Raw genomic sequence first — 72,089 nt, 5'->3', positions numbered from 1 at the left:
GAAGTTTTATGATGAGATCCCCAGGGTAAGTGAGAATGCTCTGCCAGGCGGAGAAGTCGTCTTCATTGACTGGTCATCAAGAATTGACCAAGAAGACGGGCAAAGGTATACAGGCGTGACCGTGATCAAACACATGGCAAATAGAGAGTTCCAAGTAATTGTCCGTGCACGAATACCATCCCACTATTCGGCAGAGGCTGCAGAACTAGTGGCATTGATACTCGCCATTGAGAATCACGCAGACCAGGAAGTAACAGTGTACAGTGACTCCGCCTATGTGACATCCACCGTGCACGCAGGCCTGGCACGATGGAAAAGGAGGGGCTACCTCCGAGCGGACGGCATGCCAGTGTAACATGCAGCCTTGTTGGACAGGCTGATAGAAGCACTACAGCTCCCAGTGTGCATAGCGATCATCAAGTGCGCCGCTCACACCAAGGGAACAGATTTCGTGTCACGTGGAAACCATGAAGCGGACACGGAAGCCAAGCGCATGGCATCCAAGGGTGAGACAATCATGGACGTGGAGGCGGCACGTACCCATGAACGAATAATGATAGGCCGAGCTACTCCAGAAGCCTATAGCCATATGGGGCAGACACAGTTAATGGAACTCCAGGGGGAGGCACCTCAGGATGAGAAAAATTTATGGAAGCGACGAGGGTGTTCTTTAAACCCCTCGGATGGGTTATGGAGGCAGGACAGCACTGGTAAACTAGTAATGCCTGTCACCCTTCTAAAGGTAGCGATAGAACAGCTCCACTACCCTTTCCATATGCTCTCAGAAGACTGGTTCATGCCGAATCTAGCGGAGCATGTTGCATTCTTTGTGGTCAATTGCATAATTTGCCAGCAATTCACCTCTGGGCACACATTGAAAGTGATGAGAGGAATCATTCCCAGACCTGAAGGGCCTTTCCAGCACCTTTCCTTTTCGACTGTGTCGATATGATACAGGTTTGTAATGGGTACAGGTATTTAATTGTTGTGGTGTGTCCATTCTCTAGATGGATAGAAGCAGGGCCCTGTACACATCCTGACGCTGCCTGTGCTGCAAAATTCCTAGTGAGGGAGGTTTTCCCCAGGTGGGGGGTGTGTGAGGTTATGAGGTCAGACAACGGGCTCCATTTTGTAAACTCAGTATTTGAGCAGATTAGCTTGTTGCTTTGTATAAAGTACAAGTTCTCGTCGGCGTATCATGCAGAAGGAAATGGCATATGTGAACAGCTCAAGGGCCTGTTGAAAGAAAGGATAGCTAAATTGAAGTTCACATTAAAGAAGGGATGGCTGCACTGCCTGCCATTGGCATTATATGCGCTTCGGAACCAGCCACGCTCCGACCACCACCTCACGCCGCACGAAATTATCACTGGTAGAAGAATGAGAACCCCTCTTACCCCCGAGATAGGGCTAGATGTGATGCCCAGCCTGCTAGAGAGGTTCTGGGAGAAGAAATGAAGAATTACCTTGGCTGCCTTACCTCTAGTACATCTGTCATTTCAGGCAAGCTGCAGCGACGGCGTAAAGGGAACAGCACATCACAAACCACAACAGAGAGTGCTGAGACAGGCGCAGCACACAGTCTTTGTGCGCCACTCATCTTCCCTGGTGACAGCGTTTTGGTGAGGAACTTTACGAGGAAGAAATGGGACGAACCACGATTTAATGGCCCTTTCATCATGGAGGACTGGACCCCGTCCGCTGTCAAGCTCCAAGGAAGAAGAGCCTGGATTTTCCTAAATGACGTCAAGCCCTTTATAGGAGAAGGTGCTCCTGCTGGATGCACCGTGGAATCTACAGATAACGGGGAAGGACCACAGCACGTGCAGACAAGGTCTATGGTGAGGAAGAAGGACGCACAAGCAGAAAAGACAAACCAAAGAACTCGCTGTGAAAATTGTGGCTATACATTGAACTTTCTCTCTAAGCAATGAACGAGGTGCAAGATTTTTCAAACAAACGCAATGTGCAGCTGAACTCGCTGAGCAAAGAAAAAGGTTGCATACTCTGAACCTGCAGTGACACAGGTAACGAAAACACGTAGAGCCACAGAGTAGTGAACAAAGAACTCTAAAACCCTGATAAGCAGTAAAGGAAGGACACTCTTATAAGCTGAAACTGTTATCCTGAAGGACCCCAGCATAAAGACTTTGTTCACGAATTTATGGTACACCCCAGCAGAAGCCTTAAGTGGGATGTACTCGCCTATTTCCAATTAGTCACATTGACTTATCCATCACTCATAGGGAGAGAAACAAGTGTCACAGAATTCATCCAAGATCCAGAAAATGAGAAGGTAATCAGGCAACTATTGACTGTCATCGCAGAGGTCTTCGCCGAGTTGCCCGAGCACAGTGACTCAAAGACCAAATGCTCCCGCCTCAAGCAGTCATTGACGAAGTGACCTACATGTTGTTCCTTCAAATAATCGAGAAATGCCCAGGACTCATCGGGAGAACAACTGACACACGTACTTTCATCAGAGACCCAAGAAACCTAGCTCAGTTGAACCAACTGTGGACTAAGCTAAATCACCTTGTGGTAGTCCACGCAACAGGAAGGTGCAGAGACTGCGCGGATCAAAAGAAAAGCTCATGACAAGGACCCTGCCAAACAGGACAAATGTCCCTATCCCCTGCAGACACGCAGCTTGCCCATAACATCCTAATTAGACTCGCTGCAGACTATCTAGAAATGGTGGGAAGACCTGCTGATGTTGATGTTGCAACCTTCATCAGAAATCCAGCCAATTTCTTACACATGAAGACTCTTCTCCACGGCATAATGCTCCAGGTGGAGCTATCTAACTTCCAACAAGAATACCTCAGGAGGTTCCAGTGAACCTTTCCGCCGAGGGACAGATTGGGGAGATAAGCAAAGAACCTGTTCACGACAGCAAAAAACCTTGTGATTGAGACTCTGCAAAACAAATAAATGTCACGGTCCCCTGAGGACAGCCTACTAGCCCACAATGTCCTCTTCGGCTTAGTAAATGACTTTCCGGAAATGGTAGGGAGACCTGCCGAAGTCGATGCCCTCACCTTTCTCAGAGACCCTGCCAACGCGAGAAAGATAGGAACACTCTTCTATAGCATACAGCTACAAATTGAACTGTCCAGCTTTCAGAGGGGGTTTCTGAGAGAATTCCAGGGAAATTAGTCGGTGAGGGACAAATCGAGAAGGCAAGGACTGATCACACTGCAAAAAGACTGGTGACCTAAGAAACAGAGAATCCGAGCAAATTTCATTGTCACCTGAAGACAGCAGAATTGCCTTCAGTCTTTTTTCACCTCATCGAGAACTTTCCAGAACTAGTGGGTAGACCCATCACTGTCGATGTACCCACTTTTCTTAATGATCCTTCAAAGAATGCCCAACTCAACGGACTCCTGAGAGCTATTGCATCACAGCTGAGAAGCAACCATGGACATCCGCTGCTGAGAAGGGCTTTAGAAGGGAGAGGTCCAAGATAAAACTGTTTTCATCATCACCCCCAGGGGCAGAGCACGGAAATAAAGACACAGTTCTCCATGCTTTTAACAGAGGACAGATCGAGGAAAGCAGAAACAAGGATACCAATATTGTTATTTTATTTTTCTGGTTTTTCTATTTTTCATCATCCTCCCGCAGTGGAGTAAATGGGGGGAGAGAGACTTTGCAGCAACTCGACCTCAAAGAACCAAGCAAAAGGATCAGAGCAATGAACTTCACTGCCGTGTTTACTTTTTTCAACCTTTTTCTTATTTTTTCCTACCTTCTCATATGTTCACTTTTATTTTCATTTTCATTTTTATTTTTTCAATGGTTTATCTATGCGTGATGTGCAGCAAAGCCACCCTTTTATGGAGCCACAGTGAACAGATCCATGTATGTCCTCAGGGCCTAACCGACTTTGAAGAATGCCCTGGGACAACGTTTACCATAGAAATACAAAACAAATGTGATATGCTGGAAGCGATAGTCTAACCTTTTTTCCATAGTCTAGCAAAGGATCTGTACTCCATAACTAGAGACTTCCGTCATCACTCGCAAGAGGGGGGACATTAAACTGCACATGCCACTTTAGTGTTTGCTGAACTTTTTAAGTAACGAAATCAAGATAAGAAAAGAAATAAACTGTTGACTATGGATATATTCGACATGGGGGCCCAAAACAGTAATTGAGTTTTGCCACCAGTGGATGGGCGCCCCCGCTTACCTGAAAGGAGGTGCTGCAAACTGTCCTTCAAGGCAATCATATGTATATGTATAGTGATTATTGTAGTATTTTTGTCGTTAACGATCAGAACTGCATTTTATATTGGTGCACGAAGCATCCCAATGTCTGTGCATCCACCAGGTAATGAGGGTCAGGGACCCACAAAAGCACCCAGACCCTATATAGTGATCCCTGTTCCAAGAAAACCTGATGATAAAGCAAACGATTTATAGTTGAATGTAATTAGCAGTAATACGTACACACTTGAAGTAATGAATGGTGAGAAAAGCTGGAGACAGGGACTGCACGGAATGAATGATAACATAGCACTGTCCACGGCACGCACCCATACACTGAATGCACACGAGCAAGGGCAAGTGTCAATGGCTACGCAACCACAGGCCGGAACAACCGAAAAAGAAAAGATACTTGTGAAACGAACAGCTCCAGAGAACAGAGAACCAAGCGAGCAAAAAGACAGAGATGGCATGACAAAATCCCTCAAGAGAACAGAGGAAGCTGTGAAAGAAATTACTGAGAAAACACACGCGGTAGTCGAGTATGTGTTTCCACTCATACTTGGAGCAAAGAAGCTACACGAAGAGCTGAGCAAGACAACCACCACAACTGTGATAACAAGTACGCCAGCTCCAACGCCAGAAATAACGACCGAGCTTACGACACCACCACGTGTTGGAAGGATGAGCCAATGGTGGTGGGAGGAGGTCTACAAGAGAATGCATCAGGGAAGGAAAGGAAATGCAAGACCTCCCCCTATTACTACAGGGCAGGAAATGGAACCTGCCTCACCGAGGACAATACTTGAGAAGCTACCTGAACGAAAGAGCAGCACAGATGCATTCAGAGACATAGTGATAGCTAATTACAGAAAAACATTGAGAATCAAGAGAAGCCCATATGAAGCTGACAATGAACTAAATGACTATTTGGACAGCACAGCCCATCTTGGAAACAATATCTGGTACCAGCACATGAAGGAAGTTGGACAAAGGCAATCAGAAGGAGAATGTTTCGTCTGTGCACTCCTGCCATACAGCATGGGAAAGTCCAAGATCTTTGTGGCTGTAGAAGTAGATGTCCCCACAGCACACTGTATGTCACACGTAGCTATGTGCAACATCAGAGGACAATTCATGGGAAGAGATGCCTCATTGATATGGGCCGACAAAAAGGACTACCCTGATGAAGATGGGTTTGTCCAGGACATCAAAACAAGAAATAGGGCGCACACCAAGAATCATGTGATTAGATATGAAAATCCTGACGTCAAAGGGTCAGGAATAAGGTGGGAAATAAACTCAAGACTGTACGTCCAAGGGAAAACGGCAGAAGAAGCTCAAATATGGAAGAACCGAGGACAAATGCAGATCTGGGGATCAGTAGTCTCCCCAAACGGATGGGAAGAAGGAGTAGTAATCTGCTGAGCTTGGATGGCCCTTGGAGCCTGTAAAGAGGCAATAGAGAACTCTCAGAGACTATGCAGACCATTGTGGCCAAAATTGGTAAAGCTGTTGACATGGGTCGAAGACAGAGGAGGACCCTTGCAGATAGTCCCGTTGGAAAACCAAAAACTGTGCTTTAGAAGTAATGGCACGAGGAAAATGGAGGAGAATCAAAACTGCGGACGAATATATGAAGCCCCAGGAATGACACAAGGAACCGCCGTCCTAATGGATCACTATTGGGCATGTGGGTCCAAGGCATATATAAGACTACCTAGGAACTGGGGAGGCACATGCACACTGGTGTAAAAAGTGAACAGAATTTGGACAGCTTTCCAAAAGAAGATGCTCACCTGAGGAAAAGGAGGTCTGTAGAGCTGACATCCAGAATGAATAGAGAAAACTACTTTTCTGCCAAATCGGAAAAGGGATTTCATGCGATTCCATACGAACACAGGCTGTTCAGCCTCACTTCAACAGTATTCACCACAATGCTCCTGCCACACATCCAAATTGGAGTGAATGCTAAATGGTTGCAGATAACCAGATGGGAGTTACTGCAGACAATCAACACCACAATAAAAGGATTCAATGCGATCAAAGAAGAGCTGAGAGTGGTTAGACTGATGACCCTCCAGAACAGATGTGTGCTTGGCATGATCACAGCAATGGATGGAGGTGTTTGTGCAAAAATCGGAAAATCATGTTGCACATTTTTACCATCGCATGATGAGGAAAATGGAACCCTCGCAGAGGCCATAAGCATGTTGACAACAAACCAGATGACTGATGAAACGGACGAAATGGATGAGGACAGTTGGTTTGGGAACCTATTCTCATGGGTCCCGCAATGGATGGCCGATATATTCAAGTTTCTGGGAGCCTTGCTAGCAATGGTGCTGCTAGGACTCTGTGTTATCAAGATAATCATCACACAGTGCCAGAAAACTGCAAAGAAAACCATTGGGATGAAAATGATGGTCGATGTCGAACCAGGCTGGAAGCCCAGAGACCTGACAGATGACGAGATAAAGGACTTCGTAAAGGCCAGTGAATTTGCACCAGAGAGAACAAAATTCACTTATCCCAAGAAACGAAGAAGGTATAAAGGCAAATTGATTTACTGCAGTCCAAATGGACAATGCCAATTGATTACCTGGAACAAGGATGAGCATGTGAAAACAGCAGGAAGTTTGAAAGGAGTGATAAAGATATGGACACCCAAATTGCATACATTCACGCCATCTTGTGTAAATCCAGAAGACGATGAGCAAGAAGCTGAGGAATCAAAGAAACTGAATATAAAGGAGGAAGTAGGAGTGGTCGATGAACCAACCAGAGGGGGGAGTGTAGAGGAGGTCCCAGATAATACCTGCACCCCTGCCCCCCATTGCGAGTTGCCAGTAAGGTACTCGCCAAGGTATGTGACATGCGAGGAGCAGCTGAACCAACAAAGGGCTGCAATGGGCCTCTGCCCTGGGTACATTAGAAGATCAATACCTGTTGAAATGCCCATAACCAGGCAACCCTGGGCAGCACGGTACCCAATCAGACAACTGTACCTGCCATTGGTACGAAACGACGAGTATATACAGACTGTCCACAAGGAGACCTCTAAGGCCTTAATGGAAGGCCAATGGAAATAGACTAAGGGCCTAGGAAGCCCCGAGAACAGCCAGAAGTGGCTACTGAAAGCTATGCATACCAGTACCGACAACTGCGAGGAGAATTGAAATGGACGAAGGGGAGAGACACTGTGAAAACATATGAGAATGGTGCCATGAGACAAGATGGAAGCAACCGCCTTATTGAACGTGTGCAAATAAGCTTGAAACGCAAGATGCTAAGTAATCGATACCGCCTGCAACGCTTAAGTAGAAGAATAGAGCGGCATGCGCCAACTATATATGTCTACCTCAATACAGCACAATGTACACGTGCAACTCCATTTTGTTTGAGCAGAAGGATGGATGCCCAGGTGGCCCAGGCCCAACTGGCTGAGTTTCACATCTAGGTCAAAGCTGAGGAAAAGAGCGGGATTGAAACTTAACAAAGGATGGCTCATGCCGGGGAAATCGAGGTCAACAAGAGAAGGGGAGGTGAGCATGAGCTCACGAGGCTCCAACTTCAGAGCATGCCAGCCTGCCAGTGAAGTTCAAGAGAGGCCCATGCAGGTGGCCAAGCGAACACAGAATCAAATGCACGAAAAGACTGAGAACTGAAGCAGATTCACGGTGGACCAACACGGCGCGAAGATGTACCACCGCTTGATGTCATCCAGAACCAGAGGGTGCCATACCTTTTCCTGATAAGAGACTGCAGATCCGAGGCCATACCCAGCCAACTATTTGGCACATAGCCCTAAACCACTGATTGATGGAAGGGAGGCAGGGTGAATCTTGGGACACCAGGCACCAGGGTGTCTATTCTGCATGCTGCTAATTAAAGTGGAGATTTATGTTTAGGGGTGTAACTTGCCCAATCACAATGGACCATGTAATCTAGGGTCCTATAGAGACTGTAACCAATAGGACGTCGTACTTTTAGTGACGTCAATCACGTGTGTTGTAGAGGGATGGGCGTAGACGCCCACCCGCTAAGAGTTATCCAATCCGTATGCCTTATTTTCATATACAGATATAACACCTATACTTAAGTTACCTTTCCCAACCAATTATATATTGCATGATGATTTTTTATAGAAGTGTACGTCAATAATGACGAAGTTTGCCCATAAAAGAGGCTGTTGTACTGAAGTTCAGGGAAGTCGGGGCGAGACAGGTGTTCGTGATGCTGCTGATTTCCACAAGCTGATGTATGTATCATTAAACGGATTTCCCTTTGCCAATTTACTGAGGCCCTAGTATTGATTTGTGCTGGAGTATGTCAGTCCTGCACCCTGTCCTCACACGGTGCAGCTATCTTGTATTACAAGTTTTCGAGGGTGAGTGCTGACCAATGGGCCCATCAGTAATTACCTCTCCTCGTCAACAAGGGTGTTCGTTTCCAGTGTGCATTGCCACTTAAAACTTGGAGGAAGGTTGATTTTCAAGAATGGAGAATGGTTCCCATCACTGGTTTGTTCTTCTACAGAGATGACAGTGATGTCTGGGACTTGGATATTTTTTAAATGGAACTCTACATTCTCAGAGCGTTGATCAGTTACGTGACAGGTACCATTCAGGCTTACATAATTGGCACTCATTTGTAATTTGATGGGGCGGTTTGTCTGAGTCTAGAGGACCTTGTTTACACAGTCGATCAGAGGTGATAACCTCCTCAGGAGATTGTTCCCCAGTAAACAAGGTGTGCCCTCTGGAGTCACAAAGATCACCGGATGTTTCAGCCGGTATTGGCCAATTTATATGTCCATATCTGCAGTCCCTTCTACGGAAATATCATTCCTGTCAAAATTTTGGAGTTGTCCAGGAAGTGGGGTGAGTGGAATTTAGTGGCCCACCCCCCGTCCTGAGTTGGTCAAAGGCCCTTTTTGACAGGAGGGTGGCTTGGGATCGATTATCCACCAGAGATGTTAATTCATACTGACCCTGCACCTTAACTGGTGACGGCTCAGTCCAACTCTCAACTGGTGCATAAAATCAGTCTTCCTTTTCTTCCAAGGTGCAAAGAAAGTGTGAGTTATTTCATAGCCCAGTGGTCATTTTCTTAATATTGAACTCCAACACTGTGTGATCTTGGGCAATTTTCTGTGTCAGAGTTCGTGAATCTGTAAAAAAAACTTTGCAGTGTGAGTTGTTGGGGAATCCTCCTTTTCCCCGGCTCCTTGTCTATTTTCCCGTTACCTGACAACAGTTCTCAGAACCTGTTTTGAGAAAGCACACCCCCTCCATTTTACTTCTATGTGGCTCACATTTTTGTGGTTGAATAGTGTCTAGTTATGGGTCGTCTCCATACTTAACCTGTCCCACTCAGGGTCTTTTGGGACCCATTTTTCTTTGGGAGGTCTCCCGCTGTTTTTGAAAGAGAAGATCTGTTTGCCTGAATCCTCCAGGGATTCTTCTCTTTCAAAGGGGATAATCCGGAGTTCATCCACAAAGTGGGTTGTTCTTTGGCCTCTCCTACCTACCCTTTTCTCTTTGGGTTCTAACATTTTGGGGGTAGAAGAGACTCTTTCAAGCTGAGAGGTTTTTAGAGATTCGGTTTGGGTGAGAAAGGAGGCTTCCTCAAGGGATTAACATCTCCCCTCTACCCGGGCCCCCTCCTCTGAACCTGTGGTTTGTCAGAGGTTTTCTCCTGTCATTATTATTATTATTATTATTATTAATTATTAATTATTACCCCCATGGGGCATCAGAACTGGGTGTTGGGGAATTCTGGAAAGCAGTGCTAGGTTGAGAGTTGGACTGAGCCGTCAGCATGCACCCCAGATCATTGGTCAGTTGCTGGACCTGTCCCTCCAGTTGCAAGACCTTGTCTGGGTGGTAGGGAGGTCTCAAGTCATACCACTGCTGCTCCTGAAAGGGGTAACTGTGCCTTCTCCCAGAGTAGCTCAGGTACTGGGAATTCCCCCCATAATTTTCCACCCTGAATCTCCCTTCTCCTAGGTTCAGGGATCTATTGTCCTGGAACCGGGGAGAGAGGAGGATTGTTTTGGAAGTTCTGGTTTGGGGGATAGCTGGGAAAAAAGTTCAGATTGGGATGTGGAGTGATACTTCTCTTCTGAGCGAAGTTTGGAGGGAAGTTTCCTAGGGCAGTACTTACCTGATTAGCCCCCCCACCTTGGCCCGGGAAAAGTGTATAGATATCCCAGTATTGGTTTAGTACCCTTGTACCTAGGATTTATATAGGTGGCAGGGTCAGAGGGATCATTGGTCTCCAACCTGACTACCATTCTATTGGGCTGGGTTGGTGGGTCCCTTCTGCTTTCCATTTTGCTTGTTGGCAGGAGGGTTACTTTTAGCCCCCCTGTCTCCAGGTCCAATGGAGGGGTCGTTTATACCTCTACCACCTTTGCAGCAGCAGGGGTGTTAGATGGTTTGGGGGTTTTGACAGTATTTTTACGTTCAGCAGACTTTTGGACCTCATAAATACTGGTGGCCTGTTCAATCACCCAAACCAGAGTCCTGTGTTTGTGAAAGTCAAGCATCAACTGAGTCATTATGTATTTGGGGATAGCATGGAAATGTGTAGTTATGAACTCCCTACTATTGGTGATCACCCACCAGGAAGTCTGAGCAAATGTGCATTTTAACTCATGCATACACTCCCAAAGTGCCTGATCTTCCCGACATTGCAAGTTATATGCAGCCTTACGGGCCTCTTGTGAGTTTGTATGGCTGGAAAAAAGTATCAATATGGCAATCTTATAAGTGGATAATTTATAATGATCCTGGTCCTCCAGTCCTGAAATGAAACTGGAGTACTCAGGTGAGAACGTCCATTTAGCAAATGCTACACAATTCACAACCTTCCTGATCTGGAATGATGCCATCATCTGCTCATAAAGTTCCAAGTGCTCCCATACCGAATACTTGCCATTCTTGTGGTATCGGGTCAGGAAGCTCTTTATGGCCTTGATTTGTCTTATTGGGTCTTTGACAAAACTATTGCTCTGCTTCGCTGTGTTTTTCTTCCTATGCATCTGAGTCCATTTATCTTCTGACTCTGAATGGCTTCCGGTACTCCCTTCCCTGCATTCTAGGTGCTCCCTATCTCTATGAGACTGAGAATACCTCCCAGAACCACAGGGACTGGACTCCTCTCGCCTGGACCAAAGTGACCTCTCTGGGTCACTCTCTCTGGAGTTCCTTCCAGGCACAGGATAGAACCCAGCTTCCTCATCCCTCCTACCATGGAGTCTGGGAAATTCCCCCCTTTCCTTGAATACAAAGAGGTTTTTAGAATGCCTTTCCTAGGCTGAGAGTCTGGCTTTTCTCCTTCAGCAAAATGGGCAAGGTAGTCTCTTTGTAGTCGCAACTTCAGCCAATCTAATTCCTTGACTCTCTCCTCATAAGACTTTTCATGGTCTGAAGTACTTACCATATTATTCCTTACTTCCCAGGACACACTGCTCCGGTCACTTTCCCTTCTGCATGGTAGAGAGCAAGACTCATAAATATCAAACAGGGACTGGCCTTCCTGATCAGTTGGACTAGGCCTGTTTTAGTAGAGCTGCCTCGTGTCACCCTGTTCTGGATAGGTGGCATGCATGAGGTCAGTTCCCATTTGTGCATGAGAGGATATAAATGACTGGCATGGACCCCCTGCTGGGAGGGGCATCACACCTTGATCAGTGGGCCTTGTCCCATCCCTGATTGGTCAGGGTGTTTCCGGTCCTGTTTATAATTTTTTCAATTTCCTTGGTGAGGCTCTCACACCTGTGTCTGTTTCTCTTTATTTATATGCTGTTGGTAGTCAGAGAGATGGCTTTTTAATTCTGACACTAAGGCCTAATTAATCTCATGCACCCAGCTCTGAGCTACCAACCAATCCTTAGTTTGCTGCACCTCCTACTAAAGTAATTCAGTCTCCCTCTGTGAGCCTTGTAAGCTGCGTGCATATTCAAGGCGCTTTTCCTTCAGGAGACTAATCTCTTTCTCTTATTCATCCCTACATTGTGCTGCCTCCGATAGTTCAGATTCTATTTGCCTCACTCGCTCTAAAATCTCATTCCTTTCTTCTCTAATTCTGGTCAGTTCCTGAGAACCTGCCTGTCCCTTTTCTACCTCCATTTCCAACTGATTTATCCTCTGTAATATGATGCTGTTATTCTGATTCAAGAGGTCTTTTTCCTGAATCAGCTGCGTCCTCTGTTGTTTCAGGGTACTCACCTGCTGATATATATGATCAAAGTTATTTTGGGAATCAACCCCTTTGATAATTAATGTACTATTTTCAGTTTTCAATTGTTTTATTTCTGATTGGAATGCTATAATATCCTCCCAAACAACTCTATTATAAGCATCCTGGTAATTGAGCTTGTGTTGCAGTGTGCTCAGATTTTCTATGCACTCTTTTTGTGCAATTTTCAGTGCAAAGAAACGGTTTCACGCACTGCACTATCTTGCTGCAGTGTTTTTAATTCAGCTTTGAGTTGTTGAACAAGATGCTGTGCCTTGACAGGTCTCCAGACTGTTTCATCCTAGTAGCATCACTATTTTGCCAACACTGTTCTACTAAGCAAATGAAAATATAACTGAGCAGTTAGCTGAGACATTTGTATCTGATCATCACAAGTATTTGTGGTCATATATAATGCCTCAAGTGCTTTGTGCAATATCCCAGCTGCAAGCCAAATATCATTGCTTACTGAGGTAACCTCCCACACAATTCCGGTTTGCCAGTTTTCTGCATCGTCCTCAACCCATTCTCCTTTGAGAAATAATTCAGCTAGGAGATGCTCCCTGGCTTCTCCAATTTGTACAGTAGTTTTTCACAAATGGCTTTTTGCTCTTTAATAAAACGTTCTTTATACAGGGGCAAACTTACCCTGTTCCTGCTTGATTTCCTCACTCAAATAAATTCTTACACTCTTCATTTTCTACCTATACACCACCCTGGAACTCGGGAGTCAAGTCCTAGCAGCACTTTAACAAAAAACGATGACTATCCCTCCACCTTAATGCAATTGCATCAAAATGAATAGAATGTCACAATGTACTTGTCATGGGTCAAGAATAGGAAGCTAGATCCAGGCCCGAGCCCCCAATTCGTAACAGTTTATTGAGAAGCCACCCTCCACACGGGGAGTTCCTTCCCTCCATACACAAGTAGCTATTCAACAAACCGTTTAACAGATTATTTTTTTAGCCCTATCTCATACACATATCATGCCCCTTGGAGCCCTCTACCCCTGAGCTAACAATGAGCCAAGAACCAGGCCAGTGTAAGGGAAATATATTGGTATTTATTTAAATTTAAAGTTACAGAATTTAGCACGAAAATGTTAAACACCACGTTATCTGAGGCACAACACAATCAATTTCTCTCAGCATAAACAAATCACAAAAGTAAGTTAAAAATAACACCACCACAATTCTTTATTTTCTGTAAATTTCACTTCACAAAATAATTACACAGATCAATAAAAAAAGGCACTTATGTAATGTTATGCGATTTAGATTTTCCTTCAGGCTTAAAAGGGTAGCAGTAGGATTTCAAGATTGGTAAAAATACATATGGCAATTATAATTTCGCCCACCCTTTTGGCTTAAAATAAACACAGGGTGATGAATGGCTTTGTTTTTCAGACCCCTTTGCTTTGGTCTAGGTTGGGAAGTCAGTCAGAAAAATTGGAATTCTTTGGGGAATTTTGGATTTCAGACCCCCTTACTGAAAGGCCTGTGTTGGGGAAGCTGGATAAAAAGGTTGGACTGATTTAAGAACAAAGACACCACTCTTCCTTAAGTTGGGGACAGCTGGACAACAAGGATTACCCAATTAAATTGTAGGCTATAGTTTTCAGCGCCCCGTGGTGTTCTGCCAAATGGGGAATTAATTACATTTATATTTTTGGTTACATAGGCTAAGGATCTACACCGTTTTGTCCCTCCCCCAACTATAAAGGGAAAGGATTCAAGGCAAGCAGACTCCCCCACCTTTTGGTTTCCCAGGGTTCAGTTCTACTTACATAGCAAGCCTATGTTTAAGGTTCAGGAAAGCCAGCTGCATCTCTGGACACTCTGAAAAGATAGGGCACGGGTCTGGTCACTCTACTCTCAAAGATGGCCTCCTGCTCTCCACCATAGGACCCAGTCAGCTTTGAGGCCTTCCTAGAAATAGACATGTCCACCCAGATGCACTCTCAGCAGTCTCCTGTGGTGTCTCCTTACAGCTGTCAGATGGTAAGTTTCAGCAGCCTTCTTGATGGTCTGTCTCTTCTTGCTGTTCTCCTGTCTTTCTCATTTTTCTGTCTCTCTGGCCCAGTGCAATCCCCCTTAAATTGCATCGATGACACCACCAATTTTACAATCTTGGGGAAGTACCATGCAATAATCCCTGCCACTAGGGTTGTACAGTTACCCTCTCGCTCCCCGCAAACCCAGACTCCAAGTTAGGATTGAGATAGGGGTCTGGAGCAACATATGGGAATTCCCAATTGTCATCATCCTTTCTTCTCCTTTGAACTTTTTGGCAAAAACTAGTTATGTATCACAACTTTATAATTTTACTAGCAACTGCCAGACTAAACATATTTTCTGTTTCCGATAATCATGGGGAATTAGATAAGCCGACCACCAAATCTGTATCATGCAGCATGGCCATGTGGCACCTTTCTGCCATTTGCATAAAGAGTACAACAGTTATGATATGTAAGTTATTAAGCATATCCCTAATTTCAATTTCCACCCACTCACCAACTCTCACATTTGGAACATGTTCAGATCAGCCACACGCCTAGCTTAACTGGCCCTTACAGTTCCCACAGTCACAGGAACATGGATTTTATATCCCCAAAATCGCCTGGCAATTACATTTAAAAAATGGTACATAGATGAAAGCCGTCCGCCTTATGGTGGCTGAGAAAAATGCCTAAATGATAATAGTCATTTAAATAAATTGTGAATGTTCATGTGGGATAAATGGTCCTGCTCCTGCTTCCGGCCATTTGTTTTCACTGGGTCAGCCTGTACCTTTATCAGTTTCCTTTGTGTTGGAAGCTTGATCTTTGAAGTGGGTGCCCCCATTTTCACACATATTGCTCGTACTCTTTCCAAGGATGACTTTTCTTGAAGTCCCTGTTGTTAAGATGGATTTCTGAACTCTGTCCTGGTGGCGCAGAAGTTCAGAAGGCCAACCTAATTACTTGGAACAGGGTAACCTCTGGACGAGCCAGACCAATCAAGGTAGCGATCGCGGCGGTCAAGACTAGGTCTCAAGAGGGGTGAGGGTGACTGAAAGCCCGCAATGAGCACACAAAGCAAGAACACTTACAAACTACTCCAAACAGTTGTTATATTAAAAATATATACACATTTATTTCAAGGCCTTTAAAACAACGACCGTAGCGAGAAAATCACAATATAACGATAGTAAACCAACACATACCATATCAACACAATATATATACAAATACAACAAGTCTCAAGCGTTATATGTACGAAATGTGTAGTCCACCTAAAAGGGAGGGAAAACAGGCAGTGCGCAATAATGCTTAGACCCAGTTCGCCTTCAGAGGCACCTAACTAGATGGAAGTCCGAGCCCTGCGAAGAGTGGAGCCTTGTGCTCAAAAGTACCTGCACGCGCTGGTGCCAACGGGCAAAAGGAGAAGCTCTTCGAGGGAAATCAGGCAGTTCAGTTTAGTGCACAAAAGAAGAAGAACAAGTTCCGCGACTCAAGCGCAGCCTCCACAGTGGGCAGAAGCAGAGCGCGAGTACGGAAAAGGGTGCTGTTTGACACAGCGGGGAAAAGCAATGGGCTCCTGCAGGAGGGCGACCAGATCCTAGCTATGCTACTCACCGGTCCCCGATGCAAGCAGACCCAGGCTTCTCCACGTCAGTTTCAGCAGCTGGCAGGTTCAGAAGAGCAGGGAACGCCTCGTCGTCGTGTTGAGTAAAAAGACGTCCCAATCGAAGAAACCCGCACAGTTTGTTACCACAGCAGGGCAACGGAGCGGCCGTGTGTATCTGAGCCAAATGTACACTACTCACTTCAGACCTGGGAACGCCAAGTGTACAAAGCGTGTGAGAGTGACAAGGACTCGAAATACTACACAACCTGGCAGCGGTTACAGAGCAAGACTCCCGTGTAAGCTGGTCAGTCAGCTGGATGTCCCAGAGATGCTTCCGAAGGCTTACTGGCAGGAGATGGTGAAGATGCCGAGAATAGCTGTTCCCGCTATTCCAAGGGTCGAAGTACCAGTACAGGCCTTCTGGTTCGATCAAAGGTGAAAAGGGTTTCACAAGACGAGAGCAGTGCAGAGGAGAAGTCCTTCAGCGGGTCACCAGCGATTCCTCGGTTCAGCCTCTTGGTTGCAGGATACTTGGCTCCTGTATTCCTTCGTTCGTGAGAACTCAGGAGATCGACCTGGTAGTGGTGTTTCCAGCCCCCTCTTATCCACGGTTCCCTTTGCGCCAAAACGGAGGGGACCCAATGGGAGATCCGCTCATCAACACTCACACCATTCGTGGACCAATCACGGACCACGGTGGTCCCAGGCATTCACACCACCCTAGACTCTCTGGCACCCAGGATGTGTATTGGGACCAGACATCCCAGCCCACATCCTGGAGGTACACACAAGACATGTAGAAGCCCGCGAAAGCATCCGTGTTTCGCGGGAAAGTACATGCCCAAATAAGGAAGGCCCCCGGGTCGGCTCGACCTGGGTAAGGTGAAGGGAGCAAGACGGTCAGCGGACAGGACAAAGGAGCCTCGTGGTCTGGCCATTTTGGGAGCCAGGCCACCATTTTGGGTTAAGCGCGAGAAACGCGCTTAAACGCCAAAAGGAGCTCAAAACACAAGAAACGATTGCTGCCACCATTCCCGTCCCTGAATCACTTGCACCGATCAGATACAATCCTAAACGAGTATCTAGGGCCTGTAGAAGGCTAGAGACCCAAGAGAGCTGTAACTTAGCTTACAGTGCCCTCTTGTGTCATGTTGCACGAAAGCCGCAACATGATAAAAGAAACTACGGGAAACAGCGTTCCCCGGTACTGACTGTCTTAAGGGCATGTCAGTTTCCCCGTAAGAAAGGAGCGAAAGCCCAGAGGAGTGCGGCAGAAGGCTGCACTTCTCTGGCAAAGTCAAGAACAAGGTGAAAAACAACAGCAAAAAGTTTAGGGGTTGCCACATGGAAGGAAAATTACCTACAATTACGAAATCTTTCCTAACACCTGTTTTCAGAGCCAGCAGGTCTGGAGAACACTGAATTTCGACACCTTTAGCAGGAAACATTTTTTGCGGTTGATCATTAGATGGGAGATATGACATCCAGGCTGGAAGTGGGAGATGTCCTTGTGAAGTTTTGCCCACAGCCAGCAAAGGGTCTGCCTTGGGCTGACATTTTTTCATGAAGACAAAGTGGCTCTTTAGATGCCACTGGAGTGTTGTGGATGAAGCATAATATACATTGCTCTTTGTCAACCCACACATCATGTTTTGTTTTCCTGACATTTTTCTGTGAGCAGTGATATTTTTTTCACTTTTACTTTTTCAAGAAACGTTTTTATTTGCACACACATGTGCAGGCCGTTTTTGTTTTCAATGTTTAGAAATCCTGTTTTCCATGTGACAGGGATCTTTGATTCCTCCTTCTTTTATAAATGAAAATTCTGCTTATCTGTTGGTAATGGCAGGTGGGCCAGGCCCCTTTCCACATGGCTCTTTAATTTTACTTGAAAAAGAAAAACAAATGCCAGGCCGTTTTTCTTTCAGTGTTTACAAACTTGCTATTCATGTGAAAGGGACTTTTGTTTGGGGCCTTTAGATGCACCCCACACTCAACAGACTGAAAAAAGTCCAAAAACACAGTTGTTTTACTGTTCTTGAGACTGAAAAGGCACAAGCACATCACCTCAGCCCTTCGTATACTCCACTGACTCCCCGAAAAATTGAGGATTCCCTTCAAACCTCTATGCATCACCCGCCATGCTTCCCGCAGCGGGGGCCCAGAATCCATCTGAAGGAAATTTGCCAACTACATTGAGATTGCTCTGATCCAGCAACAATGCCCTATGAATGAGGTCAAGCTTCAGCCGGAAATGGCTTGGAAGATCTTCCTTCTCCTTCCTTTCAACCAAACTCCGGAACTCTCTGCCGAAACCCCACTGCACAGAAGGAGACCGCCTGCCCTTCAGAAAACAGCTAAAATTATGACGATTCAACGGTTCTAAGTAAAAAGACCTCATTTTAATGGTCTCAAGAGAAAAAGACTGATTTTCAATGCTCGATTTTCTTTTAATCGTAAAAACAGCATTGTAAACGTATTTTTGTCTTGAGACCTTTCTTTAAAATGTGTTTTTTTTTATATTGTGGTGGGTTTATCCCCCCTAAACCCCTATTGTTTCTCCCTGTCCCCCACCACACCCTCTCCCGCAGGATTTCAGTCCCAACCCATTCCCCTCACGCAAGCCAAAACACATACATACACAACACACACACGCACCCACACACTTAACCGTTCTCCTCGTCCTTCGCTTCGGGTCCCAACGTGCCTGTCAGCCCCTGTGCGCACTCGTGTGCGGCAGGGGCTTGACAGTTCCATATAGAAACATCAGTCTGTGCGGGCATGGAACGGTCTTTCTAAATCAATCTTTGGGCGAAAGGATCTGGAACATCACTGAAATCTCAACCGTCCTACGCCTAATTGCTGCAACTTCAAAGAAAGGGAAACCGCCCCCCACCACAAAATATATGAGCATTCCACAGCCCCACACACAAGTTGAAAGACTCCAAAAGCTGTTAAAGCCCATCGAAGGTTGTAACAACTACCGTACCTTGAATCATGTAGTTCTAAATAAGGCCAAATCTAAAATGTGATCCTCTGACAAAAAGCTCAGAGATTGGCTCATGCTGGCGGGTTAACTGTTGGAGCAGGTAGAGTGCTGTGAGGGGTGATAGCTCAGGGCAAGACAACGCAGCAGCGGCAACACGGGTTCGAATCCCGATCCTGTGCTTTGAAACCAATCTCTGGTAAAAAGAAAAATTATAACTATCCATATTTGGGGGACTCTTTGACATCAATTTTGCCATGAATATCCAACCTCGACTTGGCACTGAAATGGGCGTATGTAGCAGCACGAGGTGCACCAATACACACTTTTGTCTGACCCTTTTTTCCAACGCAGAAGTTGTCCAAAAGTGCCCCATTCAGAAAGTACCTTGTGGCCACACACGAGCCCTTATGTAGTCCAGCAGTGAGAGGAGGCCTGAATAAGGGATCCCCAACTCCCTCTTGGCCACACACAGAGGGGGCCGAAGAAAAGTGGAACGCATGTTGCAGCATGTTTACCATTTTAGAAAGGTATGGAATCAGGGTGAAATGTCTTACATATGCCAACCAGTCATCCACCACATGCTGGCATGATACTCAATGCTGTCTTGTGTTATTATTTTGGCGTCCACGGTGTCTTGCCCTTGCTGACGAGCCAGAGCCCGTGGTCCCGCGGCTCCGCCCGCAACCCCGGCGCCGGGCTCCTCTCCAGGTGGGCAGGACCCGATATAACCTGCCGGGCTCGTCCCTGTCACGGCCCCTGCTCACACCCTTGCAGTCCCTGCCGCAGCGAGTCATTCCTCGTCGCTGCCTCTCCTCGCGCTCAGCCTCTCCCGGGATTAGCTCCAGAGCCGCTGGGGCATCCGAGGACCGCTGCGAGCCACGCTGAGCCGGGCGGAGACCTGCCCACCGCCTGCCCTCCTCCCCTCCCCGCAGCAGCAGCTCATCCGCCACCGCCGCCTCCACCGCTCTGCAGCGCGGCAAGATGGCGGGGTCTCTGGTGGAGGGAAGCAGCCGCCTGTCCATGGTAAGTGCCCCTGGCGTGCCTGCTTGTGTGTGTGTTGGGGGCTGCCCTCGGCGTGACCAAGGGGCACTGAGTCCCTCGTGCCAGCTGCTACCCAAGCTCTGCCCTCCCGCACGTCAACAGGCTGCCAGCAGCAGCTGGTCCCTGCCAGTGGCAAGAACTGCGGGCAGCAAAGCGCCTAATCCCCCGCTCCTGCCCACTTGTTTACAGCCCAGCCCTGGCCACAACGGCTGCAGCTTGGCAAGGGTCTGGAGAAAGTCTTCGTGGGGCTGTGTGAGTGTGCCCTGGCGGCTGCCACCCTGCGCTACCATCTCCCCACACTATGTGGTGAATGACCCACATCGCACCCTCTGCCCTCTGGAATATGAACTGAGTTCATCCAACAGGTCTCCCGGGGAGAGGGGTTGTTAAAAGGTGATTGTCACAATGCCCCTGTTTCTTTGACCCCCTGCCTACACAACATCACAAAGGGTTGATGTCTGGCTGCTCGCCACGGGCTGGGCACCGAATGAAGGCTTATCACAAAGTGGATGGGAATGGGCTGTAGTTGTTTTCCTTTCACCGTTTCGATTATTCCTCGCTGTCTGATTTCCAGAATTGAATACCACCTACCACAACAAATGTCGCATCACTTATTAAATATACCTGTTAATGCACGCGTCTCGCTTTGTTCCCATGCAGAACATTGAACATGGGCACCATTTCAACGACTCGCTGGGCTCTCCCGTGCAGACTGAAGTCTTTTTCCCACGACTGGTAAACAGATTTCTCTCTTACTCCTGGAACGCGAGCATTGCCCCCCCCCCCCCCCCCCGCACATCCCCTCTTGTTTTCGACAGATGCATTTCAATGCCCTCTTTCTTTTTCTGGTTCTAGACTGTTCCGTTCTGTGGCCACATAAAAGCGGGCATGCGGCCTGGCAAGAAGATACTAGTCATGGGCATACTGGACCCCAACCCAGAGAGGTAAGAGCCCGCTTTGCGCGATTCCTGGGCGCAGCTCTGCGCGCATGGCAGTCCATAGGCGATCGCAGCGTATTCCCCTCGTTGCAGGGAACGGCCGCATACGCAGTTTATTTTTAGCTCTGTTTCATGCATTTACAAAACACTGCGTTTTCCCCTTTTGCTTACAAGCCACACGTTCATTGGCGTTTACTAGCCTGTATTCTCTGGCAAGGTTGGGCACGTCTGCCCGGGCTCACCAGTTAGGTGTGTGCGAGTGTAAAACCTGGAAAGCAGCGGAGTGCGTGGCAAACCCGCATAGCGCAACATTGCAACCCAACCCGAGGCAGCTCGAACATAACCAGAGCGTCGTCTTGTCTTATCTGCAGCGAAGCACGAAATACTGGTGTCATGGCAAAGCGGGTGCGAATCCATCTTAAATTCAGCAGGTGTAGAAATGGTGGCCCCCGGGGGTGAAGGGGGGAAATAGGTGGCTGCATTGTCACTAGGAAGGCGACCTGGGCTGTAATCGCGGCTGCGCACTTGACGGGAAACAGTGTGATTCTGGGCAAATTATGGATCTTCCTTTTCCTAAAAAGTGTAAATAGGATTAATGTATTGAAAGCATATTAAAAATTGTGCAGTGAGCAAACTAGTGTCACCCCAATTAGCCCCCAGCCCCATCCCCACACACACACGTAGACACAAATCACATTCTGGACACATTAATCGGATCTAATTCCGGACCCACACACAGCAAACGTGTTCCACCAAATGCCCGCGATGCTACCCCTGGAGTAATATAAACGTCCACTGTAAACCGCAAACATTGAATCGGGATGAAGCAGAAGGTATCCAAAAATACGCCGATTTGGTCCAATGGGGAAAGACACAATATTCGCCTCCCACTTAAACTTGCTTTCTAGAAATAGTTGTATGTGCTTTCCAATTTAAAACCTCTACACCCCGTGATTACACCCACACGCTCTGTGTATGGAAACACCGCCTGTGCAAGACAGCCACTTATCCTGCGGGCTTTTCCGCACCACTGCGCGCGAAGCGTGTGCTCTTCTGCTGGTCCCATAGTCTGTGTCTTTCGCTATTACGCATGCAGTGAATTCGGCCCATGTGTGCCCCAGTCCTCAGCTGGCCTCCTCTAACCATTTCCGCCCCTCTTGCAGCTTTGATGTCCGCCTCACGTGCGGGGAGGCCGACGATGCCGACGTGGCCATGGAACTCAAGGCGCTGTTCGCGGAGAAGCAGCTGCTCCGGAACGCCCGTGTGGCCGGCGTGTGGGGAGAGGAGCAGTCCTCGCAGGCCTACTTCCCCTTCATCCCGGACCAGCCCTTCAGGGTGAGTACTTGCAGCGCCCCCTTCCCCTCTGTGTACACTGCCTGCTCTCACCATTGCCGTTATCCAAAATAGCAGCTCGGCGGGGACTTGCACCTGCTGCAGGAATCTGTGCGGAACGTGTAGGTTTCCGAGTGTAATTTCAGTAATGGGTGTACACACGGCAGACAGGATCATCTAAACCGTTGCATGGGGTTCGTAGCGACCCCCCCCCTCCACTCCCGATTTACATTAATGCAAGGTCGACATAACAGCACAGAGTTTAAAACCAGCCAAACCTGTTCTGCAAAGTACTCGGAGTCGCAAGGGTGTGCTGTGGGTGCAAAACAAGTTATTGTCCAGTCAATTTGCCAACAGAAGAACAAGGAATGACAGCACGATTGCAGCCGAGCCGGGTACCAGCGAATAAGGCCCTTTAAGTGACAGTTACGCGTTGGAGATAATATTGGTCATTCCATCTTCGACATTAGTAGACACACAAACGCAGAGAGCATCGGGAAGCTACCCGCTATGGCTTTGATTTGATTGGCTGCACATCAAGGATAGCTAATTTGCCTTTCTCACCCTAAAAGCTTTTCAGAATTGGCAACGAAGAAAGGGACTCGTGCACCGTAGCATGCTGGCAGCTATCCGATGACACCTGCTCTAAACACAGCTGATAGCAAAGTACTATTCATGGGTTTGCCTGCTACTTCCGATGTGTGCCACCGTGCACTTTCCCAACTATTCCCGCCTTGGTCACTTTTGACTCAAGTCCCAGAATTGACAATCTAGAGTGTCCTTTGTGGCAGAAATTTAACCTACTCCTGGGCAATAAAAGCAGACACGGGCCGCTTGAGCACATCTCGAGTCCATCACACAGCCGGACATCACTTTAAGTGTTGCCCAACTGAAACTGTGCTCTCGTACATATCCCCTTTCAGAGCAGGAAATGTGCCGGGACAAGATGGAGCGGCGCTCCGGCTGTCTTGCTCCGGCAAGACAGCCCTGCCCTGTCCCATGACCCAGGGGCTTGCCTGCTACACTCGCGGATCTGCTCTGAAGCTGCGTTTTCACACGCACTTGAAGCGTGGGTTGCTTGTGCGTGTGATAACGCAACTTTGGAAAAGGATACTCCCAGCAAGATCTGTCCTGAAGCCGAGTCATATATGCCATCATGTTGTAGCATCTGGGAACGAGATTCTCAGAAAAATTGGGACAAATGAATTTCTCCATTCAGTTTTATTGGGTTTAGAATTATTTGAATGCAGGAGACAGGTAAAAATAGCAACGTTTTTGAGATGAAAATTGGAAGTTTCCTACCTAAATCAGGAGGGTTGGCATGTATGCCGTTATCACATGCAAGAGCCACGTTTTAATAAGCAGACTCGCACGGGAAACTGAATACAGAAAGAGCCAAAACCCGACATACTTGTTGCAGCTCTCCAAACTGGTATATATGTTCTGCAATGTATAGACATGTTTTTCTTAGGGCGAGTAGTTTGACCAATACAAACTGCAGAGCCCATCTTCAATTATTCACTCAAAAGGGTTTCTTACTAATTCACTATAAGCCATGTTTCAAATTTAAAAATCTGGACATTCTTATGTTCCCATAATGCTCTTTGTTTTTATGCAAATTGCCAGGATTGGGTTCTATGAAAAAATACTATATTGCATGACATGGCCCGGGTCCACACCTCGGCCCGTCCCTTCCTCCCCATGGCCCCTTCCTCCTCATGGCCCCTTCCTTCCAAGGAGAAGGTTCCCCTAGTACATTTTTTTCCCTTTCCAGCATTGCCCTTTTCTTCATACACATTACAATTTACCATCCTAATTCGTAAATTTCTGATCTTTGATCTCCCTTGGCTGAATCAACAAGCACTGAAACCATCACAAACGCTATCCGCCTTCCTGTAACCTGCACCACCCCCAGTTTGAAGCCTTTCATCACCTATAAGCCAGAGCTATTGCATTAGAGTACAGATAGGGAGTCATAGCATATGAGGAGGGACACACAGCTTGTAGGTGTTGTTTGGTTATTTGCCCACCCATTGGCTGTCCATTGCCATGCTAATCCCGAGGACGATTCCAACCCAGTTCCTGCCCCTCCCTGCCAAAAACACCTCCTCCTGGGAACTGTTTGAGCTCCCTTTAATCAAGACTTACCGTGCTTGCCAGTGTTTTTTCAAAGCAGTCTTCTGAGAGTTGCTGATTTAATTGGAGCAGTAAAGACGCTAATGGTGTAATAAAAATGTCTTAACCAGATCTGCCAACACAAAAGTAGAAAATAGCGCCTGCACTATTTCACAAAGTAAAATTGCTAGAAATAAATTTTTCAATTTGGCGAATCGTCAAATACTGCATAATTTTGAACAACACAATTTAAATCAGAAAGACTTGTTAATGAAATCAAAGAATCAAGAGGATAGCTGAACACACATTCCCCACAACAGTGGGGGACATGGCATTGGCATGGACAGAAAGTAACACATTTTGTTCTTTTTTCCCCTGTCCCTTGCATGATGTGTTATTTATCTAGCATGAGATACTACAACTATCCAGCATTCATACCACTAAACTCTCATTCACATTCAAACTAACACATGCTACCTTAAAAAACACATGTAAACGACAGAACCATTACAAAAGCAGAAGACAAAAAACTGCATAACTCCATTGGAGGCTGAACATTCCGGCCAGCTCCCCCCATCTGTTGTACAAATACAGCAAGTGCTGTCTGTCAGTCATGAACACTGCGTGCCATTCATTACTCAGTAAAACGTGGCGATTCAGAGGGTTTTACACCTACCTCACAGTCATTCGTAAGGGGGCGCCTCAGCACTTACAGAGAATGGATCACAAAGAAAACATCAACTTGTGCCAACTGCTATAAGATGCCCAGAAACTCGCACCATTTTACATTTTAAGGGAGGGGCATTTTGCATTATTTTCTTTTCAAAATATTGAAGTCGTCAGTGGCACCATGGATAACTGATGAACCCATATGCATGCATTCTGTAGGCCGAACCCTGACCCTCACCCAAAATGATTGGTCTAACAATATTTTGTCAAGTGTTGGCAATAAAAGGCCATAGGATTTAATTGTACAGATATGGTTATGCAGGTACACAAATAATCACATATCATAATAATATCATACTTTTGGGCACCGGGTCCCGAGGTTACCCCCTCTGGCCCGTGCTGCCTTTTCATGTCCCACGACTCGTTGTGGACACCGTACAGTGCCCTGTACTTCTTTTCCTTTGTTCTTCTCACTTATTTGTAGGGTGGGAGGGTTTTGTGGTAAAGAAGCAAAAGTGTGGAAGACGCTGAGTGAACAGCGAACCTCCTGTCAGTTTGGGTCCCCGTTCAGGGTCCACAAACAGATTGTGCTTTCTTAGAGCATTCTGATCTTATTTATAAGACCAGGGAAACCCTGGGTCTTTGATGTGTATAGTAGTGGGGGCTATGCGCCAGCCCCCAGCCGGAGAGCTGACATGTCTGACCCTGAGGAGGGGGCAGGTCTTTGAACCTAGGCCCTGCATGCCTGTTGGTTTTCCGTAGGTGCTTAGCACCTTGTTGTTTGGAGGAAGGGCGAGGCCCATGTTCGAAACCCACCCTTCCTAGGCATTGTGTGACAGAGACTGCGTGTCTCTGCGCTTGTGCGGGAGAGGAGCTGGTGTGGGGGCGGGAGCAGCCCCTCTCCTAGCCTGCCGAATGGTAACCTCATTTACTCTGCCTCGACTTGGGCGACCCTGCGTCATTGCCCAGAATTGCAATCCGCTATATGTAAATATGAAAACTTCATCCCTGGTTTGTGTATTTTTTTTTTATTTATTTGTATTTGTAAAGCGCACTGCAGCCCACGGGCATCAAGGCGCTATGAGACAATTTAAGAAGGCTTGATTCAAGGTTGCACAAATGCGGCCTCACCAGAGAATGCTTGGTAGAGATAGTTTCGTTGCAGAAAATTAAAAAAAAGAAATACATTACTGATATACCTGGTGAAATTTCCTAATCATCAGTACCAAGCTCACGGTATGTGCTTACTCTTTGACCTTTGGGCCACAAAAGAACGATTAGCCTTGAGTACGAGAGAAAATCTGAATCCCACGTGTGGTTTCTGCAATCTACCCAATCATCCAGAGACATTAAAGCATCTGCTGGTCGAATGTGTACATTTCGAAGCACGAAGGCGTGAATATTTCTACAAATCTTTTGCTGAGTATCGAATACTCACGCCACACCAAATGTGGGAAATTATCTCCCGTGCTTATCATATATCTTTAAATTTGGCAACAATAAAGTATTTATTGAAATTAAATATCTAGCAGATATTTTAAAAGTGACAGGTCAAATTCTTAGTAGCGAATTCACTCTACAAAATCCACATTCTTATTACTCCTTGCTTCTTCTCAACAGTGAAATATTAGATTTTTAACTATTGTCAAAATTAAGAAGATTTTTATAATTTTGTGATAATTGTTTTAAAGTCAAAAGAATCTTGATATTTGAAAAGTTGTATTCTACAACTAAACAAACAAAAAATATATGCAAATTAGCCTCCAACTTGAGGCCTCATATCGACCCCCTGGGGAGCAGTGGGCTTCCACTTCAGAATGAGTGTTTGCCACTCTACAGCAACTATCACCAAGTAGCAATGATGGGCCGGAAGCCTTTCATTCTTTAGCTGAGGGCACTTCCTCTCTGAACACGGGGACACATCATCACTGCACTCCACGGTAAACAATAGCACCTTGAGTGGAAGTGGGCGTGTATACAAGGAGGTGAGGCACCGTCACATCACAGACACATCGGATTTCTTCTTTGACTCCTGTATTGGTCATTGAAGATCTGAAACCTTCAAAGACTAGTTCGGTTAGTCATAAACACCTGCTCCTGTTATGCGGAAGCAGACATTTTATTCAGAAGACTGGCCCTGCTGTGAAGTTAAAATGGTCATTAGTCTTTCCCGGAAGACTAACATCAGTGCTTTAAGTGGGGTAAGAAATTGAGGGGCAGGGGGAGGATCATTTGGGGGTGTGGCTTGCCTGATGGGCGTGGCCTAAAACGTGAAGACGTGGCCTAAAGAAGAGCATGTAAAAAGGAATAGGGGTGGTCTCATCTACACAACTAAGCGCATACTACAACACTGCTACAACCAAAACGTGTGGTCATGGGTGAATCATTTCATTGTACTGTTGAGGGTGAGGCTTTTTAAAAAGAGAGAAAGTTGACTGCTTTTAATATAAAATACAAGCTGTCCTTGCATTTGGGGACGAAGGCCTACCAACAACTTTTTTTACCCAGGGGGCTCGATATAAAAAAGTTTGTTTACCACTGCCCTTGCCCAATGCGGCCAGGGCATGGTTGCAGAGCCCAGCGCCTGCATGTTTCCCTATCATGCGGGCATGATTGTTTTAATGTAATCTGGATTGGTGCATGCTTGCTTCATTGTGTATTGCACAAGCAATACAGCAAATGCTAAATGGATCTTATAGCACCGGTGCAAACGTTCATTAATCGGCCGAAAATGGTGATGGATTACAGGAATGGGCAGTATGAGGCGATTTTGCAAAAAAGGTAGCAGGCGCCCCTCTCCAGAAAGAACATGGCATGATAACCTGTTCTGAGATGAGAATTTGCAGCACTCTTTTTGCTCACCGTACCTTTCACAGATGGGAAATAGCCATTTGCATATCAGTCTTTGTGCCACCCACATGAGCAGTCCAGCACCGAAATGCTATGGCAATTCCCTTCTGAACAAGAGTACCAACAGCAACCCCATACACGTGTTTCAGCCTTGTTGGACCTCATCAGTGAGGTGGAGCTGTGCCTCTCTGAGCACAGTGAGCAGGGAGTCCACGTCTGAGCACAGTGAGCAGGGAGTCCACGTCTGAGGACTCAGGCATTGGTAATGGCCTTAAACCCCTTCTTGCTTATTGTTCTGACTTATGCAAGGATGAGCGGGTGCAGGAACATGAGGGGAGACATCAAGCTAATGATGGCGACTTCCAGGACAACATATCAAGCAATGTGTTGTGGTCATGATGAGGGGTGTGGGGAGGGGGTGAAGGAGCGAGAGATTATTGGATGCCTTCATTGATTTTTGGGGGGGGTATCTTTGTTCCAGCAGCACAATTCCCTAAATCGGTCGTGCACAGGGCAGAACGCAGGCCACAGCCAGGTGCACACAACACAAAGACTGGACCTGTGGGAAAAAGAGGTGCTACTTGATTTTCTGTTCCCCTCAGGTGCTCTATCCCAAATAGGCAAGAAACATCTTTAACCTTGGCACTCGGCCACCTCGGTCGGGGCCACCACACTGATGGACTTCAGTCACATACACTCAGAGCAAAAATAACAAGACCACAGCATTTTTTCATGGACAATTGAAGACCCCCATTTTTTTACATTTTAGAACTGTGTAAAGTGGGTAGTACATTATGTTTACATTTGATTAGAAGCGACCAGCTGTCTGAAGTGTCACAGGTGTTTTCTTACCTTTGTTTGTTCTGCTGCGTGCCACTCTTCCCTCCCCCGTCCGTTCTGATTAGGCGCCACATTCCCAGTTTGCCGCACCTGCTCCCTGCATGACTCTGAGGGTAACCACTGGCCTGGACTATTAGAAGGAGCGTTGCCATGTGCCCTGGGTCGTGGGGGTCTTTCTTGTCTTTAATGTACCCCTCCCTTTCAAGGGTGGCATGCTGCCCTACATCCGCTTTATTCCTTCTCTGTTCTTAATCTTGGACGAGCCTGCTCGTTTGTGTAACTGCTGTGACCACTCTACCTGAGCGGAAATAAAAGACAATACATTCACAAAACCTTAAATTGCGTGAGTGAAACACACGATTCTGAGCCTAAGGGACCAGGAATGCGGGTCTTTCCAGGGCGTTGGTGTCATGGGAGAGTGATGCTCATCTCATGGTACCCATCTTTGCAGCCTGCTATGTTCCTGACCGTGTGCGATTGGACTCTGCCAATTCAAAATTCGCCAGCTAATCACCAGTCCACACTGCATTCTACAGCCAGATCTTGGAGTGCCACATTCACCCACTTTTGCATGCGTTTGAAGCGCCTCTTTGTCTCACCCCTTTCTTGAACAGGAAGCGGGGAAAACAGAGTGTGCTGTTTGTCTTCACAAGGAATATGGGGTTAATGGGACATCCATTAACACCCTTCTGTCTCCACTCCTGTTGTGCATGTTACTCTCAGCCCTACCCTGTAAAAGGCACAACAGGGAGTGGAGACAAAAGGGTGGTAATGGTGGGTTTCCTCAACTGTGCTAACACAAGTGCTGGCCAGCCACAGCTTCCCACAAACGAGTTTGAACGAAGCTGTGACTGCCCTGCACTTCGGTTAGTCACAGCTGCCTGTCTTGATGACAGCGGGCTCATCTCCCGTCGCGGCTACGGTTGTGGCGGGACAATGACCCGCCGTCAAGTGCTGGGACCGGAGGGCCACGGCAGGGCCCCAGCTCAGCCTCACTTTTCGGAGACTGCTGGGGCCCAGCCCCGGCAGGCCCCGGCCCACTTAAAGCACTGACTAACCTTGCTCAACGCAGGGGCCATGATTCTGTTCTCCACCTGGAAAGGGTGGGGTAGTAGTGGTCCAGGAAGTAACCAAGGTTGGCCTGATGCAGAGTGAAAATGATTATAATGATCTGTTAATTATAAAGCGCTTTCGCCAACGGATAGCTCGAGGGCAACGTGCTTGCCTTGGAAGCAAGACGACACAGAGCACTACAGGTTCAATCCCCGGGTCCGCGCTTTGAAACCTCTGGGTATTAAGCGTGTCATAAATAGCCTATCATATCATATCAAAGCGCTGGACATTTACATACAATAAGGATGAAAGGCTGAGTTGGCCTTGTCGGGATTCGAGCCTGCAGCAGGGAAAGCTTATCTCGCTGAGTTATTTTACCAATACAAAATTAATCTTAACCCTGACTGAGCTGCCAATAATCCGGCCCAGTTGAAAGGGCTCCAACAGAGGCTTCCCCTTAAGCATTTGAGGGAACCATGCATTACTGAGATTTATGTGGTATGGATAAGAAAGATGCCTGCTCAGAAAAACCCTTCTAATGGCCCTGCTCAACACATGTGCATTTTATATTTGGGATTACATGAACAGGTAACAGTCGTTGTCCAGACAGTTGATTTGGTGGAATCTAAGCATCTAGTTAGACACTCACTGGTAATATACTGGTAAAATAGCTCAGCGTGTTGAGCATTTGCAGCTATAATCTGCAGGTTTAAATCTCGGAACGACCAACTCAGCCTTTTTTCCTTTTAAGGTTAATAAATGAGTACCAATTTGCGTTGGGTAATAATCATTGTACATAAAATGGTTCTATGTTCTATTGGGCAGAGCTCTTTTAACATCGTCCCCACGTCCCATCCCAGCACACTGGCAATGCCACCATGGTTACATTAACACCTCTTGCGTAGGTGTTTGGCTTGTGAGAAAATCAGCTGCACAGATCCTTCGAAGCCGCTTCCCGGCTGTTCAAGTACATTTCAGTACCCTTACCTTGCCTTTCGAGAGAGAGTTACTTGGAAGGCTTTGGGTATTACTCAAGGACCACCAGGGACCACAACCGCGAACTCATGGACTCTTCCCACCTTCAGTGTTCAGACACGGCCTCTCCCGAGTCTCTAGCTTCCCCAGCAGCAGAGATGCGCGTGCTTTTCAGAATTCATCCCCTCCTCCAGGCAGCCGAAGAGAACGGATGCCTGCCATCTTGAGGCACCCTAACTGATGGCAGCAGGTGCCATCATTGAGATGGTCAGGCCTGCCTATTAGCTCTTCCTGCAGGGTCGAACTGGGACAAGAAATAGACCCGGTCACCCAAAAAAAAGTGTGCCACCCCTCGCCTCAAAAAAGTGTCCCACCCCTCGCCTCACGAGTCTTGACCTCTGATGACATCACCGGAAGTGATCGTCATTGGACCCCAGCCCAAAGTGACATCCCGGGAAGCCATGAAACACGACCTTTCACCCCTTGTCAAAACAGGAAGTGCCATCAAATAGCATTGTTGCTAAGTACACTAAATTACTGTAAATCCAAGCAGACGTCCAAGGTCAAATGATATGTTACTGTATAGCACTTACGCTTAAGCTCTTTTTTATAGAACAAATATGCATACAGTATCACCCAACCTGTGCTGGTACTCATTTATCGACCTAAGAAGGATGAAAGGCTTTTTGAAAGAAAAAAAAAAGAAATTGGAAAAAAAATATATTTTTTTCCCAATTTTATTTTTCCAAACCGGCCCAGGCATGGCCAGAAACCGGCCCCTACTCCCCAGAGACGATTTCGGCCCGGCCACTGGCCGAAAGGCCGAGGGGCCAATCCAACCCTCTTTTCCTGTGATACTTGGAAGTTCTGGGTTCGTTTACAGTTAGTGTATGTTTCTATCAACTTCTCTGATTGAATTGAGATCTGTAGTGTCGCAGCATGTGAGTAGTCAGGGTCAATGTTCATGTGATGTCCATCCCTGTGACATGTCATCGAGGGTGCGGAGGATTAGATCAAAGAGTGCATGATGCTACTGGCTCTGCTCATATGATTTAGCTGACATCATGCCTTGACTATGTCAGAGTACTATTAACACGTTTTGTGGCTGTTATCTCTGTTCTCCTCTTCACGCTCTGTGCTGGCTGTTTTTGTGTACCCGCGCAAGTAGTTTATCCGCTTTGTGGCCAATGGCAACCTTGAAAAGCAACAGAACCAACCATTTCCCTATTTGAACCAATTGGACCACAGCAACTGAGATCCTTCACCAAGAGTGAAAACACCGTTCCCAAAGTAGCTGCAAAGGATCCTGGGATGCATTGTCTTTCAGTTTAGCTCGAAACGGCAGGCAGCAGAGAAGCAGATTGTCAAGCAATGTTTGATTCCCAATGGGCAACTATTGTTAAGGGAGAGCTGGGGTAAAGCAGGGGACCAGGGATCCCCCTCCAACCTCCCACCAGGAGCAACATAAGTACGAATATGGCCAAAATAGACGGACCATAACCAAAAAGTGATGGGTGGAAGGTTTTGAATAGAGTGGAAACACTGACACACTACCGTTTTTTAGCCCGTCTGCACCATTGCAATAGGGATCCACCCATATGCAAATCAGTCAGGTACGGTCACCAATGGGAGCAGCCCAGCCCCAACTACTAGGCCAGCTCCTCTCTGCACAGAAACACAAGCAACCCCAGACATGTTTCAGCATTATAAGGCTTCATCAGTGAGGTGCACATTGGTTCCGTGTGGTGCAGCAAGCAGGGGACCCACGTCTGGGCATACCCTCTCTCACATAGGGAGACAAACTATAACCAAAAAAGTGATGGGTGCAAGATTTTGAATAATCTGAACCACTGCCACTGCTCTGGGCAAAGTTCCACGCCACTGTTTTTTAGCCCGTCTGCTCCATTGCAAAAGGGGATCAACTATATGCAAATCAGTTGGTTACTGCCACCAATGGGAGCAGCCCAGCCCAAACTTGCAGACCGACCTTCATTTCTTTCTATCGGGCTATGTAAATTATGAATTCCTCCAAGTATAAGGTGATGCATGCCTACGATTACCTTGACACCATACTTGTTACTGTCCGTATCATATGGACCTGCTATCGTTTTTTGTTTCTTGCTTTTTGCCGTGTCTCAAAGTGGTCTGAGACGGCAAAATACCTGCCATCAATGAAGGGAAAAGGAGCCCAGAGAGGAACAGTAATTGTTTGGTGAGTAGAAGGGGGATGGAACAAAGGTGAATTTTGGAGAATTGGCTGGAGTTAGAGATGGAGAAGTAGGTGGGAAAAGATTTTAAGGAGGAGGTTAGTAAACACCAGGAGGTGACAGAAGAGAGAATGATAAGGAGGAGGTGCTAGAAATAAATTAGGAGGTTCTTGATGTACATTGGAAGGAGGTGGTAGCAGGAACCAAGGAGGAGTTTGAAGAACGTCAGGAGGAGTGTAGTCAGTCGAGGTAGGTTGAAGGGTCCAGGTAGGCTCAAGAAATTGGAAAACCTCAATCCAAAGGGGTTGGACCCACAGCGCTAAGTGAAGCGAGAGTGTTGTGGAATGTTGAGGACAGCAAGGAAAAGAATAGAGATCCATGAGCGGATACCCACAGAGTCTTGTAAAGCAGAGACCCTTTTGTAGGTTACCCAGAAATGTGAAGCTAATCCAGGCCCCTGAGCTCTACCTAATGCTGCACAAAGTTTGTAGGCAAAAAACACCCCATCGCTGACGAGAATACTTGCGAACCAAAGACCAAACCAGGAGATGAAGGACGACAGGAAGATGGAAATTCTTGAGCCCGAGACTGGGAGAGAGAAGAAGGGTGCAGGAAACGCATAAGCCTGGGATTGGCAGACAGAAGAAGGGTGCTGGAAAACCAGTGGACTCATTTGTAAAAAAAAGTGCCAGAGCTCAAATATATTCTAACAGACCTGAGTCCCATCGTGGGCAACAGCTTGCCACCCTTTGCACCCACCACCCGCTTCTGCTCTCCAGAAGGTGAACATTTATGGGGTGCAAGCTGCGACTTCCTCTGGCTCATTCGTTGTGATGTGTGAAATACCCGTGGCAGACGTGCCATTTACAAATACCAATCAATATGACATAAAATACTATCTGTGTCTTGAAATCAGACACGTAGGGCCTGATTCAAGGAATTATTTGCGCAGGAAATAGAGAACTTGCGTACCAAACTGCATGCAAAATACCGTTAGTCGATTAATGGATTCGAACGCGCTGGACTTTTCACGGACTTGCGCGGAGTTCGCACAGGTTCAGCAGAGCGAGCCGTCGAGCGCCTTAAGCGAGACACCACGCAGAAGGGGGCAGAACACAGAAAATGGGGAAGAACATGAGAAAAAGTGGGTGTTACGAGGGACGGCCTGCAGACAGTCCCTTGCACGCCCACAATTGTGCCAAACGACATGTATTCATGAAATCACCCACGGAGTCTCTCTACATAGAAATGGCCATGTGGAGGTGGGTTTGCATGTCGGATTTAGGGGTGCGCGTACGCAACCAGGGTTCTGATCTAACTTAGGGGTGCGTGTACGCCGTGTAGCGGGGTGCAGGAACGGTTTATGGGGGTTTGCATGCAGATTTTCAGAGTTTAACCTGAGTTACCAAATATCATACGTGTGTTGTCAGGGTGCCAGCAACAGTTACGGAGGACCCTGCGCAGGGTCCCTGAGATACAGGCCTGCTTGCGGGGGACCCCACGCACCTTTTGAATGGTGCATGTATTCGCGCCCGGGGGAGCACCAGAACATACACAAAGGTAGTTGTTCTGGTTGTTTATGCTTTGCGTGTCGGGGTGTTCCGGGCACGACTTGCGAATACGATCACTTTGCGCAGTATATTCCATGAATACGCAGGGTGCACATTATTTATTCTGCACGCAGGCTCGCGCAGTGTCGTTCTCAACATGCAGCAATTGTTGGAGAAATGCGCCCTTTTCCATGAATCAGGCCATAAATACTTAACTGCATTATCATTTTTCTCTCATTCTGTAGGTGGCAAGAAAATAAATTGAAAGTGCTTTCTCCCTTTTGTAAACTGATGGATACATACCTTTCAAACATCGCAGGAAGATCTTCTATAAGTCAGCATTCAGCATGTGCACGCCTCCTTGGCAGTGACCTTGACACAGTGCTCCAAACTGGAGCCCTGACACTGCCTGTTCCAGCGTACAGTGAACACAGCCCCAACCGCGTTCAGCTGAAGTCTCTCCCGGAGCTACCCTCACCATGCACTACCAGCTGTGCTGCAACACCCATGCAGCTAGGAGGCACGGGAATAATCTGGGTGCCCAGGGTGACATGACACACACAAACTATCTAAGGCTGCCATAAGCAGCTGTACAACACAACGGGAGGAAGTTCTGGCACCCATTCTCCCATCATCTGTTACACCCAAACACCAAGAGGAAAACACACCAGGGTGCTAAAGCACCTAAGGGGACAAGTCCAAGGACTTGAAGAGCAGGGGGAAAGAAAAAAGGGAGAGAAGGGAGGCCACACTAAGGTGTCAATGGCCGCCGGCGCCAACCGGCCAGAGGGGCAGCAAGCCTCAGGCTATGTGTGGGGAATAAAAGGAAAGAGGGAATCAAGTCCTTCATGGTCCTCCGAACGGAGCACCAGTAGTTATCCTGCGAACGCAGGAGACTTTTCTTTTCCCAATCCCACCCACACAGGAGGAAGAAGAAGGGGAGAAGAAAGGGGAAAACAGGGCAACGAACGTAGCCCACAAAGTCGTGGGAAGAAGATGGCGGCACGGGCCAGGTCGAAGCCCCCTGGACCATGTGCCCAAAAGATAACATTGTTCATTCACGTGTGATTTTGATAAACACATTTACCAAAATATGGTTTATGATTATATATCGTGCAATAAAAACCACAGCCTTTTATTGCCAACACCAATACAATGCCTTTGTCGTCATTGTATAACACAAAGCAAGGGTGAGGGGTCAGTTGGCTCTGGGCTCCACAGATTATTCACGTAGCGGCCAGGCTGCCACTAGAACTTCAAGAGCCAAGGGGCACTGGCTGTCAACTTGAAGCAGAGTTATTAATAACTTGTCGCCAGTATTACCTTTTAAGAAGAGTTGTTGCAGCGACCACAAACTAGCATTTTGTGGAAAAGGAAGCATGTTTACTATATTTTTAAAAGTATGTCCAAGTGGGTATGATTCAGGTAGAAGAGACACCGACTGGATATTGCATCATTGCATCCTTCAGATACAGTGATGGCTAGTGTATAACGGGTGGTCGGGTACTGCCCCGCTTCTTTCTGGATCCTCTGGTCCCTGTAAGACTCTAATTCCGTCTGCATTATGGAGCCAGTATCTTTAATCTGCTCCAGAATGCAAAGGGAGTTTCATAAGCAAAGACTGATGCTGGCTGTCACTTCGAGCAGTGCATTGGCAGGGCCTGAAAGGCGCGGCACTCTGCGGGGCATCAGGGAGACCGAGACCAAAGCAACATGGCTTTCGCAGAGGTCACTGTATACGATGGGTGCTAAAAAAAATGCTGTGCCATGGGACCCAATGAAGGTCTTCAACTCTCCCCCTCCATTCCTGTTGCAGGCAGGGGTGGGGTCACGAAGACGGCTCCACCCCACACTGATTCAGGAGGGAGAGGGGGGATCTAAGGGAGACACCTTCTCCCATCCCCCCGCCCCTGCTGAACCATATTGCTGCTGGCCACCAGCCAACATGAATCTTCTGAAATGTTTGTTGTAAAATGCAACGTTTACACTCATTATTTACACAAGAGTGATTGGTTCGGACTCGCTCACTGTGCTCACTCAGGGCTACTGGGGAACACCTGTACCCCCTCTCCTGTTTTCAGACTGGTATAGTTCCTTGTGTGGAGGCCTGCCTTGTCAGTGTCCTTCCTACCAGTGCAATGTATTTTTTTAAATCAGGCAGTGCACACTGATTACAACGGAGTGATAGACTTGATTACATTACAGTTAATGGCTGGCTGCTTAACCCCGCCTTATGTTCCATACTTGTTGGGTGAATGCTTTAATTTGACAGGAAAAGAGGTATTGCATGTGTTAGCTTGTGGGATCATGGGTTATTTTAAACGGTGTGCAAACACCTAGATGCAAGCCATTCCAAGCACAACACATGTGAGCATTTCTGTTATCATACTTCATGGGTGTTTCCTCCCCAATATGACACACAAAGTGCAGAAGAGCATTAGTAATTCACTTTCAAGACTTCCATTATTTTTAATGCAGGATTACTTCTTGTCACCCAATTAGTTCCTTCTTCCAACATGTTCTATTTATCTCCTTAACAAAACATATTCACAGCAGCAAAAACAGAGCGGGAAAGAAGAGGCCTAAATATATGAATAGGCCTGGTCACATGATCATGAAACTGAACGTACAGGCATAATCGTTTGTACTGCTCAGCTTTAAAGTGCCGCTTGGGAGTAAACAAAGACCCTGTTGGTAACATGGCTTTTTTTCCATTTATTAAACCCTTGCCGTTTTAGTAACCCATTACAGCCCCCATTCCAGCAGGACGCTTATACGGCTCTGTTGTATTTGAAATTGACTTTTAAGTTCTTTTTTATAAATTCGAGTTGATCGTTCTTATTTTATTTTTTAATTTACACCTCCTGTGTTTTCTTCACTACTGTCTCGCCGCTGCACTTTTTAAACATTCTTTGGCTGTTCGGCCCTTTTAAACACTGCCATTTGCACTTCCATTGTAGCATGAAAGAACTACAACACACAGCTGTGTTGTAGTCCTCGTGCCTATTTCTATGGTGTTAGGGACTGTTGCATGTGATCAGAATGCTCCTCTTGCCCCGGTGAACCCTCCCAGCCACAGAGCACACACAGAGACGTGCTTCCTGTCCGGGCTCCACGATCGCTCTAACGCAGCCATGGCAACGCCCCGTTTATTACAAGCGCACGTCGCGTGTGTGCCTTTAAAGGGGCAGGCACCACACTCCTCCTTTTTCATAACAAACAACAACAGAGGGTAAATACAAACACTTCCAACATTACACTGCACCCGAAATAAAACACCCCTTTAATCACTTCCCTCCCAGTCTGACAAGTCACTACTTGGAATGGCAAACATCTTCTCTAGGGCCACGGCCACCTTGTCAAAAGATACCAATTCACTGAACTCGACCTCAGGGTACCGCGACCACTCATCCACCACCACCAGGAAATGAGGGTCCTGGCACGTGGAGCCAAAGTCATCATGGATGTTTTCCAATGGCCTCGTTCCTCGAGGCATCGTCTCAATAAGGGGCTCCCTCGGTGCTGGGGCAGCCGCCTGGCACCACACACAGGCCAACACAAATTCCTCCACCCTTCTCTCAAGGCCCTGGAACCATGCTTTCTGTCATAGCCGTGCCTTAGTTTTTGCAATTCCTTGATCGCCCTGGTGCGCTAGCTCCATGACTTGTGGAACCTTGCACATTGGTATCACTATGCGGACACCCCAGAACAATAGCCCTGACTCAACAAACGTCAGTTCATCTTTAACTCTCCACAGTTGTTCAAGCGCCGACCACGCCTTCTGGGTCCTTTGTGGCAGCGTGTCCACCACCGACCTCCACGACCCTTGCTCAAGGGCCGCTTCAGTATTATGGAGCACTCGTCCTCTGCTGCCGCCTTTATCAGCTCTTGGAGAGGCACCAAGTTTGGGATTGCCGCCTCTACAATCAGCCTCACATTTTCATAAGCCTCCTCCCCGCTGATGTTTCCATGTCCTTCCACCTTGCCTCTGGGGTGCCTAGACAGATAATCTGCAGCGTTGTTACTGCCCAGCCGATACACCAACGAGACCCCATATTCCAGGAGTGCCAGAATTCACCTCTCAATCTGAGCTGGAGGTTTGGAAGACAAGCCAGCCATGATCGGCAGCAGGGGCTTGTGGTCAGTTACCACCATCACCGGCCGTCCCAGCACATACAGGCGAAAGTGCCAACACCCCCATAAGACTACCAGGGCCTCCCTCTCGATTTGCGAGTATCGCTGCTATGTCTCCGACAGTGCCTTGCTCGCGTAGGCGATCAGCCTTATCTCACCATTATTGTCTGTCTGTGTGAGAACTGCACCCAGACCAAAAGGGCTGGCACCCACCACCATCTCTGATTTCAGCGATGGATCGAAAAACACTATGGTGTCCTCCGCCATCAGCGCTCCCTTCACATTTTCGAACGTGGTCTGCCCGAGCGAACCCCACTGCCACGTTGCCCCTTTCTTGGTGAGACTTCTCAGGGGCTCAGACCTGGGTTCCGGATGAATCGGCCACAGTAGGTGACCATCCCCAGGAAGCTTCGGTCTTCAGACACATTCTCAGGAGGCCTTGCCTCCACAATGTCTTTGACCTTTCAGGGGTCAGGTGACACGCCTCCCTCTTTGAATACGAACCTGAAAAACTTTATTGAGGAATTCGCATTTTACCTTATGCAAGGTCAGTCTGAGTGCCTGCAGCCGTTTCAGAGTTCTCACTAGCCTCTCCATGTGTTCCGTCTCCTTCTTCGAAAACACCGGGATGTCATCACTGACGTTGAGGACTCCATCCAAATCAGCCAGGGCCCCACAAATGATGTTTTGGAATACCTCAGCCGCGAAAGACATCCCGAAGCTTAGGTTCTTGTATCTGTAGAGGCCTCAGTGTGTGGTAAAGATGGTTATGTACCTTGAATCTGGATGCAACACCACTTGGTGGTATCCTGCCCATAGGTCAAGCTTTGAAAAAAACAACCCCCTTGCAATTCCGCAAGGATGTCATCGATTGTGGGCATACTGTGTCTTTCACGCTTGATGGCCTTGTTCGGGAGCCTCATATCTACACAAATTCTCACTGACTCAGGTTGATTTGGCTTCCTAGCGATGACTATTGGAGACACCCACTGGGTCGGTCCATCCACCTTCTCAATGATGTCCAGTGCCACCAAGCTGTCCAGTTCTTTGTCATGGCATGGGACTCTGCGGTGCTTGAGCGCAATTGGTTGTATTGACTCGTCAATGTACAGCCTCACTAGTTTGCTGGCCATCCGGCCTATTCCCGCAAAGAGTAGGATGTACTTCACAAGCATCCCCTGCACGTTTTCCACATACACGCTTCTGCTGCTGCACAGCTCAGGAGAGTGTTGCTGCTCATGCTTGTTACATAGAATCGGACCTTGATTGACGACCCTTCATGCTCAACATTTGCCACAAATGCCCCGGCTAATGGGATAGGCTGCTCACCCCCAAAAGTGAATATGCGCGCCCTGGGCTTCTGTAATGTGGGCGGTGCCACAACGGCATCATAGTGCACCCTGGCCATTACATTGACTGATGTCCCTGTGTCCACCAACACTGGTTTTGTCGACTCATTGACTTTCACAAGGCACCATGGCTGCCTTCTGGTGGTGGCACATAGCGCACTGACACTAGAGATAAAGAAGATATTCTCCTCCTCATCCTCTTCATCTTTGTGAGGCACACCCTCCTCCCCTTGGTCTATTTTGGAGACGGTGGGCAGGCGCTGTGCCCTAAAGAACCCTGCCAATACCAGCCCCCTTGGTACCACCACTGGCAATGGAGCCCTGCACATACAGGCATAATGGTCGAGTTCCCCACAACGTCCACAGGCTTTCCCCCGCGCCGGGTACTCTGCACGGTGCGGAAGATCATACACACACTTTATGCAGGTTTCGAGGGCTCTAGCCCCTCTGTCACGCTGGCCACCACTTGGACATCGTGCCCCTCTTCCGCCTTGACCGCGGCCCACAGCACATGCCTCCTCAGTCTTCCCTGGATGCACTGTTGCATCCATTTTTGAGGCACACACCTCCGACACCTCCTGGTATCGGCCGAGATCCAATATGCAGGGTAGCGTGAGTCCCGGTTCCCGCAACACCTGTCTGCGCAGTTTTCCAGATGAACAGCCTTGTATGAGTTGGTTACTCATCATTGTTTAGGAATTTTCCCAGGCACACGACAGGGACATCCAATGCAACCGTCCATAGAAAGTGTCCAGAGACTCATCGTCCTTCTGTCTAGCACTGCACATCATGAAGTGTTCATAGTCCGCGTTGGCCAGCGGCATGAAGTGCTTGCGCAGTGCCTTCTTGGCCACCATGTATGATGCATCGGCAGGTGTCAGAGACTAAAAGACTTCATGCACCACTGGTCCTGCTGAGTAGAGAAGTGTGGCCACTTTACTGTCCCCATCCATCTCACCAGTGGCCCGGAAGTACATGTCGATACGATCTATCCAGAGCCTCCACCTGGCTTGACGGGGCCCCCGAAATATCAAACCCGGACATTGGTTTGAGCGCCCCCTGTTGTCCCTGCGCTCGCGCACTCACTGGACCGGCTGGTCCTGCCACTGGTGCTTGGGCTCCTGCACTGGCATCCTGGTCATTCATGGTGGTGAGTGCACGAGCACCCCACAAGAGCACAGGAGCTGCAACTCACAGATGGCCTCTTTCAGACAAACTGCGTTAAAATATTGAGCGGGATGATGCTGGACAAACACTCCCCTTCTGGCTAGCTCTGATGATTGCCCTCCCACCAAAACACACAGTCACGAACTGCTTCTCCTGGCACCCAGTTCAGAATGTCAAAAAAGTGGGCGTGTAGACACTTTCCACTTTCCACTACTACTAGGGCTTGCAATCATAGTAGCCCCCTCCACCAATGTCCAAACAGCCAGGAACAATGGGACAATTCCCCTCAACACAGCAACCCTCACCACTGCGTGGACAAAATGGCAGCCGACCGCATGGGCTTCGCCAGCTCCGTGGCATGAAAACTGGATAAAATGCCTCCACGTTCTTTCACCGCCTGTGCCGGATCAATCCCCCAACTTGTTACTACTATTATGTATGGCCAGAATGCTCCTCTGACCCCCGTGATCTCTCCCAGCCACAGAGCATACACAGAGACATGCTTGCTGTCCGGGCTCCACGGTTGCTCTAACGCAGCTGTGGCAATGTCCCGTTTATTACAAGCACACGCGGCAGAGTTGCGTCACTCTGCCGCACGTGTGCCCTTAAAGGGGCAGGCACCACAGGCGCGTTATGGACCAGTTGGTCTGGGCTGGTCCATGCTGTGAGGGCTGCCTATTAAGTGAGTATCTCCTGCCCCTCCTTATTATGCACCCCCTCCACCCCCAGGCCATTGAAATCGTTAAAGGTAAACTGGGACCATCCCCAGCTTCCCTTGAGCCCTGATGCGCTTCCTTGCATTTCGCCAGCATACTACGCTGGCACAAACGTAACGCTGCTCTCTTGTCTTTCCTTGCCCATTATCCATACCGCTCCAGAGAACGCGCTAGACAGCAAGGAAACCAGATCTTCCATCACAGCAAATAATAACACAATACCCTCTCCTACACCTTTTTTTAAACCACATTAAACCTAATGATATTCAAGATCCAGAAGAACAAGTAGATCGTAAGAAGGATGGTCACAAAACTCACCTTTATCCCACAGTCTCTCAGAGGGTCGCTGACACTGTACACAGAGATATTGACTCTCCTACCCTTGCTGGTAATATATCAGACCCTAATAAAAGAATTAAGCTTGCTCTATTGAACACCTGTTCTGCCAAAGTGGTGGATCTACTGACAACATATAATCTAGATATGATCTGTCCCACCGTAACCTGGCTTAATACTGTTACTGATCATGCAGTAGTATTAGCAACACCCCTTGGCTATCAAATCACCAGATTGGACCGCACAGAGGGTAGACGAGGCGGGGTTGCTATTATTCTTCGACTCCTTCCACCTCCTCACCCTTCACACAACTGTATTGGATGGCTGCGAACATCTTGCAATTAAATTACAGATTGACGACAACAACACAATTAATATAATAATCATTTACCGTCGAGTATTCCTTCATTTGAAGAGCAATTACTCACTGTGCTTGGGAACCTCACCAAACCCACTGCACATACTAAACTATTAGGAGATTCCAACTTGTGGGATGACAACAAACTGACTCCACCGCTGCCTCTCTTGTTACCTCCCTTCAGACTATTGGGCTTCACCAACTTATAAAACAGGCCACACATAAAGAGCCATAATCTTCAGGTCCTGTCTCTTTATATTACCCCATGTCCATGGTCCGAGCACCATTTCATTTTTCTTGATCTCCTTCTCCCGACCCCATATAAAAAGGTTTGCCTACAACCATGACTTGAAATTAAAACTAGAAACCTCAAAAGAGTTTCCGGTCAGACTTCTTGGACCTTGTACTTTCATCACTTTCACCCCGCTCTGCCTCCAAGGACCCAAACATTTTGGTACAGGAATTTCTTAAGCTAGCTCTGATCACTGAAATGAAACTAAAAACAGAAGCTGCAGGAAGATCGTGTTTTTCTACTGACATCATAAAGTGTAGAAAACTCAAAACAACTCCCGAAAGACAATGGAGGAAAATTCCCGGCCCCCATTCCCTCACCACCTCTCATCTGGTGGACGCTGTTTACAAAAAAGCCATCTTAGCAGCAAAAAAGCTGAATTTTGAACAAAGGATCATTAATGCCAAATCCGATAAAAAAGAACTCTTTGCCATCTTAAAATAATTAGATTGCAATAAAAGTACTGCAAATATAGTCCTTCCAAGTAATTCATGGTGCCAAAGAATCCAAGATCGCTTCTCTGCTAAAATTAAGAACCATCAGTCTGTTATTATTAATTGCACACTTAATTTAGTGGACAACGCTAGGCATACACCCAACAAGGAGGCCCCAACACTGCCCCAGAATGTATCCAGAACCCTGTGACCCTAGAGTCCCTGACTGACATTGTGAATGGGCTTAAACCCACAGTATGTACTGATGATGGATGCCCTGCAATGATTATCAGAGATTCCATTTCCTGCCTTTCACCCTTAATTGCTAATATTATCAACTCTTCATTCTTCAACTAAGTCATCCCTGAGATTATAAAAGAGGTCGGCATCACTCAGGTGCTGAAAAAAGCCACCCTGGATCCAGAGGACGTTGGTAATTACAGACACATCACCTACATCCCATTCTTGTTGAAAATTCTCGACAAGGCCATGTATCTACAGCTCCACGAGCATATTCAAAAACAGTCTCCTCAATATTCACCAGTCCGGATTTCGTACCATGCACGGCACAGAGACAGCTATGCTGGACTTGCGAGCCAACTTGGCGGAAATTGTCTATAGCGGTAGGGTTGCATTGCTTATGTTATTAGACCTCTCTGCTGCATTCGACTTGGTCGACCATTCTTTATTGCTTGAGGGACTAGGTAGATTGATTGATTGCTCTGATTGCTCTGAATCTACCATCGCGTAGTTTGCCTCATTTATTGGTCCTAGAAGGGCCGGAGTTGCCACTGGTGGATTCCAGGCCCTCCCAGAGCTACTGTCTTGTGACGTTCCGCAGAGTGCCTGACTCTTGCCATCTTTTTTCAATGTCTCCATGTGTCCTCTCTTCGACCTGCTGGATATCGTCAATGTTAAGTAAACTAACTACACCAACACACTCAGCTGGTCGTTGAGTTATCGGGAGACTTTGACACTGACTCATCAATATTACCTATAATTTGATTCAAGATTGGATGTCAGACAACTCCTTGGCTCTCAACAAGGAAAAAACAGAGTTAATGATCCAATGCATAAAATAAGCAGTGTTGCATAGCAATTTGCTATGCAATTCCGTAGCTTTGCTAATAAAATTGACACTTGTGTAGCAAAGCTGGCTATTTAAATTACCATGATCAATGCAAGCACAGCTGACCCTGCAATCTGTAAATAAGCAAAAGTAAGGGCTTGTGTACCACTGTGCTATTCAACCCTTAATCTAATAAATCACTTAATGATATAAGTCAGCAATGATAGGCTGCAATGAAATGGAAAAGGGATAGCTTCAAACCCTACGGAGCTATGTAAAATCGCAATCAAAAAGTTTCCCCAATTGCGCCAATTCCTAAATAATGCTTAACAAGAATCTAATGATGAATTGTTTAGAACACCATTTAAACAGTCTATTGCAAATGTCTTTGGTTTTCTTTAATTGACACATGTTTCGACCTTCAAGTTCAAGGCCTTAGGGCTTTAGCCACAACAAAAACAATAGGATAATGCAATAAAAAATAATGGAATCAGAAATTATACTCTAATCCAAAGGGGCTAATGGAGCGAGTGTAGCAGTAATAATCTCCTCCACTCTAACTGCCAAAGGCCTGCGTGTGGGTGCTAGGCAAGAATTAGTTTTTCATTTTCAAATAATTGCAAACCAGAAGAAACCAAATTATACTTTTACAGAGCTGACTATATTGTGTCAGTGCAAACTTTTTTTAAAAAACGTCTTGTAATTCCATTCCTAAAAATGTAATTTGTTAAATAAGGATGTATGTGTCAGCGAAAAACGAAATTAACTTTTTACTTTTTCTACTTTTTTAAATAAAATGTGGGGGGAGAGCTCTGCATCCCCCTTCATCCCTCCCCACTCTAACCTATACCCTTAGCCCTCACCCCACCTACTATGCATTACACATATACCACTTTCAGTCAAATACATTTGGTGAAATCTCATTAGGTAAAATGGTATTCGTGAAATCTATGGTAACGGTTAAATAATGCATAATTACAGTATTTCTAATGTAAAGCACTGCATCATCTCCATGCTTTACAGTAAAGTTTAGGTGAGTGTATCTAAATCTCATAGTGTCAACTAGATTTCATTTTGTTGGGGAAGATGCATCACACTGACGAGTGAACACTACAGCGAAAGTGCATGATCACACAGCCAAATGCTTTTGATGGCAAACCTAGTTCTGTAACCTGCTGGTTGCATACATCTGTGCAACTGGTGCTCAGCCCATGAGCTGGTCCCATACCTCTTGATATTCTATTGTATTACCCTGTTGCTTTATATCAGCTACCCTGAAAGTTAGATGGCCGCAAACTACAATATTCTACCCAGTTTGCCAAGTTCTCTGCCTGATACTCCATCCATTCTGATTTGTCTTACTTTCTTTCCTCTTACATAATGAATACACAAAGCTAACTAGATATTTGCACAAAGTAGTGATCAATAGTTCCTTTCAGTCTGTATATCTACAGATCTATTGCACTACCATGCACTGTAGTTAGCCTCCAGAGTTCACTTTGCTTTATGATTATGATTACATTATATATTAGCACCTGCGGGAGAGAGCTGGTCAAACAGTTTTCAAAGCCTTTTATAATATCTATTTATTTATCTGTCCATTTATGCCTCTAACCTTTTACATCTTGCAGACACTGATCCAGGGCTTGTGAAGTCTACTTGCCCACTTGTTTAGTCAAGTAGATTTTATGAAGGGCGAGCACCATTTGCAGGGGGTGTTTGAAACTTATATTTGGCATTTGCTTTGCAGTAAATGTCAAATAAAAGATTCACTGTGCATGGCTGGCCTCTGGGTGGCAGCAGAGTGCCAAACAAAGTGGGTTTGTGGTGACATGCACCATTTTACAGAAAGCACATTTACATTTTTGTCATCCGTTGCCAAGGGGTGAATGCATTTCTCTTTATTCGATTAGGTAAACTAAGTTACTTGACTTGCAGGTCTAGTGAAATACTAAAGAATTTGCAAGGCCTGACTCATCTCAGTAATGTCTTACCTCATCGGTACAAAAAAATGCTGTATTGATGCTCATTCTATGTCTTGGGTACAAATAACTTCTGGGACATTCCAAATATTAGTACAAAATTGCTAATCAAATGGGTTGTTTGCTAATCAAGAACATTTTTATTAGCAAACTCTGCTAATCAATTTTCTAAAACTAATGTATGCCTTGTGATCGTTGGCTCCAGTCAGCGAATAAGAAAGCTTGTCTAAAGATATAGTAATTTTACCATTTCTAGCTGTGTCATCCTAGTAATCTCCACTGTGAAAACACTGGACATCATCCTTGATTCTGGGCTGAGCATGAAGCAACATGTGTTGCATGTCAAATCGTCCTGTGCCTATGTTAACAAGCTGCTTAGGTAAATTAAGCTGTACCTATCGTCTCATCACGTTTCATCGCTGGCTACAGCTCTTGTTGACTCCTGGCTCGATTATTACAATATTGTAACAGAAGGGAATCCCCTCTCTATTGGGACCTGGGGTTGGAGAATACTACATTACATAGGGTACCCCAATAACCAAACTCTTTGTGGACAAGCTGTGCTTTAATTTGCTGACCACAATAAACAATTAATGTTCCGTTATTTAACTGCCTCTTCCTTTTTGTTTATTCAATATTTTTCATTTCTCAAACTCAAGCGTCATAATTTCCTCGATGTTTGTTTATATATGGTGACAAAAAACAGAAAACAATATTTAGAAACAAATGGAACGCAGCAGCAGAAATCTCTTGCTCCTATTGACAGTCGCATACTTTGTCAATCATAAAATCAGTAAATACAGAGAAATATGGTGGACTGTACAAAACATGAAAAGCCTGTAATGAAACAGACAGACATATTCAACAAACACTTATTACATCTCATAGTGTGTGTGCAGAGCATGGACAAGACATTAGTACATAACAGGTGTGCATTGGTAGCCATTCAAGTGTAATCTGGTTTGTGTGTCCATACTGTGGACTGTACCCATTAGTTTGACTTGTCCATGTAGATTTTGTGCTCCTAGTACATTTCTTATAGGAGTGTTACTGGTCGATGTCACTGATCATTAGTACGTAGCTAGGACAGGGTTCAATATCTGTGATTCTGACCTTCCATTAGATGTTTCGGCAAAAGGTGATTTTATATGCCTTCTTCTGGACACTTAAACTGCTGGAACCTAGGGGTGGGGGCACCAAACAGTGTAATTACTATTAACATGGTTGCTGATGTTGTTTAAAACAGTGATATAAACATGAAGATTCTAAAAAAGAGGTGAGCGAGGGGGCCCGGGAGGCGGCTGCTGCTCAGCCCCTAGGAGACTGACCTTGGAGATCAAAGTAACCTTGGTTACTGATTCGCTGCAGGGGCACGGAAACATTTGTGTTGCTCCCGTGTGAATCAACACACTTGTGGTTGATGGTCTGTGAAGAAAGACACAAACGTAGGTATGTGAAGAATGCCTCATAGGTGGGTGGTGTGCAACAGGACAGTAATGGAAGAGGCAAAAGGTAATAAAAACCTCTAGTACTGGCGGAATGGAAGTGACTTGATCCGATTCCGGGAAAGATTCCGGATGCAGTGCTGCCTCACAGCCCTCTGCAAAGAAATGATAGTAATAATGGGAAGCCGTGAGTAAGAAGGGCCATTGCAGAAAGGTATATGCAGTTAAGTGGTCCCGAATAGTCGAAAGGGCAGAATAACCTGCTTGGTGTCCTTAAGAGGAGATCAGGTCTGGGGGCCTGTGCTGCGTGGGCAGTCAGAGTGCTCACATCCGAACAGCCATGGTTTGCACATGACACGCTTGCTGCAATGAGAGGAGGCAGAAAGAGATGCTATTGGCATAGGCTTGCAGAGTGCATAGTATCAGATGTGTGCACCCATGCAGGGTGCCTCAAGTGTGGGGGATTGCTTACCAAAGCTGCTGGAGTTTGCTGTGCTGTGGGGCTTGGAGCAACGCAGTCCGATGTGGCCGTTTGCTAGGCAAAGTCAAGCTGAGGCCGGGAAAACCATTGCTGTAGCAACGGCTAGTATACACGTGTGGCCCGCGTGCACAGATGGAATTGCAAAGTGATTCCATGCCGGTGGCCATCTTAGAGAGGGGTAAGTATAGTGAGGAGGCTCTCAAGGCTGAGTGTGCATGCCCTGAGTTAACAGTGTAGTCCAAAAGTGCTGAGGACACACAATCGCCATCGTGGGTGAAAAGCCACTGCGAGTGCGGGTAAGCAAAATTTCACTGGCAAAGCCAAATGAAGATTTACTACGGGAGGCCCACGCATGTGATGCCCTGCAATGAAAGGTGCTAGGCAGCCCACAGGTGGGCTGGGAATGCTCCATGTCTTAACAGCTTGCTTGTGCAGGCGAAGTGAGGATATCTGCAGAATCTCTGAAAGTTTAGTAAAGGTGCAGCACATGTGTTGCAACGTGTGTGGTGTATTGTGGGGACATGATATGCTGTTGTCCTATTCCTAAACAGAAACACATCTGATATCAAAATGTGCCTGGGGGACTGCAGGACCAGGGGCAGTCCAAGGAGTATAAGTGCTCCTATGGTACAGAGTCTCAATTTATATTCTTCCTGCCTGTCCAGTGGCTCTGAAGCATGCGTGTCACTGGGGGTGGGGCTGAGATAGCCATAGTCATACACACTGATCCTAAGTGTCGTGCAGAGAATAATGGAAGTGAACCCAATGTACTTCAGTTAAATGTGGGTGTCATTTCATTTAGGCCTGTGGTTTTGCTTTGAAGCCTATCTATCCACCATGCTTCCTTGTATAGAACAGCATTGGTGGCGTTGGTACTGGTGCTGACTACATCCACCACCCACCACCTGATGTCGTCTGGTCCATGTTGGAATTCAATGTAGTGCATGACTAGAGGGGCATTGTGTGTCCTGCAGCTGATATTGGAATGATGTTCGCCGATCCTCTTGTTCACAGGGCGGGCTGTTTGTCCCGCGTATCATAGTCCACATGAGCAATGGATTATGTAAATGACTCTGTTGATCTTAGAGTTGGTGAAATGTTTCAGAACCCAATCCCTCTGTCCTATTTTGAAGGTTTTGATCCTTCTGGTAAATCTACATACTGTACAGGTGCTGCACAGTTGATGACCTACTATTTCTCTCAGGTTCCACATTGTACTCCTTGTTTCCTGTTCCTTCATCCTGGAATGGTTTAGGCATTCTTTCAGGTTCTTACATCTCTTGAGTGCCATACTTGGCAGTGCTTCTCCTGGCATACTGGTTTGTACAAACAGCCCAAACCTCTTGATTATTGATCTTATTTTGCTGGTATCTGGACCCAAAGTGGTTACACACTCAAGAATGTTGTAATCTGCTTCTTTGTTTCTCAGTGTCAACAAGCTCTCTCTTGGTGCTCTCGTTTTGGAGTTTTAAAAACGTTTTTAGGGTACCCTTGGGATCTTAATGTTTTCTCTAAGTCTTCTACATGGTGTTGGTAATCCGTAAGTTGGGTACAGTTCCTGCAAATGTATAAGTATTGTCCATACAGAAGGTTTTCCTTGAGTTCTTAGGGTGGTAACTGTCAATATCCTATCAGTGCTGTTTTTGTACAGGTTGCAGTATATTTTCCCCTCATTGCTCGTCATGGTAAGGTCCAGGAAGTTGATGGAGGTCAGTCTACTGCACATGGTCAACTGTATGTGCGTGGTCCTGTCATTGAGCCAAATGTGGAATTCTTCTAAACTGTCCTGGTCACCTTGCCATACGAAAATGATGTTGTCTATGTAACGCTTCCATGTTTTATCTTGTGGCAAAAAAGGATTTGCACCCGCAAACATATGTTTCTTCACACAGTGCCATATATAATATGGCCAGACTAGGGGCAAATGCAGCCCCCATAGATGTTCCACATATTTGGAGGAAGAACGTCCCATCTTCCAAGAAAACGTTCTTCGAAAGTGCTTTGATGATCAGCTCCAAAAGAATTTGGCGGGGCCTGTTTTCAAGTTTACCCCCCCACATTGGCAACCTACACAGCAATATCAGCTTTAAGAAAGCATTTAAAACATACTTCTTTAAGTCTAATGATTAGTGTTGTTTCTCCTTCTGCTTTATCCCTGGTTGGATCTCTTTTTCTCCCCTCGATATGCCTTTCTTCTTTCGCGCTCTGAGACCTGCCGGCGTGCTGCGCATTATAACAACTAAATAATATTAATTAATGAGGAAGGTGTAGGGTTGACCAAGTAGCGAAGCAACAGTGTGTAACTACTGAAACTCGAGAGCTGGCTCCATAATGCCACATCCATTTATTTATTTAATTAATGGTGCTTTGTGTTGCCCATATTGCAGCAAGCAGACACTTCATGGCGCCAGGATGAAAAGGAAGCATTATTATTATTATTATTATAGTTATTATTATTGTTTTTCTTGGGCGCTGACCTACATTCAGGAAGCAACAAAGTGCTTTCAAGTTATAGAGGGAAGTGCAAGTCAAGGGAAGCAGATTGCAAGGGATCAATACAAGGGAGCGGGCAGCTAACACGGTGGTGGTGGGAGGAACGGGGTGGTGGTCGGTCATTAAGGGAAGAAATCCCAAAACAGGGAAGTGGTTTAGGGGAGAAGCAATGTGGGAAGGCAGTGGGTATAATAACCATTCGCAATGCATGCGCACATTCCATAATATACAAGTGCAATATATTTCAAATTAGTGGAATCTAACATTGACATGATATGATAGTTTATTTATATAGTGCCTATACGCAATGTGTTTCAAAGCACTTCACGGCAAGGTAAGGAAAAAGGGAAAGTACAATGACATTCTTACAAGCCATGAACAACAAGAATGTGAAATTAACTATGGTACTCAGCCTGACGACATGTCAGATAGTGCAAGAGCTAAAACACAGATAGGAAGGAAATGGGAAACAGACAGGCAACTACCGTACTAGGCCTGACGACATTTCTGGTAGAGCTGAAGATTAACAAGAGGTGAGGGAGGGGGGAGGAGAAAGGAGGGAGAGGAACAAAACAAGCGACTATCGTACTAGGCCTGATGACATTTCAGATAGTTATGGAGGGGGAGGACAAGTAAACAGAGGGAGGGGGAGTTAAACATTTGTTGCTATTAAACTGGGTCCAGGGACAATTCTGATAGAGTAAGTGCATAGAAAGAAGTAAAGGCGGGCAGAAGAAGTGTGGAAGAAGTGCAACCCTTTTTCCATTCCAGTTAGCTAAGCTCATGCATCTGGCCTAACGGTCCTGCAATTGTAACTAAGTGCAAAGGCGCAGTGTAATTGCATGATGTAACCAAGAGCGGGAACAACTGCTCCTGTTTGCCTGAAACCAATTTAGCAGCACTGATATCAGACAATATAGACCAGAACTGTTTGTGGATTTGCTAGCTCTTCTCTCTTGACCACAAGCTCTGGCTTCCAAGTGGGGGTGAGTCACACAGTCTGCTCGCTCAGCAAATTGTGTTTGTGCTGCTGTTATAAGGTTATGTCCCCCTCTGTTTCGAGTTGTGGCTCACGGGGTTCAGAATATTGGGTCACGAGCCATGCTTCCTTTTAGGGTTTCATGTACAAACGTGTGTGCTTCAGGAGCACGTGTGCCCAGAAGTCAGGGCTATTCTTACTACTGCAACCTCAGTCTCTGGAACGCATTCTGCCGATTGATCCCCTTTATGTGCCCTGTTAACAAGGGCTGTGAAGTGAGGTAAGTATCCTACATTCATTTGGTCTTTCAAATTCTGGGGCTTTAGGAATAGTGATGAGGCCTTTGTGGATCCTCCATTTGAGGATCCTCGCCCTATGGGTTGGCATCTCAGAGCAGGTGGTCTACCATAGCCCCATGGGCTCATCTGGTCCCTGATTGGTAGGTTCCACCTCAATATGTGGAGTTGAAAATTACACTTATGGTTGATCTTAATCTATGAGATGCAGCATAGCTCTGCATGAAAGATCATTCCTATGATTTGTGCTACTACCAATGGGACAGTTGAGGGATCCAGTGTTTCGGGCAGGTGAAGCTCCGGGTACTGGAACACTCTGCGGAAAAAAAGATGATTCCTGTTTGGCCCATGTTAAGTCAGAAGTTGTACATTTTTAATCAAGGCTTGGGTTGTTGACCGGTACCTAATTGTTGGGTTGTTTTCACAGTCTTGATCAACAATTTGGGTATCAGCAGCAGAGTTTTACAGTTTCTTGTGGTCATTAAATATCAAGGTGACAAGGCATATCCGTGGGGGACCCCTCATGAAAGGGTGAGGGTACAAGATCAGAAGTTCCTTGTTTTGACCAGAGTTGTTCCGTGTTCTACCAAAAATGCTGTGCAGTGCAGTCCTAGGTTAGATTATTTCTATTTGGAATAGGTTCATGTGTGACTTGTGGTATGGTATTCAATCTTAAATTGCAGGGGAGAAAAATCAGCCCTGACACACGTGCTGGTGACAATAACAGAAAGAAGTAAAGTTCTTTGTTGCTTGTTTGGAACTCAAGAGCCACAGCGAACATCTTATTACGTTTCCCATCACTTGCATCAATTGTAGAATCAGCTTACACTGCCTGGGGTATATATGAGGGACTGATTGTTTCTTGCCTGAACTACTGGATACAACCTCATATAGAGGACAGACATGGTGCCTAGGTTAGCTGTTTACTCAGGAAGTTTCAATGCCATTCACAGCCAGTTGTCAGCTTGAAGTATGGCCAAGACCTGGATCAGACTTTGCATGCAATACCTGCAATCCATAAGGGTTTAAGGAATAACAGAAGCTCTATTAAGTGACTGGAAAGTCTACATTACTGTACATAGGACTACATAGAAACTACGAGAATTCATTGAAAACTACCCTTGATCAAGAGAGATTCCCTCGAAATGCGTTGGGCCACACCAATCAATACACGTTATGCTTAATCTATATTGCCTTGGAATATATGTTGTCCTAACCTTATCTACAAACGTTATGTTTATCAAAAGGTTACTCCGATGCTACATTGATTTAGAAACCTTAAGAGGCACTAATTTGATTTTAAAAATCGTATATTGAATGTTTGGCTGCATATTTTTGTCTGTGAGCGCAGGGGACGTGAATTCCCTACTTTAGGAACTTTTACTTCTTCCCACTTTGTTCTGTGTTCTAAAAAGGATGAGAGCCAGGAGAGAGTGCCAAGTCATGGATGTCCAGAGTACATTGAAGATGGTGTAGTCTACCGCACAGTAAATAGCATTTACACGTAGAAGGATCTGGAACATGATGTTGTTTTGTCTATGACTTGAGGATGTACTCCCTTATGTGAGTTGCCGTGGAATCCGTACCCTCAGTCTGCCTAGATCTTGGTTGATACTTGTGGAATTGTAGGTGTTCCTCACTGTAAGTCTGCTGGTTGACTGTTTTTTCCAATATTTTACCTAAGTATTGTATACTGACCATAGGGCGGACGTTAGCAACATCTAACGGGTGGGCATTCGTTTTCTTCAGGGGGGCTCCGATAGAGACTGTTTTCAAGGATCTTAGACACTGACCACTATTAAAAGATGGCATATCTGTGTTTCCTGTTTTCTTAAATTCCTTTTGCAGGAACATGGGTGAATAATTCTTCAGAGTCCTTGTGGGCAGACACTGCATGTACTATGTCGGGTTAGGGTGATGGTGGAGAATGAGGTAACGCGGGTGGTTGCCACAGTGTCTTGGGCCTGCATGGCCGATGAGTTACGTTGGGCTTTGGTGTTAGCCTACATCTGAGTGACATTCTGCTGGAGAAGATGCCTTGCTCTTAGATTTCCTCCCTCTGTTCGAGTTTTCGGTTTTGATTTCCATGAGCACCAAGTCTCTGTCAAATCATCTGCTGATCCGTGTAAGAGTATTTTTAGGTTTCCTAGGAATATTAGGGGCCGTCATATCCATCCATGAATAGCCCGGATTCTTTCTAGTTCCTGATAACGTTTCTTCAGAAGGCCATCTGGCATGTTCTCTCTCTTTCTTTGGTAGAGGTAGGGTGGTTTAAAGGTCTTGTTGAAAATAACCCTATCCCCTCCTTTGAATGATTTATTTTGCTTTTTTGTTTTCTGCCACTTTGGCTATGCTAGTGGGAGCAACTCATCCGACTAGTGAGTACAGAGTAAATGGTGGTCTGACCAGAATATTGGGGTATGTTGCGTGTGGGTTAGGTTCATGTTGAGGGTGAACAGTAAGTCTAGTTGGTGGTCATATCCATGGCTAGTGTTATTTTACAGTGGATTACATACTAATAAGGTTACTTGATTAATGAAATATTGGGACCCTTTTAAGATTTGAGGTTGTCTTCTCGCTACTATTACTTTAAGCACAGGTTTAAAATTGTTTTATTTAACTAATTCCGCTGTCCTTCTCCTCCTGACCTGCTCGCTTTCTGACCGCATACCAGCCTTTTGCTTTTTTGTAGTTTTTGTCTTGTCGTGGCAGCTCTATGCCTCTGGGCACCTATTCACGCGCAGTACAGATAAAATAAATAAATAAAATAAATTAGGATATTTGAGGTATTCCACAGGAAGTGAGCACCACTTCTAGACATTAGTTTAGGAATTTCACCTAATAACCTGATGGAGAATAAGTCACACGCATAGTAAATACAGTGAAATGATCAGTTATACATTTGTAGGTCAGGTTATTAAATGTCTTCCATGTTTTTAAGGGATCAGTTGTTGTTTGGAGGTATTCTAGATAGATTAAGACTGCTACTCCATCCCTTTCATCAGATCGATTATTTGTTAGGATGTTATAGCCTGTGGGGTAGGAGTGAATCCAGGGTGGTGGTGTGGTTTTACTGCCTACATGGCCAACACATTGCCTACAGTGCTGTTTTTGACGTTATTTGCGTTCACTGTAGGAGATCTTTCATTTAGCTGGCCTTTATTGATGAACTGTTTAGGTTTCTGCTTCATTAAAAGGGCCAGTGGGAGATCTGGACAAGGGTCAACTGCTGCAGTAGATATGGTGGGTCTATGAGTCACTGCCCAAGCAGTAGGAGTGTAGCCAGGGGGCAAGGGTTGTGTGAGGTTCCCGTGAGAGCATTACGATTGGGGTTTCAAGTGCCTGGGGTGACATTTGTGTAGGGCTGTGTGTCGAACCGGAGATCCTTGTTGTGCTTCTTAGGCTGAGTGTTTATAAGCCTGTACGGCAAGAATGTTCTTAACTTCGTGGAATAGTAGTAAGTAATAAACTCCAAAATGTACATACGCAAAAGCACACTCATTAAAACTCATGTCAGTTGATGACCAATACAATGTCATTTATTAAACGCATCTCAATAAATATTCAAATAATAAACCCATGAAGTGTATAGAGAATACATATAGAAACAGACACACGTGACCACAAAGAACATCCAGTTTATGTACAATTATGCTACAAATCGATGCTGATGCCTTTAATGTGGTGTTATGTACCCGTTCCACGGGCAACACCAATAGGTAACGAACCGGGACCCAGTTAACAGCCTGAGTGAAGCGAGGGCAGTTAACGTGGGCCCCATGCCGTTACCCCTGCAGTGTTTCCAGTGGTGCATAAGGCAATTAGCACCCATCCCAAATGCTGGGGCAGCGCCAATTTAAAGTATCGTGGAAGGAAGATACTAATCCATGATGGCCGCCATGGAAAGGGAAGCAGGGCTCCAAGGAGCCCCTCTTTCCTTTCCATGGCGGCCTCAGGGAGTCAGGAGGAAGGTGCAGCTGCGGTGAGTGCCACAGCCAAAAACAGGTAAGTGGGTGGGTGTGAAGGGGGAACAAAAAAATAAGTTAGCAGAGGGTGGGGTGAAGATGACAGTGAGGGGAGCCGGCCATCAGGTGGGATAGAATGCGGGCTTTTACCAGTGCTTCAAGCCTGCGTTCCTAGCCACCTGAGTGGCTGACTCCCCCCGCCAGGGTACTAATTAAACAGAACACTGCCTTAGTCAATGCATATAAATGCCCTGTCCCGTCATTACAAACTAGACCACACATACCCAATAAATCACCCAACAAACTCACAAACAATTAACTCTCTGCCTTCTTACCTAAAATCCCACTCATTCATGAATACCAATGATCTAAATATAGACTGAATAATTAAAATACATAAACTATGATCACGATTCTGATACTGAATGGTATCTCATGCATGTTGCCCTTAAGATTTGCTATGCAGATCCTCTCCCCTACATCCCTGCTGGTATAAGTGATTCAGACTCCAGAAGCCATCTTTGGTTGCCTTAAATCATGGTGGTGTCCAGGGTCGGATTGCCCCCTCGGACGTTCGGCCCGTGGCTGGGCCAAAATCGTCCTTGGGGAGTGGGGGCCGGTTTCTGGCCATGACTGGGCCAGTTTGGAAGAAAAAAGAAAACAAAACAAAAAATAGTTTTTTTCAAATTTCTTTTTTTTTTTCAAAAAACCTTTCATCCTTCTTAGGTCGATAAATGAGTACCAGCACAGGTTGGGTGATATTGTATGCATATTTGTTCTATAAAAAAGAGCTTACGCGTAAGTGCTATACAATAACTTATCATCATTTGGCCTTGGAAGTCTTCTTGGATTCGCAATAATTTAGTGTACTTAGGGCCAATGCTATTTGATGCCACTTCTTGTTTTGTCAAGGGGTGAAAGGTCGTGTTTCAGTGCTTCCCGGGATGTCACTTTGGGGTGGGGTCAAATGACATCACGTCCGGTGATGTCATCAGAGGTCAAGGGCTGTGCAACGAGGGGTGGGACACTTTTTTTGAGGCAAGGGGTGGGCCATTTTATTTGGGTGACCGGGCCTATTTCTTGTCCCAGTCCGACCCTGGTGGTGTCATTTTCATACATTTTGATAATGAATTTAGTTGGGCAGTGATGAATGGCTCTCATATCCCACCTTAATCCTCTTTGAGTGTTGAATTCGCTTTGGACAGAGAAGTTTATTCAGATTGCCCTCCACCGGTCTAAGCTGTTATTCTGCTAAAGTATGTCTCTAACATTTAAGTTATAGATTAGTGTAGTTGTCCAAAACTGAATGTCCCTGTGTGAGCTGATGTTGTTTTTCTGCTCTTCTATGAAGTCATTACTTGCTGGTAATTCTTACAGCCAAGTCAGCTAAGAACCATACAAGGCCGTTAAGCTAAATTCCTCGCAGGCTGGCTCATAATTAAGGCTTCAAGTTTTACATTTTTGCTGATTTTTACACATAAATGCAGAACAATTCTAACTGTGAATTATTATTTTATTTGACAAAAAATCAATGTGGATGAATACAAAAAAAGACCGAAAAATAAATATGCATAAATACAGACGGAAATGGCAGCAAAATAAATACCATAAAACCGCAAGCCTATAGTCAAAACATGTTGCAACTTTCCTTCCTCTCTTTTTGAAGACGTCTTGGGGGGGTCAGGTGTCTTTGTAAATTCGCCCTTATTGTTGTATTTCGACATTTGTTGTAAGGTGCCTGCAGTGTAGGATAAACATGTGGCCGCAATCTTGCATATGTTGTGATCTTGCGCAATCTTGCAACGTAGGTTGCATGATGCAGTGGGGCTCGTGGTGTCAGCACTGCAGGCACAGCATGTTATGTTGATTTATACCACACACCGCTACCACCCGAGGGCAGTCTCCAGGCGCCCCATGTCTGCAAGACGCCTTGTTTCTGTGATGGGAAGCTGCTGACAGGCATGGGCAAAGCGTGGTGTGTGGTGCATATCCAACATGGAGACATCATCTTATTAAAATGGTGACCCACCTATTCACGCAGTAGCTAGAAGGCCTACCCAAGATGGCAGCTCTTTTTCCTCATAGCGTGCCCAGATTCCATCAGTATAAAACAGTGCACCAATTTAATCTCAATGCATCTGTACTCCTTCAGCCTTTGTAGCTGTATCCAGTTTGTTGCATTTTCCCATGCCTTCTAGTTCTCTGTTTCTTCTTGCTCTCATGGTTTTTCTATCTGCTCTGCAGCTATAAGTAAAGCCAAGGGTTTTTGTTGGATCCTAGATGATTTTTCCTCAGCTTTGTGAATCATTCCTAGCTCATTGTGGTCTTTAGCAAGGGTCACCTAGAACCCCCTTTGTCTACCAAGAAAGTAGCCTAGTTCCCCTTCCCCTGATGCCTGTGGGCTGTCGGTGCAGTATCAAAAAATAAATAAAAAATAAATAGTCACCGAAGCCTTGCTAGCCATAGAGGATGAGAGGGCATTTGAGGCTTCCCCCAAGGTCCTACTTCAGAAACCATATACTGTGCCAGTGCTTTGCTTGCACATACGGGCATGTCCTCCTTTTCAAACAATAAACCAAATCTTTTTATTTTTCCTGCAGGTGGAAATACTTTGTGAACACCCACGCTTTCGAGTGTTTGTAGATGGGCACCAGCTCTTTGATTTTTATCATTGCGTTCCTAACCTCTCAGCGATCGACACTATCCGGATCAATGGTGACCTCCAGCTTACTAAACTTGGCTGACATGGACCTAAACGCAAAGGCCCTTCTGTGGCTCCAGTGCTGTTTTGCCTGAAGGAGCAGAGACATCCGGGGCAGGACGACAGTGGATCCGGGGCAGGACGACCGTGGGTGGACCACATTTTCTTTGACCTCCAGATGAACCGGTGAACCGAGTGCTCTTGCTGGTGTAATGAAGTGAGCTGGTGATTAGTAATCACAAAGAGACATTTTTATTCCATCAGGATGGTACATCTCCGACGGTGGTAATCACTTGGGTGATAGATGAGGGATTTACGTTCATTCTCTCGATGCACACCAGCTATCAATCTTCTCAGAAGGACAGGGTTCTCCAAGAGCACGTGCTCAGACCAGTTCATCAGTACATGTGTCTGAAGGTGCTGCAGAAATAACTGGTCACGTCGCATAACTAACATTACAGCACCTGCCAGCCATTATTTACAGATTCCCCATCTCTCCTCGCTCTGCCCCGCCATTCAGGCCAGCTCTACCTCCTGCTCTGCTAACTCTGCCCCCCCCCATTCATGACAGCTCTACCCACTCTCCTAAATGTGCCACTCTATTCATCACAGCTCAGCCCCCTCCTCTTCTAACTGTGTCCCTTCATTCATCACAGATCTGCACCCTCCTCTGCTAACTCTGTCCTTCCATTAGTCACATCTCCACCCCTCGTCCCCTTACTCCGAACCTCCATACATCAGAGCTCTACAACTTCTCCCCTAACTATGTCCCTCCCTTCATCACAACTCTACCCTTCCTCCCCTAACTCTGTCCTTCTGTTCATCACAGCTCTACCCCCTCCTCTTGTAACTCTGTCCCTCCAGTTATCACAGCTCACCCCCTCCTCCCCTAACACTGTCCCTCCATTTATCACAGCACTACACCTCCTCTCCTAACACTGTCCCTCCCTTCATCACAGCTCTACCCCCTCCTCTTGCAACTCTGTCCCTCCATTTATCACAGCTCAACCCCTCCTCCCCTAACACTGTCCCTCCATTTATCACAGCCCTACACCTCCTCTCCTAACACTGTCCCTCCATTTATCACAGCTCTACCCCCTCCTCTGATAACTCTGTCCTTCTATTAGTCACATCTCCACCCTTACTCCCCTAACTCTGCCCCTCCCTTCATCACAGCTCTACCCCCTCCTCTACTAACTCTATCCTTCTATTCATCACATCTCCACCCTTGCTCCCCTAACTCTGTCCCTCCATTTATCACAGCTCTACACCTCCTCTCCTAACTCTGTCCCCTCCCTTTATCACAGCTCTACACCTCCTCTCCTAACTCTGTCCCTCCCTTTATCGCAGCTCTACCCATCCTCTGCTAACTCTGTCCTTCTATTCATCACATCTCCACCCTTACTCCCCTAACTCTGTCCCTCCATTCATCACAGCTCTACACCTCCTCTCCTAACTCCGTCCCTCCCTTCATCACAGCTCTACTCCCTCCCCTGCTATCTCTGTCCATCCATTCATCACAGGATAGGCTTCTCCCATTGTAAGCCTGTCCTTTCATTAAAAGACGCTCTCTGTCTGTCCTCCCCATGATCGACCTGTCACTTCCCTTTTAGGCTAATCCGACCTACTCCTCGGATCCCCCGCCCCCCTTGATTACACTGATCCCCCATTAGTAACAGGCTACCTGTCTTTTGTAGTCCCACCGTACCATGCATTTTCATGTTTCCCTCCGCGTACGCTGGAGCTATATAAATATTTATAACACAATATGAACGTATTCTTTCAGCATGGAAGACAACTAAGAAGCACAAGTGATAGTAATTAGCCAGGGTATTTGCATAGAATGTAGATTGTTAAAAGGTGTTTTGCACAGTGTACTTTACACAGCTGTTTACGCTTAACCAATGTCTTATTTATTTGTATCCATCGTGTGTATATATTAATAGAATTAACGAGCGATGTGATGGAAAGTTACAACTGTACGAATTATGAATGTAGAACGTGTTCGATTCTTTCGATCCAATAAAATGTAACACTTTCTGAAGCTGCCATTCCTTCGTCAGTCCTCTAGAGGGCGGCCTGCTGTTTAGATTTTGCCAGTAAAACCGATTTATACTGCGCGGTATTTGTAACGTTTGTTTTTATGATTTTAAATTATGCACAATTCTTGAGATGCTGCAATTTTCTAGTTTGTAAAAACCCAATGTTTCGAAATGAGAGTATATTCTTAAAAATAAAACGTCTACAAACAGGAAGCAAGTCTTTTTTATTAGCGCGCGTATGGCGATTACCACAGAACAGAGTGTTCTGGATTATATATAAATTGAATGTTACAGTAACTGGCATCGTCATTAGAACCATCTAACGGTGTTTCTTAACGGGATTGGGCACAGGGAGGCTGAGGAACAGTTGAACGAAACTGAGACTCGGAACCAAGGGATCGAGCAGGGGCATACAAAGAATACAGAGAGCAGGGAGGGGCCAAGCCATGGAGACATTTAAAGGTGACACAAAGGAAACGGAACTGCAGGCAGAACGAGAAAGATAACCAACGAAGAGGGTGGAGAGAAGGGGAAATGGAGGAACGAGGAAAGATACTGCAAAGTGTGCAAATAGGTGAATTAAAGAGGGATCGCAAAGGAGCAAGATGGGAAGCAGGAGGGCCACTAGTAGTCAAGATGTGAGAAGACTAGTGAAATGATAAGAAGCTTGCAAGCATGAAATGCGCGGACGGAGAGAGCTTTGCGACTATTAAAAAGCTGAAAACGGGAGGGGGGGAAGCTGAAAACGGCATGTGCGGGCAATGTTAGAAAATATGTGATTAAAACAAAAGTGAAGCATCAATGAGAACACCTAGGTTACGGGCAGAAGATGTGGAGGAAAGGGAGGCAGGAGGAAAGTTGATCAAGGGAGGGGGAATTGGAGAAGGAATAGTAGAGGCAGGAAACAATAGAATGTCTGCCTTGGAAGCATTTAGGTGTAAGAAGTGTGAATGCACCCAGGTTTAAATAGAAAGAAGACAGTCAGAAATAGTGGGTTGAAGGGTATCTGAGAAAGTGGAGAAAGAGAGTCAGGATTAGTCAGTATGAAAATGCTATGCTACCTTAAATGAAAAAATGATAGGAGACAGGGGTGGAGTATGTAATGAAAAAAAGGAGTCCCAGGACTGTGCTCGGAGGAACCCTGTGAGCAAGAGGAAACGGGGAGGAGTTTGAGCCACCCCAGAAAAAGGAGAAAGACTGGTTGGTCAAATAAGACTTGAACCGGGAGAGAGAGGTGCCAGAGAAACCCAAAGAAGGTAACATGGACAGAGTATGGTGGTGCCACAGTATCAAAATCAGAGATATCAATTAACATGAGAATAGAGGAAGGTTTATAGTGCCTTGTAGGTAGGGGTGAATTAGTGACAGAAAGAAGAGCTGTTACGGTGGAATGAAATGGCCAGAACACAGATTAGGTTAGAGTTAGGAGAGAATTGTGATCTAGATCAGACGAGACTGGAGTATAGACCACACGTTCCAAGATTTTAGAGAGATAGGGAAGCAAAGAGACAGGACAGTAGCTTGAAGCGCGAGAGGTATCCAAAGAAGATTTTTCAGACGGGCAGTGGGGAAGGGGCCCTTACGCACAATTGGCAAATGGAGATCGTTATTGACCTCATTTCACTTCATCAGAATGTTGAGAACACAGTCAATAAATACTGGTATTGACTGCATTCTGACTTCAAAAGCAGACAGGGAAAAAAGCTTCTAACAACACAATGCTTCCTTTCTGGGAGGACTTTACTTTTTTAAGGCAACCTCCTATTTAACACATCAAAGAGAAAGCTAAACATGGGACATGGGAATATGTTTTCACTTTCTTATTGATAAACTGTTTACTTTTACATGACACCTACTACATGCTTATGTTAAACCCACTTCAGTTTAACTAAGTTTGCAATTTAAATACTTAATTTATGAAGACAACCTTGTTATTTAAACATTCCAAAATAAAATCACATTTAATTTAAAGAGTTCCTTTATTTACTTTATTCACTAAGTAACTTTTTAACTTCTCCACCAAAACTCCAACATGTAGTGCTACTACCACTATGTGCTAATAGCCTTATAGAGCTCGGAAGCGGTCAATATCGCTTGGGATAATGACCCTTCTGTAATTTATGGCCCCTGCATACCACACGATAATGAGCCCTTACACGGTCTATAAGGCTACATTATTCTTTCTGGCCGCCCATATACCACGGCAGCTATATTTGTTAAGGGAAAGGGTGCATGCGCACCATTTGGCTTGTTGTGTAGCGCCTCACTTTAGTGCACTATCCACATTGTGCTATTTGGCTCAGGGGCAACAAGTTTGTCTTGGAATTAAAGGCATGGTCTAGTAAACATTTTTATTGTCCCTACAGGTCGGCCATGTTTTTTTAAGCCTAAGTGGCTCGATTTTAGAAAACTTTCCTATGGACCTTAACCGAGTTTTCGTCCATTAAACGCACGCAAAAACAGGCACCAGGGAGCTGCCATTTTGTGATAATCCTATCACTTGCCGCATCGCCCTGGCTGACCTGCTTCTGCGGCACTAAATCAAATCCCCCGTCCCTGAGCCTGACATTATCAAAACATTCATATTCCCCGCCTCTCTCCGTGACGTTACTGTGCTGCGTAGGCAAACGCGCCCAGTCGTCTGCTACGCGGCTCCACACAGAACCCAGAAACCAACACAGACCATCTCACAACACAGCGCGCCACAATTCGGAATATGAAACTGTACTTTAAAATCAAACAGCAACACAGTACATTTGGTAAAGTACATTTATTTGACATTAAATGTTTAGAGAATATTGAGTAATTGCCATATGAACTCCGCAAGCCATTTATTTTCTTTTATCTGTATCCGCAAATCCATATAAGTTTATATTGAGTCACGCGCTGTTCCTTTATGGTACACAGGGTGTTGGTTTTCGTTAAAAGAAGCACTTTGGAAGCACGGTGAACCGCAAGGCTGTTCCATCAACTAGGCACTAATCCATCGTAAAGGTTGATATGTTGCTTCTAGCCACTAGTACAGCGTAATGGCATGTGGGCCCTTGCCGATCGTCCCATAAAATTGTCAGTGTGCTCCAGTTGTTCACACAAAGCTGCAGGTGTCTGTTGAAAAAACCATCTGCTGGTGTCTCAAACCGATGACAGTAGCAGAACGGGATCAAATACCTGTTATGAAAACAAAAAAATTATTTTATTTATTACGGCCGATCAGAAACTATTTGCTTGCAAGGATAGTTCAATGGAGTATGTTCGGCTCTAAAATCAATGCAAAAAATAACGAAATAAATCGAGGCCAACACACAATGAGAAACGACAGTTTGTCTACATGCGTGTGGAATGATATGATATATGATATGGCATTTGTAACGGGCCTATACACAAGTGTTTCAAGGCGCGACGAGGCGGGGGGGAACAAGGGCAGACAGACAACGATCCTACTAGGCCAGGTGCCTTACAGATCGCGCAAGGGGAAGGGGAGAGGGGGGTAAAAGTGCTGTACATGGTTAGTAGAATACAAGATAAATAATAGGGCCAGCTGGTGGCAAGTGCAAGGTAAATGCCGGGAGAAGGGGCTGAAGGATACAGAGACAGTCCCGTAGTGCAAGTAGGCAGAGCAGGGAAAAGTGGCTGGGCCAAGGACCAAGATCGGTGAGACCTGTGGACCTGCATGCCCATGTGCCCACTACGAACACGTTTTCCTTGATTTTCCTAGCTCTTCATTCATTCATTTATTCATGCATCCATTCATTAATTCTTAATTCCGGTATAAAAGCATCTAAAGATTTACTCACATTATATTTGAAATTTCCATTGTGTCTCTGCGTAATGCAGTCTGTAAATCCGACCGTGCTCTTGACAACGATTTTTCGTATACTGAACTAAAATGAAACTCGGTCTAGTTTCTGAATATTCTGCCTTATCGTCTCTTACGTTATTGCACACCCCCTTCAAATGAAGTTCTTTCGGCATGGTCCCTGTCTCAAGGTCAAAAAACAATAGACCCTTATACTTCCAGTGCGACTTGTGGGCCTCTTCTGGGCGCGAGCTGAAACTCAAAGCCGCTGTCCTTCGCATTCTTTATTTGCAACATCCCGTAGTAAAGGCATCTGTGAGAACTTGAAGTTTAGAATCCCTCTATGTAGTGCACCACAATGTGCAAATGCGAACTTGCCTCTCTCCCAAATGCCACGGCCCGCTTGGCGCGTTCTAAGGCCCCGAATTTTGTCCCCGTTGTCTGCGAGCTTTGCAGCCCCAAAGAATCATAACTATGGAGACATTTAATTTTTGGCGGAAGGTCAGGGAAAGTATAAAGTACCACAGGAGTTGAGTTAAAAGTGAGATCTCCGTTAACAGTGCGCAGCATTTACATTTACATGGGCCTCATTACGACTCAGGCGGTAAGGGGTTAACGGCAGCGTAAACAGCGCCGACCCTTACCGCCTGAGTACGAGGTCCGTTAGCGCCATGGAGGTTTTAACACCTGCTTTTAGCAGGTGTTAAAATCCATGGCGCTAAGGGACCATGGAGTTAATTACGCCACCGTAATTTACGGTGGCGTAATTAACGCCTTCCCCACTCCCATTATGCCCTATGGGGCAAAAATGGGGAAGGGTAAATGGGGATTGGGGACTTACCGCCCCCGCCAACCTCGGAATGGGGCGGTAAGTCCGCCAACCACCATGGCGTAAACATAGTTTACGCCATGGTGGTAAAGTCACGGCCCAGGCGGTAATTTACCGCCTGGGTCGTAATGAGGCCCCATGAGATGAGACATGAGAAAAATATATACATACACATATATGAGGTGAATAGAGAGAATTCAAAGATGACACCCAGCTTGTTCGCCACCCATGATGGTGAAGGTAGGGGTTAGGGTTACAGGTACACTGTACAATAACATTTATTTACAAAAAGACAATCGTATTGCAATTATTTAAACCGGGATTTGTACTTCACAACCAGCTCTGCTTCGGGTGGACATGGCACAGTTGCAATGTTCGGTGGCAATGGATCACTGCTCTGCACAGAAACGTCCAAAATTCCATATCTGTGCTTCTCTAACACAGCAACAATAAGGCCTTTCACAAAGTCAAACTGCATTTCATCATAGACTGGTTTGATCACCCATTGCTTACTTCGTTTTGAAAAAACCTTAGTGTAGCAAGGCATCCTTACTTTACCCCTAGTACTAGATTGTTCACGTCCGACATTGCTGTTATGGGCCAAGACCGCTAGTAGAGTGCGATGTTTCATGCCCCGAAAGCTAAAATGCAAGCGCTTTGGCCTGTACTTTAGGCACATATTGTGGAACACCTCCAAACCTCCTGTGTGACAGAATTCTGTCAGTCCTCTCAAATCTCTTGATAGAGTTTTGTCGAAAACAATCTTCTCAATGGCTTTGTGTGTCGGTGAAGATGGAATCAACCACTTCTTCTTCCTTGCCTCCTCTGGGGACAAAGGGTCATGTTCACATTGGTTGAAATGTAGGTTTTCTGACCAGCGGTGAACGTTGGTACAGTGGTGCATCAGTGACCGCCATTTTTCAAGTAGTATTTCCACTGACCCTTCACAAGTTTTTGAGCTCCACCAAAGATGGTTCGTGATAGACTGGGACCACTGCAAAATACTATCAAAACCTTTTTTTTTCCTGCAGCCGAGATTTTCTTACTGATTGATTTAGCAAGATGCCATATGTCAAATTGATGATTAATAAGCGGGAACTGCTCTCTCATTGTCTTGGCAATTGAAACATGTCTGTCCGTGGCTATGAGGTCGATGTGCATTACTCTTGATTGTAGATATTCCACTGATTTTATAAATCCTAGTTTCTCCATGGCCACTGAGGATGTACATTGTGTTACCTGCACGGCCACCAAACTCAGAATTTTCTTACTATCCATGTCCTGAAAGTGGTAGGTGCAGTACTTGGCAGAAAATCCAGGGCTGTCGCACTGTCCATCGCCGGCTAGCCTGAAATGTTTCCCTTCGAATGTACTTGCTAGAGACAATTGTTCAATTTTCCAAGCATCACTAATGGCCGGAAACAGATAATCACGTTGGTATATGTAGTACAGCGATTTAGAAATGAAATGGAGTCCCACAAACTGAAAGAAAGCCTCTAACTTTCTAAAACTGGAGCCACTAAAAAGTGATGCAGCTGCACACAGTAGATTGCCTGCTGGCATTTTCCCCAGCATCGTTTGTGCAGACCATGAGAACCTATGATTTAATCGACAGGCGGCATTTATTTTGACGTTACTGCCTTTTATTTGACAAGTCACATTAATCAATGCATACCCACATACTTTCCCTCTAACTGAATGCCCACATTTCAGCATACTTATAATATCCATCAAACAACTGTCGAATACAATGTATTTGCTCTCTTTCATTAGACTGTCATCCTGTGTCAACGTTGTTTCGGCCTGTGACGTTGCAGAAATTTCAACACATTGGAAAGTAATATCGCTGATATCAAGTTCTGATGCGTCTATAGATGCTGCGGCTGGTTAATTCTCTGTCATTTCAACATCTGCTACTTCAACATTGATGGGAGAACATAACAATGTCGACTGGTTTTTGGGTGGCAATTTTTCGGCGGTTGTAGATTGTGTGAATTGATCTACAACTACTTCGGAGCTATCTTCAATACATTCAATATCATCTTCTTGTGGTGGTGCGGTCGCACTGTAGCAATGGTCCAATGCAACTTTGCTGTATTCTCCAAACACAGTTAATTCATGTTCCGGCCATTGGACATGAGCATCTCGAGCCTGAACACGCCTCGCCTCAATTAATAGTTCCTCCATAGTGTACATGGTCTAGCAAGCAACATCTTGCATTCGCTTCACTGTCTGTGTATGTATAGTTCTGACACCCACGGGTAACTAGAGGAGAGATTGGAAAAGGGATGTTCAGTTTAAACACAAGATAAAGTGTAGTCCAATTGACTGGAAAAAAACATAAAATAGTCCCCAGCACAAACATTTTTTTTAAAGTTATGAACTGTTTGTAACCAACCTTTTTTTTGTTTTTTTTTCTTTGCAACTTTTTTGACTCGACCTTCAACATCTGCACGCATGTCCTCCCTTCCTCTTGCGCTGCAATTACTATATTTTCTGTATCCGCATAGACAACACGGAATGAGGCTCCATCGTCTCCCTGAAACATAGTACTTTCATTACTATGTATCAAAATATTGTTAGCATAAAACACATGTGAGGACGAACACACAGGTACATCTCAATAGCCAAACACGATTTAAACATTGTGTGCAACAATCAAATGACAAGTATTCGACCTGTGATGATCTATTTCAATGGAACTGTCAGTATCCTGCATGGACTGCCATGAACTGGCTCTGCATGGACTGCCATGAATGGTTGTATTGGAGAGGAGGCATCAGCATCTCCCTGAAACACAGTACTTGCATTAGTATGGTTTTCAATATTGGAAACATAACACACACTTGGGGTCGACGGCACAGGTACATATAAAGAGATAACCACAAATGATTCATTGTCTAAAACAATTAAGGAAAATATAAATATGCAGATTTCATCGACTTATTTCTCCGATTCCTTTACATCTGCATCATCAAAATGGGATGTTGTGATTGTAGTGGAAGCTCCGTCGTCTCCCTGAAACACAGTACTTGCATTAGTATGGTTTTCAATATTGGAAACATAACACACACTTGGGGTCAAACGCACAGGTACATATAAAGAGATAACCACAAATGATGCATTGTCTAAAAGAATCAAGGAAAATATAAATATGCAGATTTCATCGACTTATTTCTCCGATTTATTTACATCTGCATCATCTAAATGGGATGTTGTGATTGTAGTGGAAGCTCCATCGTCTCCCTGAAACACAGCACTTGCGTTAATAGGGAAGAAAGTATAGCAAATGGAATCACGTTATATGATCACGCATAATGGAGCTGTCAGTATCCATACCTCGTGCTGCTGAAGAATATCTATGGATGTTGCAAATGTAGTGCGCACTTCCGAAAGCTGTTGCGCCGATTCGTATATGCATGGTCCCGCTTCCACTTCCCCTGGAATTACTTGAATGTCAGGCTCCGCATCAAGTGCAGGAGTTGACGCTCCATCAACTGCCTGAAACATAGTACTTGCATTAGTGAGGATTACAATAGTGAAAACATAACACACACCTGGGGTCGACAGCACAGGTACATATCAACGGCTAACCACAAATGAAACATTGTGTAGCACAATCAAACAACAAGAATTCCAGCTCTGATGATGACGCTCGATGGAGCTGTCAGTATCCATACCTCCTGCTGGTGAAGAACATCTAGAAATGTTGTAGATGTGGCGGACGCTTCAGCATCTCCCTGAAAGACAGTACTTGCATTAATATGGATAACACTAATTATAGCTGAAAACAAACACCAGTGGACGATAACTAAGGTGTATATCAATTGGAAAGCACTAACCAAACATTCGGTAAAATAATTACACGATAGAATAAAACTATTACTTGACATGCATAAAACAAGTCTGTAGCGGATTAGCCTAGTAAGATTACCTGATACGCGCTAGAAGTGGTTGATAACTGCGACCACGTCAAGGATGTAGAATGTTCTTGCTTCAGATTCAAGGGATAATCAAGAAGTTGTAAAGGTAAATTAATGATTGATAATGAAATGCCAATATTAAAAATAGCCATGTAAGGCGACAGAATACTTGAAAAATGCTCAATACAGCACAGTTCCCTGTTCCCATATATATACGTTTCATTTGTGGGTTATGAAACCGAAAAAGAATATATTGATAAATGTCATTATTCAAAAAGCTATACACTCATATCAATATCGAAATTATTACAAGGGATAGAACACCTACAATATCAATTAATCCATTCGGCTACCTACACACTACCGCAAGGCCTAAAGCTAAATCCGGACACTTGACTCACCGGTGGCGGAATGTGGATGAATAGAGTGGGAATAGCGTTTTCGAGCAATTTCCGTGTCGTTCGCCGTTTATTCTTCTTTGTTACCCAAGATGTTGTGTACATGTCCAAGGAAAAGTGCCGGCTACAGATGCGGTATCGATCACCCCTCTTGTCCTGTAAGACTTGTTGGACTCTACTTTCCAGCTCATCCAGTGGATATCCGCAATGTCTGACCCATTCTCTTATTCGATCAACAGTTTTCGGGAATACATGCATTGTAGTGCCTTCAGATTTCGCATGGGTCTTCGAAGGGCAACCGCTAATCGAACAGGCAGGCATTGTTGATAAATCTGAAAAGTAAATATCGACATTATTATACAATCTTCATGAATAAAGATTTGATACAAAAGTAAATGAATCGTACAATGATCAATGCAAGGTTTGTTTTGGTCGCAGGAACTACACCAGTTCATTATGTGCGGCTTAGTATTTGCATAAATTGCAGAAATGTATAAATGATGTGACTAAAATCTGAACATGTGACTCGTCCCTTGAATGTTCTGTCTTGCACAAGAAGGAAACATGCTTACATTATAGACTGGACCCCCGAAGGATGCAATTCGATGACAACAGACAAAGATGAAAATAAATAGATCTATTGATAGCATAGCAATGGAAACTCAGGTCAATAGCAATGAGACCAATGAACATAGCACTATTGTGTACTCTACTCACAAATAGATAGAAATTTAAAAATCTGCGAAATATCACTAGGATACATGGCCTTACCTTGACCAACAAACAGTTGGATTCAGCAAGCAGAGCAGTATGTTGCAGGAGAATAGGTGGGTGGCCACAGGTAGCACACTGATGGGTTTGCTCTAAGCGGTCACAGAAGTTCACGGATAGCACGACGACGAGCAGATTAGCGTAGATCTCAGTGGTTGCCAGGTAGCACGTTCAGGAGTTGAACTGCAAAGCACAAAGATGTTCTCATGAGACATATTAAGTGGTTTATAAAGTATTAGAAACAGGGGTGTGTTTGTGAATAAATGACGTATGTATGTCATGGTCTTAGGGGGGAGGCCTGCTTGAAGGGGAGGCCTGGCTGGAGACACAGGGTCTGAGGAGGCCATGTGACCGATGGCCCCTGGGCGTGGGATACCTTTTGAAGTGCACATGCTGTTTGGCACCTTGGCCGTTTGCGCCCGTGACCGCCCCCCAGGCCAGCGCTCATCCCCGGGTGCGAACCGCCTTTGATAGAGGGGGTGGGATGGATGGGCCTGGGGCGTGCAGATAAGGCACAGGAAGACTGCTGAATGGAGACACACTTATGTGGATTGCAGGGGGGCGGCCTGCTTCAAGGGGAGGCCTGGCTGGAGACACGGGGTCTGAGGAGGCCATGTGAGCGATGGCCCCTGGGCGTGGGATACCTTTTGAAGTGTACATGCTGTTTGGCACCTTGGCCGTTTGCGCCCGTGACAGCACCCATGCCAGCGCTCATCCCCGGGTGCGAACCGCCTTTGATAGAGGGGGTGGGATGGATGGGCCTGGGGCATGCAGATAAGGCACAGGAAGACTGCTGAATGGAGGCACACTTATGTGGATTGCAGGGGGGCGGCCTGCTTCAAGGGGAGGCCTGACTGGAGACACGGGGTCTGCGGAGGCCATGTGACCGATGGCCCCTTGGTGAGGGATACCTTTTGAAGTGTACATGTAGTTTGGCACCTTGGCCTTTCGCGCCCCTCACAGCGCGCATCCACTGGCACAAACCGCCTTTGATAGAGGGTGGGTGGGATGGAGGGGCCTGGTGCGTGCAGATAAGGCACAGGAAGACTGCTGAATGGAGACACACTTATGTGGATTGCAGGGGGGTGGCCTGTTTCAGGGGGAGGCCTGGCTGGAGACACGGGGTCTGAGGAGGCCATGTGAGCGATAGCCCCTTGGCGTGGGATACCTTTTGAAGTGTACATGTTGTTTGGCACCTTGGCCTTTCGCGCCCCAGACAGCCCCACATGCCAGTGCTCACCCACGGGTGCGAACTGCCTTTGACGTTGCTTATCAATAACAAATGCCACATACCGGAGATTCTTGTGAGCACAGACCCACACTTCAACCGGTATATTATAGTGGTCAAGACCCTTAACCTAAGGCCTGTATAATCCAATGGTAATTGTTAGTATAGATATATGTGTGACTTTTATAGAGACATAACCTACTGAAAGACTTTGAACAAGTGTTATTTAGTGCATGCATTATCGAGAATATTTAATGTTAGCTTAGATAGATA

The 72,089-nt window shown here is 45.9% G+C and overlaps 1 protein-coding gene across 1 annotated transcript; it reads left to right on the top strand.

The window, feature by feature from the left end:
* Nucleotides 1–19,751: 19,751 nt before the first annotated feature.
* Nucleotides 19,752–61,084, top strand: LGALSL (galectin like). The gene is made up of 5 exons (XM_069608180.1): nt 19,752–20,085; nt 20,764–20,838; nt 20,959–21,047; nt 22,205–22,376; nt 58,729–61,084. Exons 1-5 carry the CDS (start codon nt 20,044–20,046, stop codon nt 58,870–58,872), a joined length of 522 nt encoding a protein of 173 aa, XP_069464281.1. The 5' UTR covers nt 19,752–20,043; the 3' UTR covers nt 58,873–61,084.
* The last annotated feature ends 11,005 nt before the right edge of the window (nt 61,085–72,089 follow it).

This window comes from Ambystoma mexicanum, chromosome 4q, assembly GCF_040938575.1.
Source record: "Ambystoma mexicanum isolate Mex_15411 chromosome 4q, UKY_AmexF1_1, whole genome shotgun sequence".
NCBI classification, from domain to species: Eukaryota; Metazoa; Chordata; class Amphibia; order Caudata; family Ambystomatidae; genus Ambystoma; species Ambystoma mexicanum.
This window is presented reverse-complemented; position numbering and strand designations above follow the sequence as displayed.

Bases quoted from the DNA above. Each gene is read 5' to 3' on its own strand.
- LGALSL (XM_069608180.1), top strand. From the start codon at position 20,044: ATGGCGGGGTCTCTGGTGGAGGGAAGCAGCCGCCTGTCCATG. The intron at 20,086-20,763 runs GTAAGTGCCCCT...GTTCCCATGCAG, and splicing joins GAAGCAGCCGCCTGTCCATG to AACATTGAACATGGGCACCA. The intron at 21,048-22,204 runs GTAAGAGCCCGC...CCCCTCTTGCAG, and splicing joins CTGGACCCCAACCCAGAGAG to CTTTGATGTCCGCCTCACGT.